Source organism: Lygodium microphyllum, chromosome 26 (assembly GCF_053477565.2).
Source record: "Lygodium microphyllum isolate KBCC chromosome 26, Lygodium_microphyllum_v1.1.10, whole genome shotgun sequence".
Taxonomy (NCBI): domain Eukaryota; kingdom Viridiplantae; phylum Streptophyta; class Polypodiopsida; order Schizaeales; family Lygodiaceae; genus Lygodium; species Lygodium microphyllum.
Window position 1 is genome coordinate 83,903,024 of NC_141160.1, and position 72,089 is coordinate 83,975,112.

The following is a 72,089-nucleotide window of genomic DNA, read 5'->3' on the forward strand; positions in this document are numbered from 1 at the left end:
TTTCTTCCTCATCATTCTCATCCTCTTCCTCTGGAGGCTCTGTCTCTGGAGGCTTTGTAGGAGAAGAATAGATCTTCTGCCTCTGCATTTGCTTCTACTTCTACCACTACCTCTGACTCTACTTTTGCTTCTGTCTCTGGCTTTGTGTCTGTTACCGTCTCTGTGACTATCTCTGTATCTGTTTCTGTGACTGTCTCTGTATCTCTTACTGCTCTATATATGTTCTGTCTCTGCGAATCCGTTCTGTCATATAACAAGGAGAGCAGTACATCCATGCTTTTATTTCACTGTCAAAGGTGATTTTAGAAGTTAATTCTAGTTGAGGCAGGAGGTATTCTCCCATGGACAAGGACTTTGCTTCCCTTGGCAGTTGGTTTACAGTACTCACTGTTAGGGATTGTGCCTTTGTTTTCTTAGGAAAGATCTACTTAACAGCCTCTTCGTCTCCTGATGTACCGTCTGTTACCTCATTGGAGGAGTCAATTACGACTTCAATGGATGTGGATCCATTGCCTTTTTGCGATCCATACAACTTTAACACCACTTTGTTGGGTCCTTTGCCTAGGGTTAGGGTTCCTTTAAGCCAGTCCATCCTAGCTCTTGCTTCAAAAAGCCAAGGTCTTCCCAATAACAAAGGGTATGAGGTCCCATAAGAATTTGGTTTAACCACCAAATGTGTCAGTCAATAGTCTCTTTCTGCAAGGGTTGTTTTTACGTATGGGAGGATGCCCAACGGTTTGATTCTACTTTGTCTGCCAATCTGATAAGCCACTATGTAGGTTGAATTCCTTGCAACCCTAAGTCCTTCATTGTCACATCCGTCATTATGTTTACTGATGAGCCTCCATCAATCAATGCATCTAAAATAAAGCATCCTTCAATCCATACACTAATCTCTGGGGTTTTAGGATCTAGGAAGGCGTTAGCCACATCGACTTCCTTTACAGGCTCCGAAGCCTTATTGGTCTTGATCACTGTTGAAGGAGCGATCCTTAATCCCTGTCTTCTTGTCAAGATGCTTTTGAACTTCTTTCGGTAGTTGGAAGACAGCATTAGCAATTGTCGGAATGTTAGGTTTTGTTTAAAGGTGTCTAGGTTTTTGACCAAGTCATAACCTTTGATAGGATCCACAAGCCTCTCTAGCCTGTTTTGGGGAATGGGGCTACACCCATTTTCATCTTTCCTTTTTCTTCTAGCAATTGCAGCATTGGCACTTCTTCTGTTTCTAGAAGTTCTTTTGTATAATCTATCTCCTGGACCTCTAGTCCTGTTTTTGGGACTATCTTTGTAACTCTTTGTCGCACTGCAGTGCTCTGTACTACACTGTTCTGTCCTGTACTACTCTGTCCCTCTGTTGACAGGTTGAACTTCACAGCCTTGGCAAGAGAGTTGGTCTCTTCTTGAACAATTGGTTTCTTCTTCTTGGCGGGCGTGACAACGGTAACTTCCAACTCTACCAAATTGGAGGCAGGATCTTGTACCTTCTATTGGCTATTAGTGGCATTGGCTTTTACAAGGGCGGGACTTGGATAGTCCTTTGCAGTGTGGCCTTCACCTTTGCATCGACTGCATAAGGGCTTGTAATCCACAAATCATCTAGGGTTTGGACAATTCAAGGAGATATGACCCTTTTTTCCACACCTGTAACGTTCCACTTCTGATCTCTGACCACTGCCAGACTGTCGTCCTCCCTGTAACTTTGAGAGGGAAACCTCCTTGGACCGAAATTAGGACCAAATTCCCTAGGCTTTGGTCCAATATCCTGGGTTGTCATTTTGGACTCTAGCAAGTTGAATCGTGCATTTTCATCCTTCTGTCTTCGTTCGTGCATCTCTTTCAGAGAGCAAATATCCTCTGTATGGTTCTTCCGCAAACAGTAAGAATAGAAGGCTCCAGGAATGGTTGGTTTTCGGGTACATTTAGTGGCTAAATGTCCCGCTTGATGACACTTTCCGCACCATGTATTAGAGCGCATCACATCTCTTCCAGCTCCCGCAGGAGTGGATATATTGGTGGTATTCACCTTCAGCGTCTATAGCTACTCTATAATCACATCCATAAGCTCTTTCTTGATACTTGCAACTGAGTTGGAAAAGTAGTCCTTCAAATTTTAACCTCCCGAAGTACTTGTAGTAGGGTTTTGGGAAGCTTCTGTAATTATTACATACACTGGTTGGGTCGATCCAGAGGGTCCTCTATTCTGGTTCTGATTCAAAGCTCCTATTGAGACTTGGGGTTATTGATTCCAGTTGGTAGGGTTCCACTGTTGTTGAGTCACCATTGGAGGAACTGTTTGAGGTCACTATTGTTGTGGTTGAACCATCATTTGAGGCACTGTCGTCTATGGCGACCATAGTGGATTAGGTGCATTATACTACAGCACTATTTGCATTTGGGAATAGGGATAAGGAATTGTCCCTAAGACTGCATTTGGTGGGTATACCATTCCTGGCATAGGAGGAGGTAAGACTTCTCTTCTTGGAGTCATTGATAGCCTTGCTTCAACTTCGTCATACAATCTTGCACCTTCCACTGCAGCTTGTAGATTGACTGGTCGTCTCAATTCCATGAACTTGCAAACTTCTGGTTGTAGGCCTCTGAGAAACACTCCTTTCTGGATTCCTTCATCCAAATGATTGTTAGTCCATCTCTTCAGGATGAATTCCATTCGTGAGACATAAGCTTCTACTCTTTCTCCAGAGGAGTGATTTAGGTTCATGAACTCCTCTCGCATCCACTCTTCAAAACCTTCACACTTGAATTTAGTAAGGAAGGCCAACTTTAGGTTGTCCCAAGTGCCAAAAGTTCCTGTTGCTTGTCTCTCATACCACTGAAACACCGCACCCTTGAAAGTAGCGGGGAATATTGCTAACCAATGCTCAAGGGTTCTGGCATTGTTAGTCACACATGCTACCATAAATTCTACTACATGAAGATCAATGTCTTCATTGTACTCTTCCTTAAAAACTAGCAATGGGACTACATTTGCTGGCCTGTCATCAATATTTCCAAGACGAATCTGACTAAGAAGGGGACCTTGAGTCGCCATGGGGACTTCTGTAAAGAGTGCTTTTAGGGCATCAAAGGAGGCTTTTGCTGCGAGCTCGTTCTCAGCTTTTATTTTTGCCTTCTCTCTTCTTACGTATCTCTGGACTCATTCTAACGCTTGTCTCTTGATTGGGTCATTCATCAGGGGCTTGGCTCCAACCAGTTGTTCAATATTCACCAGAATAGAATCAAGAAGGGGTTCAGTCTCTGGGGGATTCTCTAGCCAACATCTCTTCTACTTCCTTCTTTTCAACATCTCTAAATTTAGCTTTCAAACCACTACAGAGGGGGAGATATTCCATTCTGAAAGTATCAAAACTCATTCTTCTTAGGATCGTTGTTATGCCATTATAATAATGCCAGCTTCTGAGGGTTTCAACAGTGTATGTTGTGAAAAACACTCTGTCTACCAACTTCCAGTGGGTTGCTAATTGGACAGACAAAAGATTGTCAGTGCACCAAGCATCCCACGTATCTTGCTATTGAGCATCCACAAACAAATTCCAACTCTTTTCCTTCTTGTTTTCGTGAATCTCCACTGACCACGACTCCTAAAGCTTCTTCACAATCTCCCACTTAATGATGTCTGGAAACTTCTCAATGAATACCAAATCTTCCATGGATGGTCATTCTCTTTGTTTTTGCTCTTCAGTTGTTTCCAAACAATTCGTCACCAAGATGCAAGTTTCTGCTGCTTCAACAGAAAGAGGAAACAGTCCACCACATAGAGCATGCATCATGATGGTAATATGTTTCCGCCAATGTGGAATGAACTTCTTGTGGAAAGTGGCCTTTATAATAAGAATCTCCAACTCTTCAATGGAAGAAGGAACTTTGCAAACATCCATTGAATTCTTCTTTTCTTGGCAATGCCATTTCCTTCATTTCCAGCCTCTTCTTATGCTTGTTGATGGCTAGTTTCCTCGGCTGTGCACCAAAAACATGGAGCCCCAAGAGAAACACCAAGGAAAAGGGGATTCTACTGCAAGAAAATCTATCTGTAACATCAACAAGCTTTTATTTCATTCTTTTGATGACTAAAACAAAGAAAACAACAATTCTTCACATAGCATCATAGTAGATATCTCCCACGGATTTTATAAAATCAACCATAATCTTTAACTTATTCATAGAATACTTCAATATAACAATGAACATAAAAGAATACACCACTTTTGAATGGAAATAAATCACATAGTATTCATCTTCAATGTCTTCATAGTTTTCTCTCTCAATCTCTCATATACCGATACACTGTTTTGATAGAATTTGACTATCTCTCTCTCTCTCTCTCTCTCTCTCTCTCTCTCTCTCTCTCTCTCTCTCTCTCTCTCTAATATATCATCTCCTCACTACAATGATCTCATAATGAATCTCAATAATCCTTCTTAGGTCGTGGATGCACAAGACATATGTTTGATGTGAAGAGGCACGAGAGCCACTACAATGTCTCTTCATAGCTCACTACTGTCACTGTCACTCTAGTCTTCTCTTCAGTCTTCAGCAGCTGCTTCTTCCATTTGTTTTAGCTCTTTTGAACTTAGATTCATCCTTTCCAAAAGTTAGAAAACTTTCCCAAATTCAAACATACATTCTACAGAACACTTACAGAAGATCTATAGAACAGTACAGTACAGGACCAGAGCAGATACAGAACAGTTATAGAGCAGAGATAGAGGCTCTACAGAAGGTTTACAGAGGGTTACAGAAGATCCTCATAATTCATACTAAAACCATTCCAAACTATCAAAAACTATTCAATAGGCTTCCAAAAGATTTCAATCTTCATCAATCATCAATCCATGCTTCATATAGAAGAAAATCAGAACAAAACAGAAGCTATATAGAACCAATCGGAACCTCAATAGAACCTATCAGAACATCACAGAGCTTCATATCTCTTCTAAAAATCATCATGAACTTTCAAAAAATAATCAATATCATCCAAAACACTCTCAAAAACTTCCATTAACAACCATACATCACTCTAAATCCATCAAAAATCAATCATTCAGTCCTCAAAAATAACAAAAATCAATTAAAAATTCGGTCTTTTTCCACTCTCAACAGGTACGGTAGTTGTATTGGCAGTGATACCCTCATTTGAGGCTTCATTGCAGATTGTGGAAGTGCCACTGCACTTGACATTCTTCTCTTGAGGGCCATTCCCAATCTTCCTTGCCTCTAGGCACAACCCTTACTGGAATTTCAATAGCCTCTTGCTTAAGTGGATGACAAAAGGGGGGAAAAGCTCACAAGATAGGGATTAAGTTCACAGGGAAGGGAAGGAGCATGTGGTCACCCTCTAAGGAGAGGAAGAGAAGAAGAACCTTTTTGAAGGTTCTCTCTCTCTCTCTCTCTCTCTCTCTCTCTCTCTCTCTCTCTCTCTCTCTCTCTCTCTCTTTGCCGTGCCAAGGCGTCAAGGTCTCCTTTCTTCCTTTTTCGTTCTAATTGGGGGGAGGAGGGTATATTGGGAGAGTGGTGGGGAGGAAGTGGAGTGGTGGTGGTGCCACCACCTATTTGCATGGCGATGTCCTACGGAGTGGCGAGGTGGCCTACAAGGTAGTAGGTCACGTGGCCTCCCCCCTCATTGTCAACATTGTCGTCTTCTCCTTCATCATCATCATCCTCCTCCAATTCAACTTCTCCTTCATCAACTAGTTCTTCCTCCATCGATGTCATCAACTTCTTCCTCCCCCTGCCACCTGTTCGGCGACGACAGGGGATAGGGGGATAAGAAAATTTCAACTAATTTAATTATTTAGGGGGGGTTCCTATGGCCTACGAGGAGGGTTATTACAAGCAAGTCCACTTTCTTCAAGAGATTCATTCCCCAATGGCAAGAGCACACTGCTATCTTGATGTGGATCTTGTATAATGGGGACTATTTCACCTATCTGTAGAAGCAACAAAGACTTGCATTTTGGTGTCAACCTATTTGGGAGAAAACTGAAGAAGTAGAAATAGAGAGAATGAACATCAATGTAAGATTTGGCTTTCATTGAAAAGTTTCTAGACATTATCAAGTGGGAGATTGTGAAGAAGCTCAAGGGGTCATGGTCAATGGAGATCCATAGGAATGTATCATCCCAAAAGGTAAGAAGTCCCAAAATCTCAAGTGTCTGTAACTGCTCAATAGCATGTAGCGACTCAATGCATAAAAGTACCACCTGCTCAATGTCTGATAAGCATTCAAGAATGCTCCCACTAGCACAAAAGCCGTATGTACGAGCTCAAGAGCTCAAGCCAAGGCAAGACACAGTGCCAATGACATAAGTCCAAGACAATACATCAATAGTACATCCCGAACATGTAGATGGTAGAGCATCCGTATGTAGCATCCATAAGCATGTAAGACATCAAGTACATCCCAAGATACAACTCTAGCAAGCCAATAAATAGCTCAAGTAAGCTTCGAGAATCCAAGGTCAAGCCAAGACCGAGCTCCAGTAGCAATAGGCTCCAAACAATGTAACTAGCATGTAGTAATGGCATAGGCTAAGCATGTCAAGACCGGTCAGACATAAGCAACATACATACCATAAGTACATCCAAGACGGAGCATCCAAATACTTTGCAAAGCAAGCTCAAGCTCAACCAACGATCCCGAATCAAAACCAAGCTCTATGTCGAGCCCCAAGTGTTAATACATCACCATATATGCCCGAAACATAGCCCGAAAAGCATAGGCATAAGTATACATGAGTAAAATGACTTCAGCCCAACTGTGTACAGCAATGATTTACTGTTCAAAACTGAGAATTTCAGCACCAAAATATGCTCCAAATGGTTGCCAAACAATAGGCATACATTCCCCTAACATCCGGGCATCAAACAGGACCACAACCGAGCATCAAATGACAATGCCAAACAAGCTGTAGCATCAAATGTCAGTGTAACACTGTCATAAACTGCATGTGGACTATTATGACAGTCCCAAAATAGTGTTAAATCGGTCCAAATGCTATGCCAACACATCAACCATCAAAACCAAGCATCAAAGCATGTTCATATGCCCGAAATGGAGCCTTTCCAAGTGCCAATGGAGGAGGAGAGCTATTGTTGTGACTGTCAATGCTGAAGACACATATAGGAGGAATACAAAAAATGGTGGCCAAGCTTCGGAGGGGTCCGGTTAAAGCCAAGGAAGGCCTCAAACAAGCTCTAGCAAGTCTTGTTCAAAGGCAAGTGAGATATGAAGCAAGGGAGCCTCAATGGTGGCTGCCCCAATCTTGTTTACAGCTTGTGAGACCTGAGAATTGAAGTAAACCCTGAAGAAAATGATCAAATACCTCTGATGTAATGCCTTGAAGGTGCCCAACAATGCTAGGAAGGTGCTCTAGAAGCTGGGGAGTGACGGGAGCTCAAAGGAGTCGGATATGGCTGCCAGGAAGGAGACCCAATGCAAGTAGGGAGTCGATGGGATGCTGAGAATGCCACGAAACAAGCTCAAGAGTCGAAAAGCAAAGCTTACCAGTTGAAAGGGAGTGACGGATCGAAGGTTGGACAAGAGAGCTATGGTGGGAGAGCAAGAGCAAGAAAGGGAGAGACTAGAAATGGGAACTCCAGCAGTCACAATGTGTGACCAGGCCTTCCTTTATTCAAACTTTCACTAAAAGAATAAAGAATAAAGTGGCGGTGATGGGCGCCCACCACCTGCAGTGTGCAGTGGCGGTGACTGTTAGTGTAGTAATACACGGGCGGCTAGGCAGAGGTGCCTTTACCCCCGACACTTCCATTTGTTTTAGCTCTTTTGAACTTGGATTCATCCTTTCCAAAATTTAGAAAAATTTTCCAAAGGCACACATACATTCTATGAAACACTTACAAAAGATCTACAAAATAGAACAGAACAAAATAGGACAAAGCAGAGACAGAGTAGAGACAAAGGCTCTACAGAAGGTCTATAGAGGGTTACAGAAGGTTATCAGAGAATAGTAGATCCTCATAACTCATATTAAAACCATTCCAAACTATCAAAAACTATTCAATAAGCTTTTAAAAGACCTCAATCTTCATCAATCATCAATCCATACTTCATACAGAAGAAAATCAGAACAAAACAAAAGCTAAAGAGAAGGTATCATAACCAATCAGAACCTCAACACAACCTATCAGAACATCACGAAGCTTCATATTTCCACTAAGAATCATCATGAGCTTCCAAAAAATAATCAATATCATCCAAAAACTCTCAAACACTTCCAAAAAAAACCGAACATCACTCAAAATCCATAAAAAATCAACCATTCAGACCTCAAAAACAACAAAAATCAGTCAAAAATTCAATCTCTTTCCACTCTCAACATATCTCCACACTTAGAAAGGAAACGTCTTGGTGACCTAAGGAAAAGAAGAATGTAATTTCAGTAAAGAACTCAATTCGTTCTTCTTTAGTATCTTCAATAATCACCCAAGCGCGACCCCAACTTATCACATGTATCGAAGAAAGAATACTACTAAAGGAAAACATCGTTATGCATTAACACATCTTATAAATAATAGAAAGTCATGAAAAAATCATAAAGGATATAAGAGGTTCCTTAGCTTTGCATCATAGGCTTGCCATCCACCATCACCATCAATGTCAATAGTCGAAAAGAGAGCTCTCGAACAAATTCTTTAACCAGCGCGAACTCAACACATACAAATTAATACATCACAAACACAAAACAACCATCCGAATGGCACCTCCAAAAAATATATAATTAAGAAGCATAGAAGATACATTCAGGAGTATCAGTGAAGATGATCCCTCTTGAAAGCTTGATGATTACGAAAGTGATCCATGGATAAAGACTCGTCTACAAAAGATTTTGGAGGATTCTGAAAGAATTGAAGGCAGCACATTCGTTCTAGCAAAACAAGGCATATGCTAGGTAAATAAAGGGCGTAAAAATATAGGACATCAAATTTTTGGGAATCAATGTTCACATTGACATTCATACAAAGCTTGGGAATGGCCTTTTGATCATTATAGGAATGTCTATGCATATATGTTAGGTACCAAGAAAAATGGGCTGTCAGTCTCACTAAAGGATCTAGAGATTGTGGATATTGTTGGGAAAAATGGATATAATTTTGGTACGCTTGACTAGCAGTTGTCTAGTCCCCTAGAATGAATGGCCAATTAATCTGTGGTCCCGTGAGAGAATCAGTTGAGCTCCATCCTCTTCTTCTTGGAATCTGCTGATCAAATCCTTCATACCCACTAATCAACTGAGGGGTTTGAGAAATAAAAGTGGTAGGAGATGGAAGAGGAATAAGTAAAAGAGGATGAAGATATGGGTAGGCAAAATCATAAAGTGAGGAATAAGCTAAAGAAGGATTAGCTAAAAATTTAGGAATCAGTTAGGAAATGTATTCATTGATAAGCAAGAAAAGTAGAAGGTATATGGATAGATGGGGAAGGACAAGGCGGAGAAGGGGAAAAGACTCGATCTTCAATGAAAGAACAATAGGTAAAGATTGGAATTTGAGGAAAACCCCGAGGTTGAAAAAGGAGAGGTAAGATGGTTGTTGAGTTGGATTGATAAAGGAAAAAATAAGCATCATAGAGATGGGCCATTTGTTGATAATACAATAAGCTAGGAACAGAGGGACCTAAAACAGTTCGTCGATATGGTAGGCATCAAAGAAGGATGAATCAAATGGATGGTCCTTGGAAAGATAAGCTAAAAGATCCACCCTCAGTTGGTTAGTGTTCTGCACATGAGTAGAGGCTGTATTCTATCATTAGTTCAGGACTACAGAATCAATCATTGAATGCCATAAAGTGTCAAGGCAAGTAGCTACTTTAGAAGAATAGCACTGGAACATTTCATCTATCCTCAACTCCAAATGGTTGACATACAAGGCAGCTTGTAAGACCACAACCCCTACATACCAAGCCAGATCTATATCATCTGGAATTAATAGATCACCTTGTAGATACATATAAGACAGCAACATGGTATCCGTCGTCATAGAAATTTGAAAGACCATACGGACAACTTCTATCAACAAATCAGAAGACCAAGCTCCACTCTTACCATCCTCTCGAAGAGGAAGATCCATTGTTGAGAGCTTAATATAGAAGGCCAACTTCTGCAGCATTTGATAGTGGACAAAAAAGGAATGGTCAGGAGGAACATAAGAAATCCATCTTGGACTGTAATCTTTCCACTTTAGCTTGAAACAACGGACATAATGTGGCTTGTCTCTAGAGAACTGCCAAGTCCTACTGCTAAGATATAGAAGGAATCATGGGGACACTGGGACTTGGAGGAATGGATCGTGACTGTGCCAGTTGGTCCTTCAACTGTTTAATCTGTGAAGCTTGGGATTCCATTGTATTGTGAGCACTCTACAAAGCTGACAATTTCGTATCCAGAAGAGTCTTAAACTCTTGAGCTTCTTTAGACATTTTCTCTTTCTCTTCTGAAACTCTAGTGACCTTTAACTGAGCTTTTGCTAATTGAGTTTTCAAAGAAGATATTTCTTCTCTCTGGGTCTCAATCATTTGTGTATGCTGCTCCATCTTCTTAAACAAATCGGAAAGAGTGTCTTTAGAAGAGGCTAACTCTATGGTTGCCTTATGTATCTGGTCTTTGGATTGCATCAATTCATCATAAAAAGAAGTATATAACTGTTGAACATAAGCTATCACTGAGAGTTCAATAGAACTCAGGATGTTGTTACAAAGAAAGGAATGGCATCCCCTGTCACTAAGCTATTCAGCAAAGGAACTGATATATCCAAAGAACCCTCTCAATGTGCCCTGAATAAGTTGTTGCATGTGAGGTAGACAGAGAGGTCGGTTCTAGAGGTAGAAGGAATTGACACTGAAGAAATGACTAGTGGAATTATCTCTGCTACATGCTTCAAGTGCTTCCGCTGAATGACCAACAGAGGAGGAAAATCAGTATCATCTATATCAATGGGTTTTGAATCTTCTAAAGGTGGAGGGGGAGGGACTGGATCAAATGGAGGAGGAGGTAAAACACCCTTCTTAAGGCCTGAATATGTCAGGAAAGCATATAATTATGAGCTATAGGTTACATTGGTAACATTCCCTCTAGTCACCTTGACAAAATGCTAGTCCAACTTTGTAAGAAGGTAAGTACTCCAGTCAATGGAAACCCCTTTTAAAACCATCTTGGAAGTTGTGAAGAGCTTCTTGGACAAATAGTGAGATGGTGTCTTGGTAGGCTGAACCTGTCCTAGAGAAATTGGCAGACTAGCTTCTAGAGAGGATCAGTGATCATTGAGAAAGACACTCCTGAAGTGTTAATCACCTTCTTGACATCGAGGACCTCTTTAGTCTGCTTCTGTAACAACTTGAGGATCTCTTCATTTGAGAATAATTGTCTGGCTATGACAAAGGGTTCTCCTTTATAGGGAAGAGACAAAGCCTTCCCTAACCCTCTAGGTGTCAGGACCATGGAAGTACCATGAACCAAGCCCAATTTCTTACTGTATGATGTGAGAAACTCATCATAAAGGGCTAGATCATCTGGAATCAGAGGGAGTGGAGCAGCCATAAAAGATGCAAGGCCAACTTTCACAATAGGCTCAAAAGTCAGTAGGGAAGAATAATCCATACTGATCAATGGGACATACTGAATAGGAGGAGGAGCTTGAGGCGCCATTCAGATGGAATATACACACACACCACACACACAGGCAATCACAGTGAATGCCTGCAAAACAACAGAATATCTATAAAAAAGAGATCGATCAGAATAAGCACACACAGATGTGACTAACCAACTGACCACCCCAAACAATCCACATCCTAGAAAAAATTCGGCATGACCCCTACACATACGTGACCGAAAGCTTCATGCTATGCAATAAACATGCACCCGAGACCCCGTATCAAGCAGAAAAGAAAACTACAAACTGCACCTGTAATCATGTCACACAATTAAACCATAATACCTCAATAACCTTCTCATGACATAACTAGAACTTCTATAAGCAATGACAGCTCAAAAGATTGTACGTGTCCATCCCACGAAGCGTATTATTGAAAAGGAAAAAAAGTGTAGTGAGGGGAATGATTTTAGTGAAGGGTTTGTTTTAAGAAATTATTAACAATGGTTGAAATTTTATTACAATGTAAACCTTAATAAGAAAACAACGATTCATTTTTAAATTGTTAGTTACAATTTATTAATGTGAAACGGAGCTTTTAACAAATCCCGGACTTCGATACTCAAACTCAGGTCTCTAAATGCATATTCATTGATTAAAATTTTGATGTGTCTGAAGCACTCTTTTTTTTCAACATGTGCATTTTTGTGACGACTAGTTTATTTTTATTTAAAATTAAGGTGCCTCTAAAGTGCACATAGCATAAGCAAAGTAAATGGTGGCTTGATTTTAATTTATTAGAAAAATGTGTGTTTGGCGCGAGCGTGCGTGCCATGGTGGTGTTTAGGATTCATTTTAAGAATTAGTCGTGAATTTTGGGGTAGCAGAAAATAAAAAATAGGAAGGAAAAAAGAAAAGTCCCTGAAAGTGGGTATGTGTGTATGCAATGAAATGGAATGCGCATGTCTCAATCCCAAGATGCAAGTCGGCAGTCCAAAAAGGGAAAAAACCACGAACTGAAAATGATGTGATACGTTAAGGCAAGGTTAGTGGAAGTATATGTTTGATGAGCACGATTTGTTTTGTTTTTATTTTTGATTATTGTGTTTTTAGGTTTTATTATTATTATTATTATTTTAGAGGTGATATTCGATGTTTTTTTTTTCTTCATATGATTAAAATGTGATAAATGAGACACATGAATATATTAAAAATATTTATGGTGAGGTTTCAATAGTCCACCATGAGTGAAAACTAGACCATCAAGTTTCAACAATGTTTCTAGATTTATCTAGTATTTTTCAGCTTATTTTTGGAATTGAAAATGATTTTTTCATGAATTTAAGTATTGAATTTAGCATTTTTTCCTTAAAATAATAGTTGGACCATTTGGCAAAGTATTTTTAGCATATGGAACATTCTAGAAATATTTAGATGAGTTGGTGGAATTTTTTAAAATTATTTTTTATTTTTATTAACTTTTTAATGAATTTTGTTCAATTTTCAATGGATTTTGAAGGATTTTTAATATTTGTAATTTATTTTCTACATTTCAATCAAGAAAATAAACAGAAAAAATCCAATTTGGCAAAGGATTTTTCAGCTATTTTTCCTCTAGTTGAATTTTTATGATTTTTAAAGGAATTTTTTGGATTTTAGGTGTTTTCTCATATTTTTAATCGGGTTTGGAAATTTAAAATAGGTACCCAGGACTGCGTGTGAACAGCTACAATGATGCACTCCCATGAATGAGTCTGACGCGCATCCTCGCACGTGAACGCCTGCAACAACCACCAACACCACGACCACACACAACGACATGTGACCAACCACGACGAAGACCTGCAACCCACACCAAAAACTCGGCTCCTGCGTGCGAAGGGGGGCTTAACAGGGGGGAAAGGGGCCAATTTGGTGGGTGGAGAGCCAGCAAGCGAAGGGAGCAGGTGGAGGGCCGCAAAGGGGCACGCAACGAGCGGGGGAGGCCGACGAGGAGGAGGTGGGCGGCACGACTAGGAAGCGCGGGCAACACAACCAAGGCGGCGCGACAAGCGGGCAAGGAGCGAGGAGAGGAGAGGAGACGAAGGTAAGGGAGGAGGGACAGGGCGGCCACAAAGGCAACGTCAAAGGACAGAAAGAAGATAAAGAACACGACGACGACGGTTTTTTTTTCTTTTCTTTATTATTTTGTTATTATTATTTTCTTCCTTTTTTTATTTTTTGGTTATTATCCTTGCGGTTTCTTTTTTAGTTTTTCCTTTTTTTTGTGAGTGTTATATTTGTGTATTTGTGTTTTTAGCTGTGACTATTTTGTGTTTAAATTGGGGTTTTTTTTTGTTTAATGGAAATTTAATTTGTGGGTGTTGTTGTGGTGTTTTTTTTTGGCTTTGTGGTTTTCTTGTGTTTTTTTTGTTTTAGTTTAAATTTAAATTGTGGTTTTGTTTGTTTGATTATTTTGGTGGGTAGTGGATAAATTAAAACAAGGAGTGGGGGGGTGAGAATTAAGGTATGGAAAATTAAATTAAATGAAGAAAATAAAAGCCTAAAAAGGAAAGAGTGCCCCCATCCCGTGCACATGCACCGGGGGGGAGGGGGGTTTTTTTTTTTTTAAAATTGCAATGACGGGAAACAACAGGGCCGGGACGTTGAGATGAAAGGGCCCGAAGAGAACGAAGCATCTCGAGGCGCGTAAATTCAAAAACGCACGCGTTCACGCATGAGGCAAGGCATGCGGGAACACGTCAAAACAAAGAAAAATTCATGATCATTTGGTGCAAGTGTTTGAACATAGTGATGAGGTGTAGGTATATCATTAAATCCCAATAAATTTGTTTTTGGAGTTCCAAAATGAACATTGTTGGTGAATATAGTTTCTAAGGAAGGAATTGCTATGGATCCGGCAAAAGCTACCAAGATTTCTTCACTTCCACCAAAATAAACCTTAAACAACTTCGAGGTTTTTTGGGGCATCTAAATTATTATTGACAATTCATTTCCAATTTTGCAAAAGTGGCCTCACCCTTAACAAATTTGCTACGAAAGGTTTTTTCCTTTTAATTGGGTTGTTGCCTATCAAGAAGCATTTGAATTTCTTAAGCAGAAATTAATTGAAAGACCAGTGTATTGGCACCCCTAGATTGGACGAAGGAATTACATATCCATGTAGATGCATCTATGTATAATGTGGGAGCTATTTTATATCAAGTTCATGACAATAAGGTGGATCATCCAATTTATTACATTACCGAAGTCATGCAGAAAGAAATTATACCACCACTGAGGAAGAATACTTATAAATGGTTTTTGCAATGGAGAAATTTGTCATTATTTATTGGTAAATAAATTTATTATTTATGTTGATCATGAAGCGTTAAAGTACTTGCTTAATAAAGCAGAACTTTCAGGACACGTAATTTGTTGAATGTTATTGTTTCAAGAATTTGATTTCCAAATAGTTACTCATCTTGGTAAAGCTCACATTTTAGCAAATCATCTTTCACGATTATTAACATCAGATAAGGAGAAAAGTGTGGAAGATGATTTACCAGATGCATTACTTTTTATTGTGGAAACACAAGTACCATGGTACCCTGATATTGCTAATTTTCTTAGCACAACTTGATATCCACCTGGTGTAGATAAATGAAAAAAGTGACAGATATTGATGCAATCCACTTGTATGGATTATTAGGGAGTTACCTTTCTTTAAAAAAAATCAAGAGAAGGTATTTAGCATCGATGTGTATGAGAATATGAAGTTCTGGTAGTTCTTAAAGCCTTACATGATGAACCTTATGGTGGCCATTTTGCTGATGAATTAATAGCAATAAAGGGTTTGTTAGCTGGCTATTGGTGGCCTATTTTATTTAAGGATGCTCATTACATTGACTTTATTGTTTGTGTTAGAGGATTTTAGAGAGTGTGAGGATTTTAGTTTAGAATTTTTTTTCTTAGATTCTTTTGTTTATTATAATTTACATGAAAAACAATAAAAACAACAAAAAGAAAAAAATTCCATCAAGATCGGTTTATGTCCTTTCATTTGTTTTAGTTTCTCACATGTTATAGCTTAGGTAGCTTAGTTTTCACGTAGTCAGGTAGTTAGTTGCACACATGGTTAGAGTATTCCTTTCAATGCTAGGAGTTAGTGACGCTTAAGTTTAGCTAGGTGGACAGTTCTATATGGGAGAATAGTTATCAAGTGGAGAAATGCAATGTTATAAACAAATAGACAATGGAAGAATCAGGATAGATCAGTTGATCGAGGTTGTGACATGAGCATATGAAAAGCTTTCCTATTTAGGAGAGTTTCACTATTTATCTATCTAACCCTCTGATGATGTACTAGTTAGTGTATGATTTATGTGCATATTTGGTTATCGTTTTGATTTAAATGTTGATGCATATTGTTACTCACAATTTTTGGAGTTGCAATATCCACGTACATAACAGGTTGTTTCATACCTAATCTATCTATACAATTTCATTTGAAATAAGGAAAAGTAAAAATATATAAATTGATTGAAATAATTTAGAGATTCAAAAGCCTAAGTAATTATAGACAGAACAAGAAACAAAACTTTTCAAACAAAAATAAACCAAAAGCAACATAACCAATTCAGTCTATATGAGAGTTCGCCCACATGGAATGGAAAATTAGCACTAGAAAGTGATTTCAGGGGGATGGTGTGTATGCATGACTGGTGAATTTCAATGTATGTGGTGACTATCTAGGAATCCAATAGAGTTTACTCATGTAACTCTGTCGCTTTCTTAGCGATGTAGGGTAGTTGAGTAACAAGGTTCTCTCCACGAAATTTTGGCTAGGGGTAGCGTGGATGAGAGATGTTGAGTTGATGGGTATCTTTGTCTTTTCATTTGCCTAGGCAAGGTGACTAATATTATGTGCTAGATTAGATTCCTCGAGCAAAGTTGTTGAGCTGAAATGTTTGAAAGTTCAATTTAGTGATGAATTCCTAGCCTTCTAGTCATTCTTATAAGTTAAGAGACTCAAAATTAAAATAACAATAAATTAAGTTTGAGAGAGTATATCTATTTATTCTTCTAAAAATAAAAAGAAAAGAAGAAAAAAACCCTAAAGAATAAAGGGAAAAAAAAAACAAACAAAAGAAGATAACCATCGCCTTTGAGGTATTGGCATGTTGTAGGGATTTCCTTGACGGGTGCCCTACGTTTGATGCCTTGCATCTCTTTGGGGGTGGGACCTTTTGGGAAGGAGAATAAATATATATACTATTTTGACCAAAAAAAATCTAGCCAATAGAAAAGAAAGGAAAAAAAAACAAGGAAAGTTGGGAGTTAGGGACCATTGACTGGTTGTTCCAGTAGAACATGGAGGTTTAGCATTTAGACCATAGGAGTTCTATTTAATATTGTAGTATTAGTTGACTTCTATGGGTTCTTTGATAGGCATGGATCTTATCAGTGATTCTATTTCAAAAGCAATATGTCTAGTAGGAAAGTAGTGTGGCATTTCATTGCCTAGAGAGATTATTGTTGCTTAATGGCTATAGCACACTTCTTAGTTAGTATACTTCATGCATTGGATGCAACTATGTTATGTACTCTAGTGGGAAGAGTGAGTAAGGGGGAATGCTACCTTGCACAAGTTTTTATACAACTCAATTGAAATCTTTATCTTGTTTAATTTATCATACCACACAAGTCAGTATTTTTTATACCTTTTCAGTGTCTACTAGTCTTCTATGTGTTGTTTTGCAGATCTTGTAGCTATGCTCGTGAGGACGCTTCACAACTAAGTAGGGGAGAGTAGACTTTCTTTATGAAGCTGTGTAGTGGTGCTTGTGGTAGCTGTTTTTATGATGTTGAATGCTCATGATGTTCGTCTTGTAACTATGCTCGGAGGACGCTTTGCAATTAAGTGGGAGAGAATGACAACCCCTAAATGTCGAGGGAAATTTGAAATTTTTTTGAAACAATTTGTATCTACTTAACATATTGTTACCATATTTTTTAATCAATTTAATTGCAAATTCAGTGTCCGTAGTTGGTGTCTTTGAAAGATGGTCTTCGCAGTTTGGCAAAAAGGAGATGTTGGTGCAAGGGAGTTCTTTCATGAGAGGTGGGTGAAGCTTAGATTTTCTTAGGTATTTAGCCAAGATTAATTAGAATTCAAGGAGATCAAAGCTACATATCCATTGAGGGTGTATGGATGGATTTTGGCTAGTATGCGCCCTACCATAATAGTATTATATTTTCTTAGATCTAGAAGGTCTCTATGTACAATGGTGCGCATATTCTACTCCTCTAGAAGACTTGCCCACTAGTGCCTTGTTAAACGTACATATGCAAAGAAGAGGACAAGATATCTAGACATACACAATGAGTGAGTGATAGAGAGAAATGACATGATTTATTAGCATCTACAAAGGTAGAAGTGACCTATGGGACTATGAGTACAACTACCTGGGTGTGTGTCAATTGATGATGATAGTGGTAAGATGAAAGAGAGGGAATTGAAGGTTTAATATTTCTAAGGTTTAGGGGGAAAGGAAATGAATAGAAAGAGGAAAGAATGTAAGTTAGGGGAAAGAAAAGAAGCCGTTGAGAAAAAATAGTTAAGAAGAAGAGAGGGCATGTGAACTTGAAGGACGCTATGATCTGGATGTGCGGGGAGAGACCAAACAAGAGAAAGAGGGTGCCATTCTTTTCCTTGCAGACTAGGATAGAGAGGAAGAGAGAAAAATCATCATCGACTACCTCTCCTATCATCATCATGATCTCACCTTTTAATTCTAATAACTATTATTAATACTCTCCTCTAATCACCATCACATTCTTGGCGCCATTCTTTCTACAAGAGGGGGAGAGATAATTCGAATGATTATGACAACAAGGAGGATAGAGAGATCATCACCAGAGCAAGGAGAGAGAGAGGCATTATCAATTCCTTCATTCTCCTACCATCTCCATGCCTTTACCCCTTATGACCAACATGGAGCTTCAATATACTTGGGCAAACTAAAAGTTGCAAGCGCTAAAAGAAGAATTTCCCAACTTCCAATTGCCTAACTTCACCAAAAATGAAAACCGAAATTAATTCGACAAAATCCGACATGCAAAACCAAGCAGAGTGAAAACGGAGAATGTCTGCAATAAAGCGTTAGACTGGTTGGGCAAAAGAAACCGTGGTTTCCGGAACAATGGGATGTGTTCACATGAGAAAAATAACAACAAGACAAAACAAAGAAAGATACAACCACCAATCAACCGTTGATCTATTTCTCTCCAAACCACAAACAAAAAGAGTAGAAAAAAATGCTTCTCCCTCACTATCACTCAGTCTTTTCTTGATGTTAGAACTTTTGTGCAATGTCTCAAAGCTTGATTTTCCACTTTGAATGGTTATTAATATTTATTGATTTTTCTCTAAAATTGCATAGATTTTTTTTATAAAACATGTGAGTGAATATCTATTAAATATAATATTTTAATGAATTTTTTGCCATGAAAGTTTGCCAAAAAATAGAATTTTTAAAGATGGCTTTATATGTTTTAAAATTCAAAAAGTGATTATTTTGAGTAAAAATAAGACTTTTTATTGATAGATAATTATATTTTCACATAAAAAGTCATGATATTCCATGGAAAAGTTAAAAATACTATTTTTGATTTTTAATGAATTATCTAAAATTTTAAATAAGAAAAAATCAATTTAATGATATTTTCTAAGAAAATACACACATGAAATATTGTGTTTACGAATTTATACAAAATAGGAATATATGCACTACGTTGATTCATATCATAGGGGTAAGGAAGTGTATGGGTATTCTCAAACAACATTTCTATTGGTAAATTTGCTATGACTTATTAAAAATAATTACTATCGAAAGATTAAATATAAAAATTCTTAAACAACCCTGAAATTCATAGTTGGGTAAATTAATGGCATGAGGGAAAGCCTCAACATCTATGTCGGAATTTTACATGTTATTAATATAAACATTACTTAGATGATCTAGAAACTAAAGAGTGGATGGCCATTAGAGTAATTTAATAATTAAGGGGAGACAACTAGGTTTAAAATGAATTGTGTATGTGGATCCATAAGCATGTGGAAAGAACTTGTTTTTCTCATGATTTATGTTTAGTTTAAAGAGAGAAGAGAATGACATTTTTATCGAAAAATGAGAATGAAGTAATTATGTAAACATTAAAGAGCAACGACGGATTGCACAATACGAAGAGGGTTTGCGTTTTAAAAAAGAGAATTAAAGTTCATGGTTTGTGGAACGTTAGTTGATTTTCTTTGAATGTTTGCTAATTAAATAAATAAAAGTAATTAAATGTATAAAAGGTGGAAAATGAAATAATTAAAAGGAACTTAAACGGAGATGTATTGATAGATCCATTGGATCTATATTCTAAAACCAATCTTCTTAAAGTTAAACAAATTTCCTAGATAAACCGCCACAAGTATGGCAAGAGTAAATTATGAGGAGTTTCCTCCTTGAAAGATGGGGGAAAACCATAGCTATCCTAGACTTAGCATCCTAATGCCCAATCTAGAGACCTACCCATGCGTGATTATTAAAAGGGAAAACAAAAGAACATTGAGTGATATAAGTTAGACTACAATGGCAAAATAGTGTCATAAATACCCATAAGGCTAGACGGAGTTATCAAATTTAGTGACAAATATCACCTATCTAGTGTAAAAACTTTTAGGAGTAGGCTTGGAAACTTGGCTAAAAGTGGCTTTTGGTCTTTGGCCGGTGGTCATGACCTCACCAAGGCTACCCACTTTATCCCCACTAAAACCCAATACAGTGCCTCTCAAGTAGCCACTCAATTTATAGAATATGTTTTCAAGTTGCATGGATTACTGCAAGTCATAGTGCGCGATTAGTATGCCAAGTTCATGAACAACTTTTGATTGGTAGTTTTCACATCTATGGGTACTGAGCTTGCTCCATCCAGTGCATACCACCCACAAACAGATAGCCATACCGAAAGGGTAAATATTTTATTATTTTCTAACAATTGTGAATGCTTCAGTTGATGTGTAGAGCAGGTGGCGGTGGTGCTGGGAAGCACTGGGTGATAGCATGTATTCAAGTTATTTAGAAGAAATTATCATTTTTTATGGACACATGTCTTAGGCGTGGTGCCAACATTTATTTTGATGTGCTTATTTATTAAAGCGCTTGACATATATTTATTATTTTGTATGTGTATGGATGCACGATTTAAATATTTGTTATTGAACATTGTATTTAGGCACAACCCGACTCTTTGGGCGCCCAACCGCTTTATTCTTTATTTGGACAAAAGCAAACACAAAATCTAAAGCGTGCTAATTGTAAATTTGGGCTATTTTTGAGCTTCGAGATGAATAATATATTAAATACATGCTTTGTGGAGCGCTCAGACAAGGCATGGGGGGAGATTGTACCCAATTGGTCATCTTGCTTCATGTCGTGCAAATTTTCTCTCTTGGTTTTTGAGCAAAAAGTAGAGTTCTTTGTTCTTGGGGACCTTCCAATGCTTGCTACGTACGCATATGGCATCCTATTTGTACACTAGTGGTATCAGAGCAAAGCTGAGATCGATAGCTTCCAATCGCTTACCATCCCACGCGAAGGCGAAGCCCTTGGAATGATCGAGCTCTACAGTCAGTCTCGCAACAATCTGTCAATACCAGCACATTCTTGGCAGTGAAGAACTCCATGTTACACAGTTGGATCGCGAAGGACCAGCCTCTACAGGCGGAGGACCACCCGGGAAGTTCCATTGTTAAGTCTACTTCTTCTCAAAGAACTTCAATTTGATTAGTGTTTAAGCTTAACACTTAAGCTTTTAAAAAAAGCTTAGCACTTGGAAATTCATGACGCTAAGGCGGTAGGATGAACTATCATTCGACGGCGTCGTCCGACGCATACTGACATCCTGGTCGTTGAAAATTAGACAAAAAACGTTTTTTCTTTAAGGCTTAATATTTAAAGCCTAAAGATTTCTAAGCTTTAAAGCTTTCAATTCCCAAAGTTCAAAATTCTCCCATAGTAGGAGTTCATACACAACAACTCCTGAGCTGGTTTTTACCTTCTCTACAAGCCCCGTTTGCACCTGTGCTCTAGGAGAGCCAAATTCCAGCACATAGATTGCTATACGCAGTCTATACGAACAAAGTATTTTCTTGGAAGAAGTCCGACATCAATTTTCATAGCCGTGAAGAAGAAAGATCATAAAAATCTACTTTTTTTAAAAAAAAGCAAGCCTTGTAATCCTGAACTTGAGCTACGCTCATCCTGTTAACAGGATTTTGAGTGTGTGAGGTTATTTGAAATTTTTCAGGATGATCGATCAAAATATGGAAGATTTTATGGCCAAAGGTGATTTACCAGAACCAACGATGGAGCAAAACCTGGACCTAACTATGATGCAGCTTCAAGAGGAGTGAAGAGCACGTCAAACTTTGCAAGCTCAATTGGCCAGTCTGCAACGATCTACTATTGATCAAGATGGACTGCAATCCGAGGATATTATACAACATACAATCGATGCAACACTTGAACCACAATCTATTCGGAAAGAAACAAAGATAAGTAAAAGTAATTTCAAATTTCGTACTTTCAATGGGTCACGTGAAGGAAAGATTGTACTTGCTTTTATCAGCCAATTTGATGATTATTTCCATGAAGAACAATATGACGAAAAAGACAAAATTAAGTGTGTCACTAATCATTTAGTGGACAGAGCATCCTTATGGTGGATTGTTATCCGCAAAAGCATTGATTGTCCTACTACTTGGGAGACTTTCCAAAAGAAATTTTTATAGAATTTTCTTCCACCCCAATTCCACAAAAAAGTAATTAAATAGTGGGATCTTCTGCAACAAAGAGATCGCGAGCCTATTTCCCAATATACCGAGCGTTTTTGGAATGCTTTATTGCAACTACAAATGCTCGAAGATATACCTGAGGGAACTCATAAGCGCAAGTTTATGTCTAGGTTACTTGGTCACTTCTATACGGAAGTGAATATGTTCAACCCAATGACTCTCGAAGATGCAATTTCCTTGGCCCATGATACTGAAGACAAGATTCGAGGACGAGAGAAGTGACCACAACAATTTTTAAACAATGGTAACTTCGGTACAAAACAATTCAATTCTAATTTTCGAAGATTCAATCAAAATTGTTTTCTTCCATCTTCATTCCATAAATCTTGGACACGACCCCCTTCTTTACCATCAAACACAAATCCAAATCTTAAGCCATCTCTTCAAGCAAATCCCAACATTCCTAAACTTCCCACTATTACCAATAATGTATCTAAAGCCAAATCCATAGTCTGTTATAAATGCCATCAACCTGGACATATAGCGGCGAATTGTCAATCCAAAAAGCCAATTGTTCACATCAACTATTTGGGAGCAACTGAAGATAAAGACCATGAAGAAATGCCAGATTTCACGAAAGACGATGACGATAATGACATTACTTCAGATACTTTACTAAGTATACCAAATCCTCATTCTTTATTAATGATGAAATGTCTTGTGCATGGTAAAGAAAAGACTATTTTACATGATGATGAGAGTACACACGACTTTATTCCTGCAAAATTGGTCAAAGAATTGAAATTACATACTATTTCTACTCATTATTGCATCAAGGCTGCATTCTTAGGTACTAGATATAACGGAACACAAGAAGTGCATGACTTAGAAATTAAAATTGGTGATTATGTTGAGCATAGAAATTTCCTATTTGTGCCTCTGCAATCTAGTGACATTATTCTAGGCATGCCTTGGCGTCATCAGTATAATCCCGATATAGATTATTCCACGCATTCAATGAAGCTTCATTCTCATGGGAAACAAATCACATTGCATGGTATGCACACTTTTGATCATTTTCCATTGCTTAGTCATACACAAGCTAAACGTGCATTAAGTAAAGGTAGCAAATCCTATTTAATCTAGGTGAATGAAGTTGAAGTTAAGGAAAATAAGATGCATCCTAGGCACACACAATTTCTTTCACAATTTAAAGACTTTTTTGCTACTGACTTTCCACCTCGTTTACCACCCACACGTCCTGAAGATCATAAAATAGACCTGATTCCAGGTTCTCAACCACCATGTAAAGCACCTTATCGACATAATCAAATTGAACAAAAAGAAATTCAAACTCAAGTTGAAGAATTGTTAACCCAAGGACTCATTAGACCCAGTAGTTCTCCATTTGGTGCACATGTTCTATTAGTTAAAAAGAAAAACAACATTTATAGGATATGCATTGATTATCGTGCCCTAAATAAAATCACTGTCAAAAATAGATATCCCATTCCTAGGGTAGACGATCTAATGAACAAACTACAAGGATCTGTAATATTTAGCAAAATAGATCTTAAATCTGGATACCATCAAGTACGACTGGATACATCTGACATTTTCAAAACTGCATTTAGAACTCAATTTGGACATTATGAATTCCTTGTTATGCCTTTTGGATTAACTAATGCACCAGCTACATTCAGTCGTATGATGAATCGCATATTTTTAAAGCATCAACATTGTGTCATTGTTTTCTTTGATGACATATTGGTTTTCAGTAAGAATGAAAATGAGCATGATGAACATTTATCTTTGGTTTTCAAATTACTGAAAGAGAATCAATTATATGCTAATCCTGAAAAGAGTGAAATTTTCCAAACACAAATTGAATACTTAGGACATATTGTTTTATCTAAAGGTATCAAAGTTGATCATAGAAGCAATTTTGAATTGGCCGATACCTAAGAATGTGCATGAATTACGTTATTTCTTAGGTCTTGCCAGCTTTTACAGAAAATTTGTGAGAAATTTTTCATTGCTTGCATTACCTTTGAAATTTTTATTAAAGAAAGGTATTGTGTATCATTGGTCCAAAAATCAGCAAAAGTCCTTTGATTTTCTGAAACATGCTTTAACTCATGCTCCTGTATTGCAACTTCTTGACTTTACTAGACCATTTTTCCTAGTAGTCACTAACGCTAGTGGATTTGGAATAGGAGCTGTCCTTATGCAAGATTCCCATCCCATAGCTTACTCCAACTGCAAACTTAAACACTCTGAATTCAAGTATTCTACTTATGATAAGGAATTGCTAGCTGTAGTACAAGCTTTACATCAATGGAAACACTATTTAATGGGATCTGAATTCATGATTAAAACTGACCAACAAAGTATTAAACATCTTCTTAGTTAGCCACAAATATCTAACAGACACATTAAATGGATTGCTATTATTCAAAGCTTTCATCCACTTATCCAATATCAACTTGAAAAAGAAAATGTTATTGCCGGTGCCTTAAGTAGAAGACCAACTATTCATAATATCTCTGTGATATCTTTTGATTCTCTTATTCCTATGAAAGATACGTATGACCAAGACCCTAGTTTTCAAGCTAATTGGAATAAATTAATTGCCAATAAGTGGATTCCAATGGATTCATTGTCTTATGCTAATGGATTGATGTTTTATGAGAAAAGGTTATGTGTAACTGTTCTATGTAGATCATTTGTGTTGCACGAAATTCATTGTCTCACATATCAAGGCCATAGATGTATTAAGTTTCACTTTACGTACTTTGATTGAAGATTTTTATTGGCCACAGATGGAATCCGATGTCTCTAACTTTGTATCAAAGTGTTTAATTTGTCAAAGAGTTAAGCGACACCATGGTATGGTTTGTTAATGCCTTTACCAATTCCTGAAAGACTATGAGAGCATATTTCAATGGATTTTATTACTGGTCTACATGACACTCAAGCTAATCATGATATGATATGGACTATTGTAGATCAATTTAGCAAACATGCATATTTCATTCCATGCAAGAAAACATTAACTGCATCTTAAGCTGCTCAATTGTTTCTGAAATTTTTTTCACTAATCATGGTTTACCAAAAGTTATTATTTATGATCGTGATTCTAGATTCTGCAATAATTGTTGGACTACTTTGTTTGCTAACTTAAGAACAAATATTAATTTTTCATCTACATTTCATCTTGAAACAAATAGACAAACAGAAGCTACAAACAACACAATCTTAGATCTTTTACGTGCATACACAATTTCAAAACCACAAACCTGGGATACATACTTACATTTACTTCAGTTTGCATACAATAACACACCACGTACAGCTACACGAAAAGCACCTTTTGAAATCATTTATGGATATAGATTGCCTACACCTCTTACTTCATTATCAAACAAAGTTAAAGTTGCCGATGATATTGCCCACATGCATGCTACTATTTTCGATGAAGTTAAAGATATGATTGCAAAAGCCCAGCAATCATATACTAAAGAAGCAAACAAGAAAAGAAAAGCTATGAATTTCATAGTTGATGATTATGTTTGGTTACAAATTGAAAAGCGAAGATTACAAAGTGTTGAGAAACACCCTGTTGTAAAGTTAGCTCCTAGATTTTATGGACCTTTCAAAATACTTCACAAAATCAATGACAATGCCTTTAAAATAGAACTACCCCAACACTAGAAAATCCACAACACTTTTCATATCAATTTGTTATGACCTTTCAAAGGCCAATTACCTGTCCACCCTGTTTATGAAAATCCTCCTTTGTTAGAAGAAGAAACTAAAATCCTCAAGCTTGAGACTATTCTAGATACTGACTTTCTGACCACTAGAACCGGCCGTAGATATTCTAGATATTTGGTAAAATTTAAAAATCATCCTATTGAAGAGACCCAATGGATGCATGCTCATGACCTAAGTGCTCACCCCTCACTGCTCGCTCCACATTGAGCTAATAGCAATTGAGGACAATTGCTATCCCACCCAGGGGTATGATGCCAGGAGGCATATTCCACAGTGGATTCCGTGAGGTTTTGCGGTGGATTTTGTAATATTATATTTATTGCCGGGGCTCGTACACAAGGTGGATTCCTTATGCGAAAAGTCGATGGGGACGCCTGTCCTTTTCGGGCGTCTCGTTAATTAATGTGCAAGTGGGTGATTCCGCAAAATACATATTTAAGAGTTTAGAGTGCGCACTTGTAATAAATTAAGGTTACGACTGAGTTCCAACCTATTGAAGATTTCTAGGTATTCACTTTTGTCGGTTTAATTTTATTATTTTCTAACAATTGTGAATGCTTCAATTGATGTGTAGAGCAGGTGGCAGTGGCGCTGGGAAGCACTGGGTGATAGCGTGTATTCAAGTTATTTAAAAGAAATTATCATTTTTTATGGACACGTGTCTTAGGTGTGGTGCCAATATTTATTTTGACGCGCTTATTTATTAAAGCACTTGACATATATTTATTATTTTGTATGTGTATGGGTGCATGATTTAAATATTTGTTATTGGACATTGTAATTAGACACAACCTGACTCTTTGCGCACCCAACCACTTTATTCTTTATTTGGACAAAAGCAAACACAAAGGCTAAAGCATGCTAATTGTAAATTTGGGCTATTTTTGAGCTTCGAGATGAATAATATATTAAATACATGCTTTGTTGGAGCGCTCACACAAGGCATGGGGGGATATTGTACCCAATTGGTCTTCTTGCTTCATGTCATGGAAATTTTCTCTCTTCGTTTTTGAGCAAAAATTAGAGTTCTTTGTTCTTAGGGACCTTTCAGCACTCTCTACGTATGCATACGGCATCCGATTTGTGCACCATGTTCTAATCGAGTGCCTTAGCCCAAAAGGCCACTCGAATGAAGAGTTATCTATGGAACCACATCTAATCGAGTGCCTTAGCCCATAAGGCCACTCACAATAGAAGTGTTATCTAATTGAGTGCCTTAGCCTAGAAGGCCACTCGAAAGAATATTTTCTTAGTTCTTAACAATAGATATTTTAGAGATTTTTCAACTCATTGTATTAGTTCTCCTTATTATAAATACAAAGGACACACTAATCAAGTGCCTTAGTCTAGAAGGCCACAAGCACACACTAATCGAGTGCCTTAGCCCAAAAAGCCACTCGAAAGAAGAGTTTCTTAGTTCTTAACAATATAGATTTTTGAGATTTTTGAACTCATTGTATCAGAAATACAAAGATCTTTTGTGTCTATTATCATTTTCACTTGATTCTTGTCTTGTTGATCAAGATCCCTTGTGGATTGCGGCTACACACCACCCCCCGATATCATTGTTGCTTGATTCTTGTCTTGTTGATCAAGATCCTTGCAAATTGTGGCTAAACATACTACCCCCTAATGATCAAGATCTGGTGCACAGATCGGATGCCGTAAGCGCACGTAGTGAGCATCAAAAGGTCCCCAAGAACAAAAGAACTCTACTTTTTGCACAAAACTCAATGTAGAAAGCATGCACGACATGAACAAGAGACCAATTGGGTGCAATCTCCCCCATGCCTTGTGGGAGCACTCCACAAAGCATGTATTTTATGTATTAATCATCTTCAAGCTCAAATAATAGCCCAAATTACAAAATAGCATGCTTTTGGCTTTTGAGTTTGCTTTAGTGCCAAATAGAAATAAAGCTAATGGGCGGGCGCCCAAGAAGTCAGGTATACCCAATACAATGTCCAAATACAAATATCTAAATCGTGCGCCCATGCGCATACAAAAATAATAAATAAATATCCAACGCCTTTATAAATAGGTGCAACAAAATATAGGTGCCATGCCTAAGGTATGCGCCCATCAAAATATAGATGATAACTCAAATACACGCTATCCTCCAATGCTTTCCACCACCACTGCTGCTATCTCTACACATCAACTGAAGCATTCACAATCCTTAGTAAAATAATACAATTAAACCAACAAAAGTGAATACCTAGTAGTCTTCAGCTACATAAATAAATCAATTGGTTAGAAATCAATCCTAACCTTAATTTATCACGAGTGCGCACTCTAAACTCATAAACGTTTATTAATTTAATATGTATTTTGCAAAATCACCTGCTATGGAATCACCCATGTACACACTAAATTAACAAAACGCCCGAAAAGGATAGGTGTCCCCATCGACTTCTCACACAAAGAATCCACTTTGTGTATGATCCCCGATAATAAAAGTTTACGAAATCCACTGTAAAACCTCACGGAATCCACCGTGTAATATGCCTCTTGGCATCATACCCCTGGGGTGGAATAGCAATTGTCCACAATTGCTATTAGCTCAATGTGGAGCTAATAGAGTGGGGAAAGCATTTAAGTCTCTAGCGTGCATCCATTGGGCCTCTTCAATAAGATGGTTTTTAAACTTGACCAAATATCTAGAATATCTACGGCCAGTTCTAGTGGTCATAAAGTCAGTATCTATAATAGCTTCACGCTCAAGGATTTTAGTCTCTTCATCTAACAAAGTTGGGTTTTCATAGACAGGGTGTACAGGTAATTGGCCTCTAAAGGGTCGTAATAAACTAATATGAAAGGTGTTGTGAATTTTCCAATAAGGTGGTAGTTCTAGTTTAAATGCATTGTCATGGATTTTGTGTATGATCTTGAATGGTCCATAGAATCTAGGTGCTAATTTCACAACTGGGTGTTTATCTACACTTTGTAATCTACGTTTTTCTATTCTTAACCAAACATAGTCATCAACTTTGAAATTCATGGCCTGTCTTTTCTTATTTGCTTGCTTTGTATATGATTGCTGGGCTTTGGCAATCATATCTTTAACTTCATCAAAAATAGTAGCGTGCATGTTAGCAATATCATCAGCACTTTGAATTTTATTTGATAAAGATGCAACAGGTATAGGCAATCTATAACCATAAATAACTTCAAATGGTGCTTTCTTTGTAGTTGTGTGTGGTGTATTGTTATATGCAAACTGAAGTAAATGTAGATATGTATCCCATGTATGTGGTTTTGAAATAGTGTAAGCACGTAAAAGATCTAAAATAGTAATGTTAGTAGCTTCTATTTGACCATTTGTTTCAGGATGAAATGCAGATGAAAAATCAATCTTTGTTCCTAAGTTAGCAAACAAAGTAATCCAAAAATTATTACAAAATCTAGAATCACGATAAACAATAATAACTTTTGGTAAACCATGGTTAGTAAACACAGTTTTCAAAAACAATTGAGCTACTTGAGATGCAGTTAGAGTTTTCTTGCATGGAATGAAATATGCTTGTTTACTAAACCTGTCTACAACAGTCCAAATCATATCATGGTTAGCTTTAGTGTTAGGTAAACCAGTAATAAAATCCATAGAAATATGTTCCCATGGTCGTGATGGAATAGATAAGGGCATTAGTAAACCATACTATTTACCATGATGTCTCTTAACTCTTTGACAAATTAAACATTCAGAAACAAAGTTAGATACATCAGTGTCCATATGTGGCCAATAAAAATCTTCAGTCAAGGTACGCAAAGTAGATATAATACCTCTATGACCTTGATATGGAGGACAATGAATCTCATTCAAAACAAAAGATTTAAATGGAACTGTAACACATAATCTCTTTTCATAAAACATGAATCCATTATTGTAAGACATTGAATCAATAGGAATCCAGTTATTTGCAACTAATTTATTCTAATCAGCATGAAATGATAAGTATCTTTCATAGGGATAAGGGAATCAAACGATATGATAGAAATATTATGAATTGTTGGTCTTCTACTTAAAGCATCGGCTACTACATTTTCTTTTCTTGGTTGATATTGGATAAGGGGATGAAAACTTTGAATGAAAGCTACCCATTTGATATGTCTATAAGATATTTGGGGTTGACTAAGGAGATGTCTAATACTTTGTTGGTCAGTTTTAATCATAAACTCAGAACCCATTAAGTAATGTTTCCATTGACGTAAGGCTCGTACAATAGCTAACAATTCCTTATCATAAGTAAAGTATTTAAGTTCTGATGGTTTCAATTTACAGCTAGAGTAAGCTATGGGATGATTATCTTGCATAAGTACGCCTCCTATTCCAGATCCGCTAGCATTAGTAACTACTAAAAAGAATGGTCTATTGAAATCAAGTAGTTGTAATACAGGAGCATGGGTTAATGCATGTTTCAATAAATTAAAAGATTTTTGTTGATTATCAGTCCAGTTATAAACAATACCTTTCTTGAAAAGTTTAGTCACAGGCAAGGCAAGTAATGAAAAATTTCGCACAAACTTTTTGTAAAAACTAGCAAGACCTAGAAAAGAACGTAACTCATGCACATTTTTGGGTATGGGCCAATTCAATATTGCTTCTATCTTTTTAGGGTCAACCTTAATACCTTCTGATGAAACAATATGACCTAGATATTCAATTTCTGTTTGAAAAATTTTACTCTTTTTTGGATTAGCATACAATTGATTATCTTTCAACAACTTGAAAACTAAAGACGGATGTTCATGATGTTCATTCTCATTTTTACTAAATACTAAGATATCATCAAAGAATACTATAACACAATGCTGATATTTTAAGAATATGCGATTCATCATTCGACTAAATGTAGCAGGTGCATTAGTCAATCCAAAAGGCATCACTAGAAATTCATAATGTCCAAATTGTGTTCTAAATGCACTTTTGAATATATTAGATTTATCTAATCTCATTTAATGATAACCAGATTTAAGATCTATCTTACTGAATATGGCAGAACCTTGTAGTTTATCCATAAGATCATCTACCCTAGGAATCGAATATCTATTCTTAATAGTAATTTTATTCAGGGCACGATAATCAATGCACATGCGATAAGTATTATTATTCTTCTTTACTAATAAAACATGTGCACCAAATGGAGAACTACTAGGTCTAATTAATCCTCTGTTTAATAATTATTCTACTTGATTTTGAATTTCTTTCTATTCAATTTGGTTATGTCTATATGGTGCTTTACATGGTGGTTGTGTACCAGGAATTAAATCTATTTTGTGATCTTCAGGATGTGAAGGTGGTAGTCCAGGTGGTAAATCATCAGCAAAACAATCTTTAAATTGAGCAAGAAATTGTTTATGCCTAGGATGCATATGTTTTTCTTTTGCTTGAAGTTCATTCACCCAAATAAGATAAGATTTACTACTTTTACGTAATGCACGTTTAGCTTGAGTATGAGTAAGCAGTGGAAAATTATGAGATGTGTGCATACCATGCAATGTAATTTGTTTTCCTTGAAAATGAATTTTAATTGAATGCATGGAATAATCTATGTCAGAATTATACTGATGACGCCAAGGCATACCTAGGATAATATCACTAGATTGCAAAGGTACAACTAGGAAATTCCTTCGTTCAGTGTATTCACCAATTTTAATTTCTACATTATACACCTCTTGTGTTCCATTATATCTTGTGCTTAAGAATGCTGCTTTAATGCGATAATGTGTAGAAACAGTTTGTAATTTCAATTCTTTCACTAACTTTGCAGAAATAAAATCATGTGTGCTACCATCATTATGCAAAATAATCTTTTCTTTACCATGCACTAAATATTTCATTGTCAACAAAGAATGTGGAGTTGGCATACCTGGTAAAGTATCTGAAGGAGTAGCAATGTTGTCCTAATCTTTCGTAAAGTCAGGCATTTCCTCACGTTCTTCATCTTCCATTGCTCCAAGATAATTGATATGGACAGGTGGTTTCTTCGATTGGTAATTGGCTGCTAGATGTCCAGGTTGATGGCATTTGTAACAAACTATTGGTTTGGCTTTAGATACATTGTTGGCAATGGTAGGAAGTCTAGGAATATTAGGATTTGGCTGTGAGGATGGCTTAGGGTTTGGATTGGTATTTGATGGCAAAGCAGGTGGTTTTGTCCAAGACTTATGGAAAGATGATGAAGGAAAACGACTTTGATTATCTTCTAAAATTTGAATTGAATTGCTTAGAACCATAGTTACCATTTGCTTGAAATTGTTGTGGACTCTTGTCTCTTCCTCGAATCTTGTCTTCAGTGTCATGAGCCAAAGAAATTGCATCTTCAAGGGTTGTAGGCTTGAACATATTAACTTCAGCATAGTAATGTCCAAGTAAGCCAGACATAAACTTGTGTTTGTGAGTCGCTTCTGGTACATCTTTAAGCATTCGGAGTTGCAGTAGGGCATTCCAAAAACGTTCAATGTATTGGGAAATAGGCTCACGATCTCTTTACTGTAGAAGATCCCATTGCTTTATGGCTTTTTCATGGAATTGAGAAGGAAGAAAATTCTGCAAAAACTTCTTTTTGAAACTCTCCCAGATAGTGGGACAATCAATGCTCTTGCGAATCATAGTCCACCAAAGAGATGCTCGATCGACTAAATGATTAGTGACACATTTAATTTTGTCTTTCTCAGTGTATGTCTCTTCATGAAAGTAGTCATCAAATTGACTGATAAATGCAAGTACAGTCTTTCCATCTCGAGTTCCATTGAAAGTACAAAATTTGAAGTTTCTTTTACTTTTCTTTGTTTCTTTGTGGATGGATTGAGCTTCGAGCGTCGCACCGATGGTAGGTCGAATAAGATCTTCGGGTTGCGGTTCATCTTTGTCAATGGTAGATCGTTGCAAATTGGCCAGTTGAACTTGCAAAGCTTGTCGGGCTCTTCGTTCTTCATCAAGCCGTATCATAATCAAATCCAATTTTTGTTCCATCGTAGGTTCGGGAAGATCATCTTCAGCTATTAAATCGTCCATATTTTGTTTCGTCATCCTGTAAAAATCCAAAAGACCTCACACTCTCAAAATCTGATTAGCTGGATGAGCGTAGCTCAAAGTCGAGAATACAAGGCTTATAGATTTTTGTTTGGCTTTTACGGTCTTTGTCCTTTACGGTTGCGGGATTTGTAGTCTTCTTAGAAACTGCGTATGACCTTCTGCGTTTGCTGAAACTGGTTCAGCAAGTCTGTATATGTGAACAGAGTCTTCCAGGGAGCAATTTTGTAGTTCTATGCTTCTGCGCAGGAACAATCTTTATGGGAGTAATTGAGATAAGTTTGTTTTGATCCTCTGTGACTTACAGGACTTGCAGAGTAATAAAACTTGCAGAACTTGAGTGACTTTGGAAGTTTGAAGGCTTATGTTACTAAGCTTAAGCTTAAAGTGACTGTCGTGAATTCGATTTTTGAGGGGGGATCCGTTTTTTCCGCCGATTACTGCGTCAGCATGCCATCAGTCTGCTTCAAATCGACTTATAAAAGGAGATGTTGACATGGTCCTTTGCCTCCTCAGGCCGGTCCTTCACGATCAGAGTCTGTAGATAGAGGTTCTTGACCACCAGGAATCCACCCGTATCGACCGTTCGCAATGAAATTGACTGTAGAGCTTGATCGTTCCAGGAGCTCCGCCTTCGTGCAAGATGGGTAGTGATTGGAAGCTCTCGATCTCAACTTCGCTATGATACCACTGATGCACATATCAGATGCCGTAAGCGCACGTAGTGAGCGTCAAAAGGTCCCCAAAAACAAAAAAACTCTACTTTTTGCACAAAACTCAATGTAGAAAGCATGCACGACATGAACAAGAGACCAATTGGGTGCAATCTCCCCCCATGCCCTGTGTGAGCGCTCCACAAAGCATGTATTTTATGTATTAATCATCTTCAAGCTCAAATAATAGCCCAAATTACAAAATAGCACGCTTTTGGCTTTTGAGTTTGCTTTAGTGCCAAATAGAAATAAAGCTAATGGGCGGGCGCCCAAGAAGTCAGGTATACCCAATACAATGTCCAAATACAAATATCTAAATTGTGCGCCCATGCGCATACAAAAATAATAAATAAATATCCAACGCCTTGATAAATAGGCGCGACAAAATATAGGCGTCATGCCTAAGGTATGCACCCATCAAAATATAGATGATAACTCGAATACACGCTATCCTCCAATGCTTTCCACTGCCACTACTGCTATCTCTACACATCAATTGAAGCATTCACAATCGTTAGTAAAATAATACAATTAAATCGACAAAAGTGAATACCTAGCAGTCTTCAACTACATAAATAAATCAATTGGTTAGAAATCAATCCTACCCTTAATTTATCACGAGTGCACACTCTAAACTCATAAACGTTTATTAATTTAATATGTATTTTGCGAAATCACCTGCTATGGAATCACCCATGTACACACTAAATTAACGAAATGCCCGAAAAGGATAGGCGTCCCCATCAACTTCTCGCACAAAGAATCCACTTTGTGTATGAGCCCTGATAATAAAAGTTTACGGAATCCACCGTAAAACTTCACGGAATCCACCGTGGCACAGAATCCACCGTGTAATATGCCTCCTGGCATCAAGATCCTCTAGGAATTGTGGCTAACACACTACATACACCCCAATGTGTCAAGGAAGTAGTGTGTGTAGCCACAATCTGCATGGAGGATCTTGATCAACAAGATGAGAATCAAGCGACAATGATAATAGACACCAAAGATCTTCGTGTTTCTTATAAGAAAAAATGATACAATGAGTTGAAAAATCTCTAAAATCTCTATTGTTAAGAACTAAAAAACTCTTCTTTCGAGTGGCCTTCTGGGCTAAGGTGATTAGTGTGTCCTTGATGCCAAAGACAGAAGTTAATTTAATTTTGACATTGCCCAAGCCTTCTCCTTGATCCATACTTCTATTTACACAACAATATCCCTTGTTTACAAACTCAAAATCTTTCTTTCCAAAGACAAAAGATTGCTTTTTCCTTTCTTGCCTTTAATTTTTGCTTTCCCTATTTTCGTTTTTCTATCAACCTTGAGTCACAAGCTACGACTTGTTTCGACCCCATAACTTTGTCATGCAAATTTTGAATATAGTCATCCAGGTACTCAAAATGATTGAAATGACATTAGTTTATAAGTGAGCACAAACAAAATTGTAAAAACTTCTATGAATATTCCAAAATAGTGCTTTTTGTAAAATATATTACTTTTTGATAGTTTTTTTCTTAGACAACTTTTACTATTCAAAATAGATCCTTGTATGCATTTGGATTTATCCAAGATTATCAATTACCATTAGAACTTAATATTGGAAATTTGGACTATTTTGGTGGACTAGTTCTACTACCTGAAAATCCTATAAAGATCATGTTCAAGTACACCATAAGCACATATTCAAAATACTTGTATGGATGTCTTTTCTTTCCTCTTTCTTCACTGAATCTGCAATCTTATGAGATCGCATTGAGGAGTAAATTGAGACATTGACAAAGACCACTAAGCATGTGGAGGGCCACGTCATGGAGAGCGCCTCTCAAGGAGCATTACCATGAGATCACCTCATGAACAACTTCATCCCCATTCAATCATGAAAAATGTAGATGTCCCCACAAACTTTACCAATATGTGTATGGACTACTTAAAGTCATTCAATAGGAAAATGGGCTCATACTTTTTACCATGTGGACACTACTTACAACTTGCTTGCTTAGTGAGACAAATAATCCTGAATAATAAATGTTCTTTTTACCACTCTCTCTTGAGAAATATTCTTAATGCTCTCGACAACCATTTTATTGATTGAAATTGTTATGTAAACATCATATTTGTACAAACATTAAATGAGTTACAATGAACATCAAGAAATATCACTTTTTTGAATATATCAAAAGGGATGACTTTCAAACTATATCAATTTTGGAAAGTTAAAATAATAAATCATATATTTCATAGTTGAAACAATAAATGGTGTCTTTCATAGTACAAGTTAAATGTGAAATTATAAACCTATTGTTGTAAAAAAAAAATCCATTGGTTTTAGGTTTTCTAGCTGCATTGTCTTACTCATTTTAGGTTTGTTCAGGGTCTTTGGCTCAGCTAGTTGTCGCTAGGACTCTAGGTCTCGCAATAGCCTACTCGAGCTACCAAGTGGCTGCGTCCTACGAATTTTCCTATTCCCTACGCTAGAATCAAGTTCTGCACGTCGAGAGGACTCATGGAGGTTGACGCGGCCAAACTCTAGCCATGTCTGTTCTAATTTCCTAAAAATTTGAAAAAATCTTGACTGAGCCCAACTCGCCCGAATTGCAAGGGCCGAGTATGTCACTCGAACGGGTTGAGTTGTCGTGGTCGAGGGCCAAATGGGAAGCTCGGATAGGGTGACTCGGACTAGGTGATTCGGACGGGCCAAGGAGATTCACTCAAATGAGCCGAGGGGGTCTATTCGAACGGGCCGAGGCATGCGGGCCGAGGGCCGAGTTACGATATGGCCAAGTGAATTTTTGGCTGAGTGGGTTCATTCAAATGGGCCGAGGGCTGAATGGGGTAGATTGGACAAGTGATATGCTCAGATGGGCCGAATTAACTAGTGGGCCGAGTCGGCCAAGAGTAAGTGGGCCGAGGGCCAATTATGGGACTTGACCCAGGAACCGGTCACTCTGATAGGCCGAACGGTGTGCGATGACGGCAGTGAAGGCACTAATTTGCTTGAATCTTGTGACACATGCAATCATATCACACAAGAGCTTCTAGATCAGTACCAAGGCATAAGGGGAAGGGGTTGATATACCTGGAATGCGCGGTAGACTCCCTGGCGGCAAGATCAAATCGAATCTCCAAGAGCTCTCTCTCTCTCTCTCTCTCTCTCTCTCTCTCTCTCTCTCTCTCTCTCTCTCTCTCTCTCTCTCTCTCTCTCTCAATCTCAATGTTAGGGTATGAAATGAGCTCTTCCTTGACCTCTTAGCTCTTAAACCCCTTCTCAGGTAAGGCTTTGATGTCCCCAATCACTCACTTGCCGACATTAAACATCCAAGCACTCTTTTTTTCCCATTTTTGCATGATTTGTGCCCTATTTTGCCATGTTTTACAGTAGCAAACCCTACGCTTTTCCAATCTGATTTCCTAATCCTAACCTATGCTAAATGCAACAAAGATCGAAGGCAAAAAACTAAAATGATTCCTCCATCTCTTCCCATCATCAAACCAACAAAATAACCCAAAATACTTACTTGTTTCAAAGATTAAAAAACCCAAACTTCCTACCTATCTCAAGCTCCGTTTCGAGGATGAATCCCTTACTTCAATGCTCGATATGAGGCACGCAAGTGCTCAAGCTTGAATCCGTGGTCCTGGCAACGGAACCAAAATGTGGGAACTCTCGCTCAACCGCCAAGACCCACGGACTGCTTATTGTTTCAAGCGTTCCAAACGAGCTCTCATGGCTATCTCTCACCTAGCCGACGCGCCATCGATCCTCTCGAGGTGTAGTGAGCTTACCTTGATGCCGAAATGAGTTGCCTCCTCTCTCGCACACGCCGGTAGCTCCACGATCCTAGATGCTAGCTCAACCCTCACTCCCACACAATCTCACACTCCCTCTCTCAAGAGCACACACACAAGCAAGGTGAAGAGAAGAAGAGAAGAAGAGAGGACTCTTGTTAGCCACACACCAAAGGATGAGCTCTCATTCACTTTTTGAACTTTATATACAAAACCCTAAATTCCCATGGGCACCCATCCCTTTTTACATGACCGGCCATTGTGGCAAGGTCCCTTTTTCTAATTCCCTTTTCTTGCTTCATCCCCTAAACCTATACCCGTCTATTCTTTTACAAATGGCATAGGAGGGAGCCTGGCGCTCTTTTACAAGAGTTTTTAGAGTTTTTTGAGGCGCCTTTCATTTAAAATTGTGCTTTTTGCCCCAGCTTAGCTTTAGGGGCCGCTTCTACGTCTTTGCTCTTTTTCCATCATTTTTTCATTTTTTCCTTCATTTTTCTGCCATCTCGAATTGGGGTTAAAACTCATCAATGTTTGAGGCCTTGGTCTCAATTGCATCACAATTATACATCCACAAGGGTATACCATCCTCATAGTCATTGCTTTAAACAATCCACAAGATCCTATCATTGCAAATCATATACACCAACTTCTTAGACCTATTTGCCAACAATCTCTTTTGAATGGTGTTGTGCATAATTTATATGTACTCCAATTTTTCTCTAAGATGGAGTTGCTAGCACATTAGCCTAGTCTATGCACAATGAGGGGTCTCAAATGTGGATAACTCTACCATATGCATTCACTATCCACCACTTCCATGCTTATGCTCCTTTACCATCTTTTATAACATTTAAAATTGATTTTCTAAATTTATGTATTAACTAGAATGGTTTTCCTAATTACAAGTAATTTTTAAGAATTATTCTTTACTTTAATATTTTTAAATTAATTTTATTTGTTTATTTTTAAAATTATTTTCTTATTTATATTCCTCTGAAAATAATTCTAATATTATCTTGAAGTTTTTATAAATTTTTATCATTTTATTTTATATTTTTAACATTGAAAAATAACTTTTTAATTGAAAATAATGACACATTACATATACAAAATAAAAAAAATAAGAAAAAAACCTATTTTTAAATAAATTAAATATAAGAAAATAGAAATCCCCCCTCTCCCCTTATTCTCATAGAAAAAAAAAGAAGTAAAGAAATTTGTGAAAAATGAATTTAAAATCCCATTTTCTATTTTTTTCAAAAACATTAGTATTAAAACAAAAATAGTATCCCCTTACTAATATCTCACTAAAAGGCAAAACCCTCCCCTCCCCTCTTTGTTTATTAATTTTAGCTAAAAAATTCTTTAAAAATAATAAAAATATTTTTTGGTTGGTATTTTAATATTTTAAATATTAAAAATATAACCAAAATAATGTCAAAATTTTTAAGGATAAATTGTAAAATTTAAAATAAAAAATAACTAGATGAAAATCATAATTAATTATATGACTACAAATATTAGTTTTGGAAGTTTCTGATATTTTAAGGGCTTATTACAAGGACAGCCGAAGAAGCAAATTAAATACCTGCCATTGGTAGAATATACCTATAATGCTTTCTTCCAACAAAGCATTGGAATGAGTCCATTCCAAGCATTATATTTGGACAAGAGTGCTTATCTCCTCTTAATTTCTTCGATTCAACTATAAAGGTGGAAGCCTCATTAAGGATATTAGATAATATGCAAGGACATGTCAAGGCAAGAAAAGCTCTTTATCGCGTAGGAAATTTAAGAGGCTTAGTCCTAGGTATTGTGGGCCTTATAAAATCATAAAATTCCTTGGGACTCATGTATACAAGCTCGCCTTATCTCCTTATATAAAGATCCATAGTGTATTCCATATAAGCCTACTCAAATTCTATATTCCCAATCCACATCCTTGATATAGTAGATCAAAATATACTCAATTGACCATGTTTATATTTGTCTAGTGAATGCTCACCATCAAACATGGCAAATCTCCACCTCAAAGAGATTTGGCTAAGCTCAAATAAAGTTACATGTTGAGCTCAACCACCTAACTAATTTTATACTTAATAAATATTTGATTTTGGTCAAAACTTGGTCATACGGTGAAGTATATCTTGACTTTCTTTTAGATGGAGATTGGCCATATGAAAAACTTATTTCAATTATCTCTATTATGGAATCAATCTCCCAAAGGAAGGGATGATATAAACTTGACCACATGGTCAATCTTTGCCCCAAAGAGACTTTTAGAGAGTTGAAACTCTCACACATAGACCAAGCTCTACCTCCTTCATGTGATCTCCAAGAGAGGGTTACTATAAGCTTGAGCACATGACCAAGATCAGCCCTCAAAGAGATCTCTAAGAGAGGGTTACTATATGCTTGAGCACATGGCTAAGCTATATCTTAGAAGGATCTCGAGGAGAAAGTAGATATAAGCTTGAGCACATGGCTAAACTCTATCTCGTTGAAGAGATTGAAAAGAGATTTATTACAATCCTGAGCACATGCTTAAGTTGTGCACCTCAAAGAGATTTAAAGTGAAAGGGATTAAGTAAGACAGAGTACATGGCCAAGTTATGAATAAAAGAGATCTCAAGAGAGTTGAAACTATCATGTGTGAAGGCCAACATCTACCTCTTTAAATAGATATAGTCCCCATGGATTCAAGATTCAAGGCTTGAGCATGTGGCAAAGCTCAGCTTCAAAGAGATTTCAAAGTGTGACCTGTCCATGTAGGCTTTGATCACATGGTCAAGGTTTGCCTTACCAAAGAATCTTGAATTTCTATAAGCTTAAGCATATGCAATTGTTGTGTTTGAACCTATTGGTATCAACTTGAGAAAATAGCCAAGTTATATCTCAAATATATCTAAAAAATAGAGGGATTCTATAAGGTTGATCACATGGCCAAGTGTTGCTTCAAATATATCTTCAAGTGAGGTTGCTATAAGTTTAAGCACACGGCCAAGCTTTGCCTTAAAGAGATTGCAAGGTATAACCTATTATGACAAGCTAGAGAACACATTAGAACAATGCCTCAAAAATATCTCATAAATAAAGGGATGATATAAGCTTGAGCACATGGCCAAGCTATGTCCAAATAGATCTCAAAGAGAGAGTTGATATTAGCTTGAGCACACAACTAAGCTACACGTTAGAGCGATCTCAAAGAGAGAGGGTGGATATAAGCTTGGGTGCATGTGCATGCTCTAACTCAAAGAGATCTTGAAGGAAGTTTTGACGTAATCTTGAGCATGTAGCCAAGCTCGGTCGTAAAGAGATATCAAGGAGATAGATAATAAAGAGTTAGACACATCCAACTCTCTCTCCTTAAAGTGAACTCACGTAGGGCATTGCTATAATCTCAATGTTAACCCCAACACGAAGAAAGCAAAAGAAAGTGGAAAAGACGCAGGGCAAAGGCGGAAAAAAGGTAGCCCGACTGAAGAAAGAAAAGGAGAAAAGGCCAAAAGCGCAAGGGCAACCTTAAAAGTCCAAGGCAAATACAAAAGGGGAAAGGCGCATTTTTAAATAAAAAGGTGCACCCTAAAATCTTGTAAAAGAGCGCCGGCTCTCACCCGTGCAATTTGTAAATGTAGAGGGGCGGTGAAAAGAAAGCTAGGAAGATAGAAGGACAATGGAAAAAAGGGCCTAGGCTATGGCCGGCCATGTAAAAAGGGGAAAAGGGGATGACCGCCCAAAAGGGATTTAGAGTTTTGTATATAAAGTTGAAAAGTGAATGAGGAGCTCATTCTTTGGTGTGTGGCAAAAGGACTCTTCTTCTTCCTCTCTTCCTCTCTCCTTCTTGCTTGTGTGTGCTCTTGAGAGAGGGAGTGTGAGAGTGAGGGATCAAGAGGGTGAAGCTCTTCACCATCTCCTTTCCTCTTCTTCTCTTCTCTTCTCTTCTCTTCTCTTCTCTTCTCTTCTCTTGCGCGCGAGGCTATGGAGGATGGAGCTTGGAGATGGAGGAGGCTTGAGGATGCTTGAGCTAGCATCTAGGATCGTGGAGCTACCGGAGTGCAAAAGAGAGGAGGGTACTCGATCGAGCATCAAGGTAAGCTCACTACACTTGTAGGATCGACGGCGCGTCGGCTAGGTGAGAGATAGCCATTAGAGCTCACTTGGAACACTTGAACAATAAGCGGTCCGTGGGTCTTGGCGGTTGAGCGAAAGCTCCCATATTTTGGTTCCGTTGCCGGGACCAACGGATTCAAGCTTGAGCACTTGCGCACCTCATATTGAGCACATCGAAGTAGGGTATTCATCCCCGAAACGGAGCTTGAGATAGGTAAGAAGTTGGGTGTTTTTTATCTTCAGAACAGGTAAGTATTTTGGGATATTCTAGTTGTTGATGATTGGAAAACATGGAGAAACTAGTTCAGTGTTTTGCTTTCGATTTATGTTGTGTTTAGGGTAGATTAACAGTAGGAAATCACACACGAAGAGGTAGAGGGTTGCTGCTGTGAAACAGGGGAAAATAGCAGAAAACAGGGGGGAAAATGGAGTAAATGCGAAGGTAACTGCGTAGGAAATGCCAGGAAAGGGATCTGTAGTATTCAGGGAAGAACCAGCGGGGTATAAACTCTGGGAGGGCAAGAGAACCCCCATTTCCAACCAACGAAGAGTGAGAGAGAGAGCGAGTTTGGCAACTGTCCGATCGACCAGGGCACGGAGGACATTGCGTTCAGCGATCCCCAGGTAACCGATCTCCCCCTCACCAATCCAACTCCATCGGTGGTGAATTTCGTGGTCAATAGTAATAGACATCTGGAGATAGTTGGGCGAATCCGTGTGCGCAAGCTCATCGGACTGGCGGACTCGGACGTCCGACCCAGTGTCTGATTCCCAGAATCGGACACTCGGACAACCGTCCGATCGGAACAACCTGTCTGACTACTAGGATTGAACCAACCCGTCTAATTCTGAGAATCGGACGCTCGGACCACTCGGACACTCGGACTCGGACCAACCCGTCCGGCTCAGACGCTTTAACTCGGACCCACCCTGTCCGATCGGACGAATTAATACACGTCACCAATCGGACCACCTGCCCGATCCGATTCCCAGAATCAGACCCGCCCATAATCGGACCACTAGGATCGGACACTCGGACCAATCTGCCCGATTCTAGAAATCGGACCACCCTGTCCGATCGGACCATTCGGACAAATCGGACCACCCAAAATCGAACCAACCCAAAATCGGACCCCCTTGTCCGATTCTTCGAACACTTGCCTGTCCGATTTTTGAGAATCGGACACTCGGACCTTGAGACTGCCACTCGGCCCTGAGACACCTGGTCCGATTCCCAGAATCGGACCACTAGTAAATCGGACCACTGGTAAATTGGACGTCCGATTCCCAGGGTCAAACCAAAACTAAGACCTGACCCATCCAGGGACACACTGGGGCACTCCCCCAGCGACCCACCACCGTGTGAACAACAGGAAGCAGCACAAGACCCTAGAACCCGTAGAACGGCCAGAACTGGAGTAGCAAAGCCTATCAGGCCCGAAACGAGCGAGAGTGAGTGAGACGCCGGGGAATTGCTCGCAGCACTCAAGTTGAATTTCCGCACTTGAAGTACACTTAGAAAACTGATTGAGCACAAGTGCACGAGGAACGACACACTCACAAGTGACCATAAGTTGAGCACTGCATTCAAAAATTAAAAGGAACTCACTTAGATAAATTGCCCAAAAAACCCACCAATAGGAGAAGACCCAAGGTGTAGGCAAACGCGCGAAGCACAGGGTAGAGTCAAGCAAGGAGCGTCAACGACAAGGATCTGTCGTACGAGCGAGCACAAGAATCCAACCATGACAGAGGGAGGCTCAGACCATCGGTTTACAGGGGAGCTCGATGTGAGCGCATTCCCAGACGCTATACAACAGATGGTGAGCAGTTACGATGCGCATGCCCGGTACGAGCACCGTGGTAGGATAGCAGATGCAATCATTGCGGACCTAGAGGAGGAGAGAAGGCTAGCTCGCAAGGCATTGCAGGGCATAGCCGAGTATAATAGAGACCAACAAGCCAGGAGTCTAAGGCAAAGCATGGAGCTGCATGAGGTGCAGCGAGTGCTGAACTTGGCTGGCCAGAACCGGACAGACCAGGAAAGAGCACTAGAGGAAGACTTGACGCTGGGCGAGCTCCTCATGAAACGGCTACTCGATAACACCGCGGTAGAACAGAGTGCCACTGCGCTAGCAACATCGCTACTTGCAGGGCTAGGGGCAAACCAGGGCTCAAAGAGCCAAGCAAAAATACCTATTGTTGCCAAAGAACTCGACAAGTACCAGCCACCTGACGACCCGTACAGCTTCGTCGAGCAGTTTGAGCAAGTCTGCGAAGCCAATGGCCTCAACAACCAGGCTCAACGTTCGCAAGCATTCGGACTTTGCTTAAGCGATAAGGGTAGGATGTGGTATACAAGCCTGGACGCCATAGAACGAGCCAACTTCAATAACCTCAAGGACCTTTTTGTCAAGAGGTTTGCCGAACCCGGATACTCTAACAACCTGCTAGTACGCCTGATGAACGTCAAGCAAAAGGAGAAGGAGGGCATCCGCGACTATGTGACCCACGTGAGAAGCCTCCTTAAAAGAATCCCCTTAGGCGAGAGACCAACTGACAGGGCAGTATCGACCGTATTCATCAGTGGGATTCGAGATGAGGAATTGTACAAGCACTGGCAGGCAACTCAAGCTTGCAACGAGACGTGTGTCTAGGGTTTTTGAGGAAGCCATCAGGGTCGATGACCAGCTGAAAGAGCGGAGCTCCAGGAGCTCAAACCTAGAAGAAACCAACCCATGGAGTTTAGAGCGAACGTCAACCTCTAGCGAGCGATCAAACCCATCATCCCAAGATAAGGGAAAGACCACCAAGACGGACCACGGCTTGGCCGAGGTTAAGACGGAATTGGCCAAAATACAAGACATGTTGAGGCGACCAACGCGTCCGCACGTCGAGTGTGTGTACTGTGGAGAAAACCACCTGCCAGCAGAGTGTCAAGACCCTAGGTCAAGACCCTGCGCTAACTGCGGTAGGTTCGGCCACGATGCCGCACACTGCAGACTACCACGAAGACTACCATACGCGCAACCCTACGGCTAGCCTTATCCGGCTAACAAGCCGCAACCATTCTTCGGACGGGGGGGCCCGCTAGCCCTACCTGTGCCTAACGATATGAAACCAGCTGTCCCTAGGCTGGACATAAATCCCACTGGCATTCCAAGGCCGCCTAGTCCCTATGTGACCCACCCACCGAGCGACGCTCCCGTACACTACGTAGAGGAGCCCAGTGACGAAGAAACCTATCTGTACCCTTACGTCTCGCATGACGATGAGGGCAATGCGGTCCTCATGGATTACCGACCTGTGCCGGCGTTGGCATTAGGATGAGGATGGGGTAGAGGCCTAGGAGGGCAGCCACAGGATCCGGTCACTTGTTGGACTTGTGGACATCCCGGTCGTGTCTCATCGCGCTGCCCCGAAAGAGAGCAGCAAAAAGAGGGACAAAGCTGACCAAAGGTGCGCAGAGTGTGGAATCACCCATCTTTTCATAGACTACCCAAAACGGAAGTCGCCCTCCGGTTCAGCTAATTTGCCATCCGTCCTGCTGGGGCTCTTTGGTGTTGAAAACCCCGATGGGGAGGCCACACCTATTCCCTTGCGAGTTATGACCTGAGCACAAATGAAGCAGGCCGGCATCTTTCTGCCAGGACCTAGCAATCTTGACGCAACCTTGGTAGGAAAAAAAAACCGTAGGCGGAAGAAGAAGAGACCGGAGGCTAAGGTCGCACTACAAACCGACAGTATTACGACCTTACCTCATGGGAAGAAAGTCTTAGACGCGGAGGCAGAGACTTTAGCCCCTAAAACAGCCCAAAGGGGAAGCGCTAAGGTAGGGGAATACACACACCCCAAGCGGCAATTAGAGGCCATAGAGAAGGTGAAGGAATGGGTGAGGGAGACTCAACAACACCTCAAGGATATTGAACCCATCACGGAGGACGAGATCGATGATCTCTCCAGCATAAGCATGCCAATATCACCGCCTCAACCTAAGACGGCCGAGGCTACTATGCCACAAGCAGTGCCATTAAGGCCAAGCCTAGACGCAACACAGCCGCAGATCAGCCGCGGCCATTGGCCCGGACAGTCTAGACTAAAGGAAGGACGAGTGTTTAGTAATCTCTTGACCACGCTAGTGACCACCCCGGTGACGTTTGGCCTGGGAGATATGCTTAAGTATCACCCTATCCTATGGCAAGACCTCAAGTAGTGGGTCGAGGGACCTCAAGAGCTTGCCTCGGCAGATCCTCAAGACCAGGATGCGGAAACACAATTGCCGAGTCTGATGCTACACTCCGGGCCTAAATCCTTGCACGTCAACGCTTTCTGGGAGGGCTCGGAGATGCACGCAGTCCTGCCGGTCCTAGCCCTGGGAGACGCAACGAGGAAGGGGATTGTAGACACAGGAGCTGGGGTTAGTGTGCTTAGCCACGCAGTGCTACAGACGTGGGGAAACCCGCCTATTGAAGCTGCTCGGTTTAATGTCATGCTAGCAAACGGTATGCGAGTGAAGCCATTTGGGGTCTTGAAGAATTGGCCAGTGAAGATTGCAGGAGTCCAGTTCTCTGTCGACTTTATAGTCATGAAGGGAGTGGACTATGATATCTTATTGGGTCGACCCTGGATGCGCAATACTAGAGTTATCGAAGACTGGGGTAACAACCTGATCTTTCTTGGCAACCGAACTGACGCCGTGAGAATAGAGATGGACACTTGGAAGACCTCGCCGGTCAACCTAGACGCCATCTCTACTATGCTCAAGGGAAACACTCAGGACAAGGAACCCTATGGGTCCTTAATTAAGTATATCCCATGCCCAGAGGACGAGCGGGATTGGATGCACGTTCTCGCAACACTTGACCTGCCGTTCTCAAACCATGAGGCATACGAGCAGGCTGTCAAAACAATTGGCAAGCCAAAAGAAACACTCCCTACACCTGTCTACATGATGGCGGCAAGCCTCCATGAAGGGCCTAAGCCTGTCATCTTCCAAGTGCCTACCAACAAGAGGGAACTCCAAGGAATACTGGAGCACTTAACGGACCGACTGGCAGGCAACGCAGCCGCCAATCTCAAGCCTCTCCAGGACCTCTTGGAAGAGTCCGAGTGGAAGTGGACCAGGGTACATGAACTGAACCTCAGGTATAACTGGGCTTTGGTTCCCGACCAACAAGACGAGGCAGAACAAGCCTTGGGAGACAATGAGCAGTCGAGCGATAAAGATTCCTGTGATGAATACGAAGATTGCCAATCCTTCGATGATGAAAGTGAGGGTGAGGTAGATACCATAGAATACGACACCGAAGGGCGAGAAATTGAGCAAATCCGGGCAGATGCTAAGCCGCAGAAGAGACAGGCCCTTAGAGTGGACCAAGGAGTTATGTGTACGAAATGTGATCGTGCTTGGTTGGAACGGATGGGAGCAGTGGACCTTGAGCAAGCCGGCCTAGCCCAACTAGGAATGGCAACACTGCTTAGAACCGAATGCCATCTGAACTGTGGCCACCGAGGGAGACCACCTCCTCTAGTGAAAATGGGGGGTTTAACTCTGAATCGGAAGTTACTTGGGAAAGTGACCCAGAAATCCCTAGGCCACCCATGACCAGACACACCAAGGGGGACTTACCTATCCACCTGAGGCGCAGATGGTTGTGGCAGGATGAGGCAGAGCGTCCCAAGGATGCACGATCATAGGAACAACGGAAGCCGCAAGACCTCCCTAAACGTTTCTCTAAATTCAAAAGAGGGGATAGGGTAGTGGTTCTACTAAGTGCCAAGCGCCAAGGGCAAACCAGCGAACCAATCAAAGGGCCAGCCAAGGTCAAGGAGGTAAACCTAGCCTTGGAAGGGGAAGTACCCCGCCCAGAGTTCATTGCCGAGGACTTGACCACGGAAGAAGAGTCCAGTCTTGTCACTCTTTTGCGGGAGTACCTGGACATATTTGCTTGGTCCTTAGATGAGCTACGAGGGGTAGATCTGAGTGTTGTGACTCACAACATACCCATGATGACGGATGCAACGCCGGTCAAGCAGTGACCGTACCCCATGAATCCAAAGCACGCTCATGTTGTCAAGGAGAAAATCGACAAGCTGATGAGAGCTGGATTCATTTACGAAATTGAGCACACAGACTGGGTGTCACCCATAGTCATTGTGATGAAGAAAAATGGCAAGATTCGAGTGTGTGTCAATTACAAGAAGGTGAACGCCGCTACAAAGAGAGACAACTACCCCTTACCGCACACCGAGCACATGCTTGAGAGAGTGGCAAGTAAGGAAGCCTACAGTTTCCTGGATGGCTTCTCGGGGTACAATCAGGTGCAAGTGCATCCTGCAGACAGGCACAAGACCGCCTTCGCCACTGAGTGGGGCGTCTTTGCGTACGTAGTCATGCCCTTCGGGCTAACCAATGCCCCCGCCACCTTTCAACGCCTCATGTGCACCATATTCAAGGACATGCTTCGCAAGGAGTTAGAGGTCTTTGTCGATGACCTATGTGTCCATTCGACCTGGATCGAACATCTAGACAAACTCCGCGCGATCTTTGAACGGTGTCGCTTATACCGTCTCTCCCTGAACCCCCTGAAATGTCAGTTTTGGGTGAAGCACGGATGCATCTTAGGACACGTGGTGTCCAAGAATGGCATTGCCATGGACTTCTCGAAGGTCAAAGTTATCGTAGACCTTCCACCTCCAGGTAATTACAGGGGAGTTCAATGCTTCTTAGGTCACACAGGATACTATCGGCGGTTTGTACTGAACTACGTGCTGATCGCTAGGCCATTGTACAAACTGCTAATTGTCTTCGAGTGGACTGAAGCATGCCAACAGGCGTACGAAGAATTCAAAAAGGCCCTAACAACGGCACCTATTCTACGAGCCCTAGACTGGACCATTACTTTCCACGTACACATTGGCGCCTCTAAGTTTGCCGTGGGGGCAGTGTTGTGCCAACCTGGTGAGCATAACCCAGATTACCCGATGAGTTTTGCTAGCAGGCAACTCACTGAGACGGAGATGAATTATTCGACAACGGAAAGGGAGGGATTAGCCATGGTGTTCGCCGTGAAGAAGTTCTGGCATTACCTACTGGCCACCCCCTTCACCTTCTTCGTAGACCATCAAGCCCTGCTCTATTTAGTGAACAAACCTTGTGCTACAGGACGTATAGCTCAATGGCTTCTCGTGCTCCTAGAGTTCGACTTCTCCATGGTGGTGCGGAAGGGAAAACAACATTACATGGCTGATCATTTGTCCCGTATACCCACAGGAGAAGCTGCTGGACAAGGCATCATGGACGAGTTACCGGACAGCCACTTATTCCATCTGTCCAGCGAGGGAGACCTATTCAGGGCCGATCTGACACCATATCGGGCGGACGACATAGTCCAAGTGCTCGAGCATGGGCTGCCCGAACGACCAATAGAACGAGCACGGCTTAGGCACTTAATCATGAAAATCCAGCCCTTCCAGCTGATTGCAGGCCAGCTCTATAGGCTAGGGCAAGACGGATTGCTACGTAGGTGTGTATGTGAGCATGAGATGCACGATGTGCTCTTAGAGGTGCACAACGGTATTGTAGGAGGACACTTTAGCGGAGACACGATAGCACGAAAGGTGCTATAGTCCCAACTATGGTGGCCCACACTTTTTCACGATGCTACACAATTCGTCAAGCATTGTGACGAGTGCCAACGAACAAAAGTCCCGGTTTGTAAAGATCAAACGGAGTTAACCCCTGTTATTGCTCGCCAACCCTTCGAAAAATGGGGGATTGACTTCATAGGACCCATCAGCCCCGCGGCACAATACTCACAAGCCAGGTACATCGTGGTGGCCACGGATTACCTCACCAAATGGGCGGAGGTGAGAGCCACGCAGAGAAATGATGCTAGGACGACTACCAAGTTCTTATGGGAGCAAGTAATCTCGCGTTTTGGTTGCCCCATCGAACTGGTTAGCGACCAGGGAACGCACTTCATCAACGAAGTGATAGCCCATCTCCTATCCACCTTTCTCATCATCCATCGCAAATCCTCACCATACTACCCTCAAGCTAATGGCCAGGCTGAATCAACCAACAAAATTCTCGTCAATGTCCTGACTAAAGTAGTCTCAGCCTCACGAAGTGACTGGGATAACAAGTTGATGGCAGCCTTGTGGGCCTACCGAACAGCTTATAAAACGGCCGTCGGTCAAACACCTTTTAGGCTAACCTATGGGACTGAAGCCATTCTCCCATTAGAATTCTTCGTCCCTAGCCTGAGGATAGCACTCCAGGAATGATGGGAAGGGAAGGAAGCATGGACGCAACGCTTGGTTGAGCTGGAACGCCTAAGTTCGTCTCCTAGCCACCCACGCACTTATCTGCGAGAAAGCCCAACGCAAAAGCTAGTTTGACAAACATGTCAAGCAACGGGAGTTTGAGCAGGGTGACCTAGTGCTCCTCTACTCAGTTAAAGGACATAAGCAAAAGATGAAATTCAGATGTCTCGGACCCTTCAAGGTCCGGGCAATCAATCGAACTGGTAATGTCGAGCTGGAAACACTGGATGGTGAAGGAATGGACTTCTTCAATGGCAGTCGGGTCAAGAAGTACTACCCGCCCACTCATCCATTACATGAGCCACCAATGGTAGAACCACCCGTCAAAATACGAATAGCCACAATTACGGAAATCTGCGAGAATGAGGAGGAGCCTATAGGACCCGCCTACCTCCGTGTCACGGTTACTGCCAAGCAGACGTGCTCCTTCGACGCCGTCATTGATGAGGGGGCAGATTTTAACGTTTTAACACACGAGCATTGGACCCAGCTTGGCACGCCAATACTTCATCCCACAACAGCCAAATTAAGCCCATACGGGGCTCAATCCTACCCGATACTCGGCACATGCCGAGTCGCCGTTTCTATCGAGTCTGAAACTATCCCCATGCTGTTTTACGTGTTGCTAAGTACCATGGATGCAAGCACAAAGTCATTGCTCGGGCAAACCTTTAAAAAGCAGACCCGCTGCAATGTTGATTATGAGTCGCAACGCATCCACTTAACGATCGGCAACGTGCGTATTGTCACGACTTTCAGCAAGGGCCTCGTAACCCTATCACCGCTCACAAGGCCACCGATAGGAACAGCCGTAGCTAGGACTAAGGAGGGGGGCCATGCACATCTACCACACCCAGATCCCCATAAACCGCGGCCCGCAGCACCCAAAGCAAAACCCCAACAGACTCACTTGCAATGGGTACCTAAGCAGCCTCGAGAACTGCCTAGAACTAGACGCGCATGTCTGCAGAAGACCTACAAATCTAAACCTAAAAAACCAAGACGCAATCATCGCAAGTGCCGTGTGATTAAACAAATATGGGTCCCTAAAATCCTCCGCATGCACAAGGCTACTATGAGGGGAATGCCTCGCTGTGGATCCCTAAAATCCCAACTGTCAAACGCACTAGTTCTACGTCGACCTCAAGTCTAATCAGTCCTTGTCCCCCGATGCCTCAAGACCATGAATCGCAGGGCTCATCCCACTCATCCGACCCCTCTATGTGTCAACCCAAGAGTGGCGCACACGCCTATCGGCCCAAACAACGGCCATCACCACAAGTGGCATCATCCAACCAACCCAACCCGCCGCTCAACAGCCTAGCTGACTGCAGCAACATAGCCCCTAAGATCAAACCCGACCCATCCATCTAGCCAACGCTCAGGTTGCCGACTCAAACGGACCCCCAGCCGTCGCAGCTCTGTACTGTCAGAACCTCCAGCTCCAGCAAACCCCAACCACCCGCCGGCCTTAAGCCCTCCTATGAACGACAGTCATTTCTAACGCTGGCCGCTGACCTCGCAGAGGACACTGGAGATGATGTGGTGGACTGCATCAAACAGCTCGATGCCACCTTTGTTGCACTGGCCCTCAGCTATGATCGCCTGGACTTGGAACTATTAGCAAAACCCTTTGCAACAGACGTGCGCAATATGCCTTGCTCTTGGGAGACTTTTGAATTCGCCTTTGCATAGGCTTCTCGCTCTACCACCGAGTTGCTCGTTAGCGAGGTCTCCAAAGAGCAAGCCATTAAGCAATGCCTCATCACATCATTTGACCCACGGACAACGTCTGCCATCACTGACCAAGAGAGCGCAAGGTTGTCCCACCTGGCGGATACGGGATCACCCTTCTTGAAGCAGTGGTACGCTCTTAGGTTGAAATGGGAAGTCGACGGATGCCGCATAATGACCAACGCCGAATAACGCCGAGCCATCAAAATGGCCGAGTATGATCCCACCTACGTCGCGCCTACCTCGTATAGAGTGTTAACCACTCTTCGGGTCGACCATATCTCAGGGCACCCCTATCTCGACCGCCTCTTAACAGAGGAAGAGCTCCACATCGCAAGTCGGGTCGACTCCGGTGATTTGCTCACAGATGTCCTCACGTACATCACACATGCAGGCATTCGACCTTGTGACCTGGACTACGCTACACACCTGGAATATAACCCCAACTTCTACGTTTGGCTCCTACACAAATAAACATGAACACCTTGGCCCCACAACCTCCAATCCTGGGACGGATTCTTCTTTTCCAAAAGGGGGAAGGGGCAGTAAGGGGATAAACGAAGTTAAATCTAAAAAGTAAACCAAGTGTGAAAAGCTCAAAATTGAAATGCCATATAAAAGGAGGTGATAGAAGTCTGAAAGGAAAAGTTAGGGCTATGGACAATAAAATCTGCTATGTTTGTGGTCGTCCAGCAAATTGGTTGCCAAAAAATACTAAAAAGGGAATTGGCTAAATGTGCAGGTGGCGACCATGGCAAGCCAAGACAAAGCAGGCAAGCTCCCCTTCTCGGAGGAAGAACAAGTGAAGTACGGCCTCACTGTGGAAACAAGAGCGTTCAACCAGCTGAAGTTCCGCCACATATTCAACCTAGAAGACGTGGTCATCGAGGAACCGACGGTACGACAAATTATAGAGCAATGCCACCTACAGAGGTTCCTGGACGCAGTGGGCCAGAGGATAAACTACACCCTGTGCGCCGAGTTCTTGCGCACCTTCAACAGAAACAGGGGCATCGTCACGGTGCGGGACAGGGAAGCTACCAGACAAGTGCAGGTCGAACTGACCCCCGAACTAATAGAAAGGGCACTAGGGCTCCCAAATAAGGTGGAGAGGAAACCAAAAAGAGACGACTATGCCATGTTGGGGATGGACAAAGTGAAGGTCTACACCAACGACGGAATTAGCCTGGCAGACATCCCCAATCAAGAGATTCAGCTGCTGCAAGCGAAGATGGTGCATGCCCTGTTCTCGAGCCAACGGTACAACAGCATTATGTCCAGAATCAATGTACCTCTGCTCGAAAGCATCGCTGCGCAATCACTGGACGAGGTGAACCTCAATGGGTTCGTAAGGAAGACAATTGAGGCTTCGGCAAAGGCCCTGGCGATAGGAGGAAGAGCCGTGGTGGCAGGAGAATCCCCTTCACCCCGATCGACCCACAAAGCCTCATCCTCCAAGGCCTCCACCATAGGGTTTGGAGGTGCCCTTACCGCAATCATCCACGAAGCGATAGGGCAGGGACAAGCAGGAGAAGACAAACAGGGAGGTGACAAGAAAAGTGGCGAATCGCCGTCGCATTCCTAGCCTCATGCGGAAGAGCAGTCTGATGAAACGGAAACGGACACCGACGAGGAGGGAGAACCCCAGGCTACACCAAAAGGAAAGGCGGAACAATGGACTAAGGCCCTACACGGAAAAAGAGAGGAGGAGCGAAGGAGGAAAGAGAAGGAAGAGCTTGAATGGGCCCAAAGGGAGTCGGTAAGGGAAGAGGAGGAAAGAAAAAAGAGGGCCGAGGAGGAGCTGAGAAGGAGGGAAGAAGAAGATTTGGAGCTGGCGACCCGTCACTCCATCGAGGAACAGCGAAGAAGAGACGTAGAAGGAGCAGGGGGTCCGTACCAACCTGAGGCACCCGGTCCCAGCACTCGTGTGTCGGAAATTGTGCACCTGCCTCCTGCAGAAGGAAAAGGAAATGACCCAATCGGGCCAGCCTCCCCTCTCCTCATGCCACCCATGCAAGCCACCCCTATCATGGTGACACCCCCTGCCACCGCCACCCAAGGGCACACCCCAAAAATCGATGAGAGCAACGTGGTCACCTGGCTACAGTTTCTGGTGGAAAGGGAGCTGGCAAGGGAAGCGGCCGTGGCCACCCCAGCTTCAGGTGCCAAAAGGGCAGCCACGGCCGAACTGGAGCCAGGGTCGGAAGTGAAAAGACAAAAATTAGAAGAGGTTGCCACCACTACAACCATGCCCCACCCCCCACCTCCAGCAGGCCACTACGACAAGTACGTGAAGGAGCTGCTCACACAGTTGCAAAGAGCCAGGCAGGAAAGGAGGATAGCCATGGAGGAGCTAGCAGCGGAACGCGAATCACAAGCCGCCCTCCAGCTGGACAGAGTGAAGCAGATAACAGAATATCAAAGGGAAATCACGGTGCTCAGGGAGGAGGCCAGCACTAAGGAGGCAGAAGAACTAAGAGCCCTAAAGGAACGCGACGCTGCCTGGAAGGGAAGAAGGAAAATCCTGATGGAGCGTCTCAACGGGGAGAGGGAAACGAATGCCCACCTTCGGTGCAAGAATGATCAGTTATCTGCAGCCAACTTGGAAGCGCAAAGCCAGCTTGACAAAATCAGATAGGAGGCTGCAGAACTGGATCAATTAAGGGCAGAACAGGTGCGAAGGATGCAGGTGAAGCTGGACCAGCTCAATGCGCAAATCGCAGAGGAACACCAAGAGCAGTCCCACCTGCACCGTGAGCTTGAGGCCCAGCAGCAACAACTCATGGCAATGACCCTCCATCAGGGGGAGAGCCTAGAAGATATGGAGAGAAGGGCAAAAGAATGGTCCGATCATAACGAGCATAGAGTACGGGACTTAGCACGCCGGCTAGCCAAGGCTGAAGGAGACAGGGTGCTGGCTGAGAATCAGGTAGAAGCAGCCCAGCTCTCCATGACAGCTCAGCAGCACACCTTTCTCAATACGCTGCTCCACACCACCAGACCAAAAGGAGATGAAGCCAATGATCAGCTGCAAAGGAAACTAACCATTGCGCGCAGAGCTCTCACAATAGGCCTGCACGTGCCGCTGCAGCTAGGAGGCCCACCGCAGAGCCTAGAAGAGCAGAGAAGATATCTTGCACAGGTAGGCCTAACGGCACAGGAGATAGACGACCTCAATTTCACAGAGGAGAAAACACAAGAAGACGAGCAAGCAGAAGGGGGTGAACCGGAGCTCGATCTGGGACCTCAGGAGGAAGAATATGTCCCACCATCCCCTCAACCACAACAAGCCGAAGTACAGCCCCCTGATACATCTGCCGAGTGAAGAGCGGCCCAAACCAACCGCAGGAAAGAGATGGTGGAGAAGGCAAGAAGAAAGTTGAATACCAGACCTATCCAGAGACAGCTTGCCCCTCTCCTACTGCGCACCCAAGATTCCCCTACTGAATTCCGTGCCGAAATGATTATCTGGGAATAGCAAGAGTATAACTGTGACCCCTTCGACCTGCGCTTTGAGTTTCCCACTGCCTTGAATAGGGTACTGCCCATTCAGCTGGTGGAGGATGTCATTGCCATGGGGGCCATGCTCAAAGCCAAATGGTTAGTGGAGCGTGAGGCTCACCCAACTGCTTGGGGAGCCGAGGACCGTGAGTTTTGGCAAGATAAAGTCCTCCAGGTGCCTAGATCAGTGGAAGGCTATAATTGCCAACCCACCTGAAGGAGACGCATTTTTGACGTCAACCTGGAAGCGTGGATGGCATTTTGCAACACCCTCCCTTCTGAGAGAAACGACCCCACTTTTATGCCGTATCCTCGAAGGGTAGGAGCCCATCCATCCACGGCAGGTTTGATTTCCCCATCATCTATAATACCAATAGCACCTCCCATAGAAACGCCCTCCTTTTCACCCTCCCCAACTTGTATAGCTCTATAGATAAATTTCTTAGTGAATTCACCTCTTGCCCCGACCCCGCATTCATCACCACTTGTAATTATCTTAGGTTAATTAGGATCCTAGTCCACCAAGAACCCGCACCCCAAGAATGCCACCTCCCACCCCTCTATTTTGACCCCAACGCCATAGACAGCAACACCATGACTCGCCTCATGATGCGTGCTTCTCTTTTGCCATCTTTCTGTGGTGCACTACTCGAAGACATGAACGACAGCAAATTCACCCAGTGCAACCACCCCTTTCTTTCTACCACCACCCTCAAAACCCGCCTCCACATCAAAGGCTACTTGTTGAGTCGAAAATTCCTTAACAAGGCCCCCCGCTCTCCACCAACCCTTACCCATTGTTCAAATGACGAGGAGTAAAACTCCTGTCATGCCCTTGTACTGTTGCCTCCATGTATACGCCTCCTCATGCTACTATATTGAAAAAAAAAAAAAAAACACACGATCACAGCACCGCACCTAGGGGTCCTCAAATTAGGAATGACTAGCGACCTTGGTCAGCTGGCTCCGTCCCTAATCCCCTAGCCCTTTCATACATCCCCCACAATTGTTGAAGGCACATTAAGGGTAGGACATACCTAGGGAGATCGCCTCGCCCATGATAGTCCTTTGCACTCATCTCAACGCCCTTACAACCCACCGAGGTAAGCAAGGCTTGAAAGACAATGGAAATCCCATACTGACATCTCCAGCAATCTTATAGTGTACTCCACATCTTCATTGACACATTTTTCCATCAACTTAGCCCCTTGCTATACAAGGAACCAGGCCGACAGTCTTCTAACTAAGTAATATCTAAGTATGCACAAGCACTCACATAATGCCTACACTGAAGTATATTCACAGTTTGGGTCCTCAAGTGCAGGACAATACTCTCAGCTTGCTTAGAGTTTGACCTGTCTCCCAAACTAATCAAATATGTCTTGTGCACAATAGGGAAGACTAGCACTACCCTTAGGGAGAGACCACCTGAGAGGTTTTCAATTGCAGGTGTTGAAGACCACAATTGAAGTGTCATTCGTTCTTCATCAACACCCACCTCTGACTACTCACCCCTCACCATCTGACAAGCCCAGAAAGAATAGTCCTGTGCAGGATCCCCAACAAACCAACACGTGTGCCGGCCACCAATGCAAACCCCACGAAAACCACAGGCGTCCTTGTCACCCACGTCTTCGGTGCATGCTACCACCAGCTACATACAACAATGAGTGCCATGGGACTGGCACTCATCTAGGAGGGGGGTAATGTTAACCCCAACATGAAGAAAGCAAAAGAAAGTGGAAAAGACGCAGGGCAAAGGCGGAAAAAAGGTAGCACGAAGAAAGCAAAAGAAAGTGGAAAAGACGCAGGGCAAAGGCGGAAAAAAGGTAGCACGAAGAAAGCAAAAGAAAGTGGAAAGGACGCATGGCAAAGGCGGAAAAAGGTAGCCCGACTGAAGAAAGAAAAGGAGAAAAGGCCAAAAGCGCAAGGGCAACCTTAAAAGTCCAAGGCAAATACAAAAGGGGAAAGGCACATTTTTAAATAAAAAGGCGCACCCTAAAATCTTGTAAAAGAGCGCCGGGCTCTCACCCGTGCAATTTATAAATGTAGAGGGGCGGTGAAAAGGAAGCTAGGAAGATAGAAGGACAATGGAAAAAAGGGCCTAGGCTATGGCTGGCCATGTAAAAAGGGGAAAAGGGGATGACCGCCCAAAAGGGATTTAGGGTTTTGTATATAAAGTTGAAAAGTGAATGAGGAGCTCATTCTTTGGTGTGTGGCAAAAGGAGTCTTCTTCTTCCTCTCTTCCTCTCTCCTTCTTGCTTGTGTGTGCTCTTGAGAGAGGGAGTGTGAGAGTGTGAGGGAGTGAGTGTGTGTGAGAGTGAGGGATCAAGAGGGTGAAGCTCTTCACCATCTCCTCTCCTCTTCTTCTCTTCTCTTCTCTTGCACGCGAGGCTATGGAGGATGGAGCTTGGAGATGGAGGAGGCTTGAGGATGCTTGAGCTAGCATCTAGGATCGTGGAGCTACCGGAGTGCAAAAGAGAGGAGGGTACTCGATCGAGCATCAAGGTAATCTCACTACACTCGTAGGATCGACGGCGCGTCAGCTAGGTGAGAGATAGCCATTAGAGCTCGCTTGGAACGCTTGAACAATAAGCGGTCCGTGGGTCTTGGCGGTTGAGTGAAAGCTCCCACACTCAACAAGCTATGTATTATTGAGATCTCCAAGTGAAGGTTGATATAAGCTTGATTACATGGCCAAGATCTAGCTAAACAAGATCTTGGAGAGAAGGTTGCTACATGGCCAAGATCTACCTCGAAAAGATCTTATTGAGAGGGTTGATGTGCTCAAGCACATTGATAGCCTCTACCTCCTTGAAGAGATCTCAAAGAGAAACTTGATATAAAATTGAGCACATTGCCAAGCTTTTCCTCCTCAAAGTAATCTCAAGGAGAGGATTGCTATCAACTTGAGCATATGGTAAAACTTTGCCCAAATATATCTACAAGCAAGGATTGATACAAGCTTGAGCTCACAATGGTGAAAGGTTCTCCTTAAAGATATTTTAAAGTATAACCTATCATGACAAGCTTGAGCACATGGCTAAACAATGCCTCAAAAATATCTCATAAACAAAGGGATGGTGTATGCTTGATCGCATGGCCAAGCTATGTCTAAAGATATCTCAAATAGAAAGTTGATATCAACTAGAGCACACAGCCAAGCTATGACTTAGGGAGATCTCAAAGAGAGAGGGTGGATACAGGTCTGGGTATATAGACATGCTCTACTTCAAAAGAGAACTTGAAGGAAAGTTTGCAATAAGCCTGAGCACATAGCCAAGCTCTACTACAAAGAGATGTCAAGGAGAGAGATAATATAGGCTTGAGCTCTCCCTTCTAATAAGAAAGAGCTTGAATAAAGATTTGATATAAGATTGTGCACATGGCCAAGATATGCCTTAATAAGATCTTAGAGTGAAGGTTGATAAAAGCTTGAGCACATGTCTACACTCTAGATAAAAGATATTTCGAAGAGAAGGTTGATGTAATCTTGGACATGTGGCCAAGCTCTTAGTACATCAAAAAGACCTTGATGAGAGGGTTGATGTAAGCTCAAGCACATTTCTTGACTCTAACTTCTTAAAGAGATCTCAAGGAGAGACTGGATATAAGTTTGAGCACATTGCCAAGCTCTGCCTCCCCAAAGTAAACTCGGATAGAGGATTACTATCAGCTTGATAATATGGTAAATCTATGTCTCAAAGAGATTTAGAAGTTAAGGTTGATAGATGCTCAAGCATACATCCAAGCTCTACCTAGAAGAGATCTCAAAGATATGGTTAATATAAGCTTTAGCACATGGCCAAGCTCTATTATCTCGAAGACATCTCAAGAAGAGAGTGGATATACTCTTGAGCACATGATCAATCTCTACATAAAAGAGATCTTAGAGACAAGTCTGATATAAGCTTGGATGTGTGGCCAAGCTCTATCTCAAAAAGATCTTGATTAGAGGGTTAACATAACCTCAACCATATCGCAAAACTCTACCTCTTTGAAGTAGAGACTTGATATAAGCTTGAGCACATATATAATCTATAACTCCTCAAAGTGAACTCAAAGAGAGGGTTGCTATTAACTTGAGCACATGCCCAAGATCTACCTCCTCAAAGTGAATTCAAAGAATTGGTTACTATCATCTTGAGCACATAGCCAAGATTTGCCTCCTAGAGATCTCAAAGTGAAGATTTATACAACATCCAACACATAGCCAAGCTCTACCTAGAAGACATATCAAAGATAGGATTGATATAAGCTTAAGAAAATGACCAAGCTCTACTACCTTGAAGACATCTCAAATAGAGAGTTAATATAAGCTCAAGCATATGGCCAAGCTTTGGATAAAAGAGATATCATATAGAAGGTTGATACAAGCTTGGACACATGACCAAACTCAATATCAAAAAGTTTTCAATGAGAGGGAGGACATAAGCTTAAGCACACTACTAAGGTCAAACTCCTTGAAAAGATCCCAAGGAAAAACTTGATAAGCTTGAGCATGTTGCCAAGTTCTTCCTCCTCAAAATAAACTTAAAGAGAGGGTTGGTATCATCTTGAGCACATGGCCAAGTTGTGCGTCAAAGGATTGTAAAGTGAAAGCTGATATAAGCTTGAGCACATGGCGAAGATCCACCTAGGAGAGATCTCAAAGATAGGGTTGATATAAGCTTGATCACATGAACAAGATCTACTTGAAGACATATCAAGGAGAGAGTTCTAAGCACATGGCCAAGCTCTCACTAAAAACAATTACAAAGAGAAGGTTGATACAAGATTGAAGGTCTACCTCAAAAGGATCTTGATGGAAGGATTAGCATAAGTGCAAGCACAATGCTAAGCTCTACCTCCTTAAAGAGATCCGAAGGGGAGACTTTACATAAGCTTGAGCACATGGACAAGCTTTGCCTCCTCAAAGCAAACTCAAAGAGAGAGTTTCTATTAGCTTGAGCACATTACTAAATTGTGCATCAAGGAGATTACAAAGTGAAGGTTTATACAAGCTTAGAGCACATGGCCAAGCTCTACCTAGAATAGATATCAAGAATAGGGTTAATGTAAGCTTGAGTACATGGCTAAGCTCTACTTCATCGAAGATATCTTAAGGATAGAGTTTATATAAGCCTAAGTACATGGCCAAGATTTGGCTAAAACAAATCACCAAGAGAAGATTGATACAAGAAGCTTGGGCACATGGCTAAGCTCTAACTCAAAAATATCTTAATAGCAAGGTTAACATAAGCTCAAGCACATTGCTAAGCTCTATCTCCTTAAAGAGATCCCAAGGATTGACTTCACATAATCTTGAGCATGTGGCCAAGCTCTACCTCCTCAAATTTAACTCAAAGAGAGAGTTGCTATCCACTTGAGCATATTGCTAAGTTATGCCTCAAAGAGATTTTAAAGTGAAGATTAATACAATATTGACTAATCTCTACCTAGGAGGCTCCTAGCACAACTCCGCGTATACTGGAAGGTCTATAGATAGGTCACCAGAGAAGGAGGAATCCACTTTATTCTCAAAGAATTCCTAGCCTTGTGTCTTTTCATCATCGTTACCCATGTTTGCCTCCTCTACATGCTCCAAGTCCTCTTTGACCTTCACCCTCCGCAATATTGACCCCTCCACCTACATACTCTCCTTGTCTACACTAGGAACATTGCTTTCATCGTACACTCTCGCACTTCGAGGTGCTGACGGCACAACATACCACCATCGAGGTTATCGCGGATTTGGATAGAAAGTTACAAGTTCAATATCACATAGGAATTCAGATGGACCTCGTGCAAATGGTTGTCCCAGCTCCTTCCAATACCACTTTGAACCATTGCACATCAAATATGATCATGAAGAAGCTACCGTTATCCACTAAGATAACACTTCGCAAGTTCCCAAAATACTCTATCTTTTCTATAACGATGTTTGGATTCGTGGCCCGCCGTTGGCTCTCTTATTTGAACTTTGTCATGACACCACAATACGTTGTGGAGCGCATTTTGTAGATGCCCTCAACATGGAAATATTGCACGCATGACCACGTTGCACTATAGATTTTGTACTGTATATTGAAATAGTTAGATTAGTTATCGCATATAAAATCTAGATATGATAGCTTATAAAATATGCGATCACCTTTGGACTACATCCTCTCGAGAATTCCCACTCCTCAATAGAGACATGTACCCCTTCGCAAGAAGCTGCTATCAAAGCTCCATGTAACCATCGCATAGATATAAACCACTATTGTGTCGCTATGCGAACACAGTGTGAAAAACTCTAGAGTGAGTCTCATTCGGCTTTCTTATTGATCCAGAGAGCCAATGCCATATTAGTCATTAATGTCAGTTTTTGTAGTGTAGATGGTTCATGCAACATCCAAGTGAAGATCCCAGTCTCAATTATCTGAATGCTCAAGTAGCATAAACCACCTACTCAATGTCTGTCAAGCGTATCAAGATGCTCCCACTGGCATAAAAGCCATAAATATCAAGTAGAGAAGCTCAACAAGGGCATATGATAGCACCAGTGCTAGAAGATCCAAGATCAAGCATCAATAAGACCTCATGAGCATATAGGCCATGTAGGATCCGTACATAACATCCATAAACATCAAGTACATCCAAACTGTAACTCTGGCAAGCCGAGAAATAGCCAAAGTAAGCTCTGTGCAATCAAATGTCAAGCCAAAGCAAGGCTCAGTAGCATCCAACTCCACATAGTGTAACGGGCATGTAGTAATGGCATCTTGCTCGATCTCCATGGATGCATGGACCGGTTCTAGGAGCCCGAACACCCTATGGGTACATGGTAACATTGATGGCAAGAATGTATACATCCTCATAAATAGCGGCAGCACACACTGTTTTGTGAATAAATCGACTCTTGGTCGTTTGACATGTGTTCCTACTGAATTACAGCAACCTCTTAGGGTTCAAGTGGCCAATGGAAATGGGGAAATAAGTTCCCATGTATGCACACAAGTGTCTCTTATGTTGGCCGAAAATTATACAGCAAAGGTGGACTTAATTACCCTTGATATGGGGCCCGTGGATGTTTTTTTAGGTTGTGATTGGCTACAGTAGTTGGAAAAAATCTATATGGACTTCTCTCAATTGTATATGGAGTTTGTAATGCATGGCCAGCTTGTACATTTGGAGGGCATCAAAGAAATTGTAGATTTTCAACTTATAATAGCAAGACAACTCAAAAAGGAATTCAAGAAACGCTCTCATATCTTTGTCTTGCATTTGCATAAGGATAATGATGACCATCACACCTTGGGGAAGAAAAATGCAGCACTAAAAGCACTTTTGGTTGAATATGACCTATTTTAGCCTCCCACCACTCTCCCACCTCAGAGATCGATGGATCACCTGATTGACTTGGAGCCCCATGCCAAGCCCATCAATAAACCCCCATATCGGCTCTCTAAAGAATAGGGTGACATGTAAAAGAAAGCAAGTGACTTTCAGTCATTTTTGGGGGATTTTATGCAAAAAGGATTGGCAAAATCGCGCTAAGCGCAATCGCAATTTTCAAGCAGTGAACAACACTCCGAAATGGGAGAAGGAGTGATTTGGGAGAATTCTGTCTAGGTGTCCTAGTATTTTACCCCCCTTTCAGAGCCAATGGAAGCATTAGATTGGCGGTCTAAGCAGCAGAGGAAGTTATTTTTTTATGCATGTTTGTTTTTCTACAATAGATTTATCTTCTCAAGATGCAAAAATAAATTGACAGACTTCACCTCTATGAGTATTCTTCTACATCTTATATTTCTTTAAACCCCTTCTCTTCCATCTACTCCTCTCCCTAAATCTCCCTTCACCCTACTATCTCTTAGCCCCATGGTAGACTTTCGACCCAAATGCTTCGACAGTGGTGAATTCAATATGAAAGTCAGCAGTAGGTGTGTAAAGATGGGAGATTCTGCACATTCAAGTGGTGGTGATGCTTTACAAACATATGATTGCTTTGTTGCAACAACAACAATAGTAGGAATTGTTGTTACAACAGTAGATCCAAACTTGGCAAGAAGCAAAAAGAATTTATTCCTCAGCTATGAATGCATTGCAGGCAGTGGGATAGGAATTGAAGCAGTTTAAGGGTCAAAATGTTTCGGCCTTCATCAAGTTGTATGAAGAAAATATGTTGTTTCATGGGATACTGCAATATGCATGGAGTCGGTATTTCTCCCGTTTAGCCATGCATGCATTGCATGATTGGATTGATGAGTTACATAGAAGAGATGCTGATTGGGGAGCTTTTAAGAAAGCTTTGAGAGAAGAGTTTTTCTTAGAAGATGCATGATTGGTAACTAAAAATACATTTATAGATTGGGTTGAAAAACCTAATAAAGGGTTGGCTACTACAGCTTTGCTACGTGAATTTGAAAGTCGGTATGCGCAGTTAGATGTCGATGATGAGTAGCAATCATTGGAGAGTCAAAAAATTGATTTGTTTTTAAAGGATGCAGATCGTGTCTTGCAAGAGAAGCTAACTGATTGTTTAGAATATGCCTCTTTTGAAACGGGGTTGGGGCTAATGTAATTAAGGCAATGCATATATTGGTAAAGAGAGAGCATATGAAATTAAGATGGGGTATAGGCACCACACCTCCCAATGCTCAGAAGGGGAACTGAAATTGCAGCCTAGACACCTGTGGCTATGGTAGAACAACTGGCTATACCTATTGGTCCGGCTCTTAAAGGTGATGATGTGGATGAATTAATCAAAGGCATGCATGATTTGAGGCTGAATTTGAGAGAAATCTATGCAAAGGTCAAAAATTTGGATGTTAAGGTAGAAGAGAATGCTCAAGAAATAGCCCAAAGACCATACAAAGAAGGATACAAGAGGAGATGCATTTGCTGTGATAGTTTACAACATGAAAAGCAATATTGTATAGCCTACTGTGAAGCAAAAGCAAAAAGGTTAGTCTTTTGGAAAGATGAAAAAATAAATGCAACAGAAACTGATCTTCCAATAGAGCCAAATTTTGGAAATAGTAGTATGCAGAAGAGGTTGGAAGAGATGGCTGCAAGGATAGCATTTGTTGCCATAGATGCAGCCGTGTATGGGTTGATTATTGAAAGGATTGAGCTTGTAAAGGAGACATGGTTGAAGCAAAATCTCGCGTTTGGATGCAAGCATTAAATTGCATGGAAAAATGCAAAATATCAAAGTCTAAATTGGCTGATGCAAGCCAGAGTATACGAGGGAGAATAGGATGGAGTGCACCAGTGGATTCATTTTCAGCCTATGCTTATTTGGCTGAAGTTTATAATCAAGAAGCTCTTGTGGAAGAAAAGAGAAGAGATGAGGACATTGCTGGTCCTTCCTCTTTAGACCCATCTAAATGCATAATACAAAGTAAAATGGAGCAGTAGAAAGAGGCTGAAAAAGTCATACCGGAGCATGTTATGGAGGATGCATCTCAAGAGAAGAAACAAAAAGGGAAGAAAAGGGGAGGGTAGCCCAATTACACATTACAATCGGATCTTGAGACTGCCATCATAAACCTTGAAAAGGCCTTGGAAGATCGCATACTTGGCAATAGAGTGAAATTCACACTTGGCAAAGTTCTTGGAATTGCTAAGACATAGAGAAACAACTTCAAAGGGAACATGATGATGTATGTAATGCTAATTTGGAGCAGGTTAATATTGAAAATGGATTAAATGGGAGTGTAGACAGCAAGCTTGTGGCTAAAATTGGTCTTATAGGTAGCAGTAAGCATAGAGAGAAGGCTATGTATAATGGGGATGTCCATCAACAACAAGCACATGAAGAAGAAGATACTCATTTTATTCCAAGCAGTCATTATCCACAAAGTACTTGAGTGATTCCATACGCAAGGTGGTAAGCATGTCTGTTACCAATTACTTTCTCATGTGAAGGTCAATCAGATATATTGTCCCCAAGCATATGTGATAAGAAGACCAAGATGGCCAAGATCCCATACGCATCCATAGTGGGCAACTTTATTTATGCTATGATAGCCACTAGACCTAACAGAGTATTTTCAATGGGATTTGTGGCTCGTTATATAGTGACACATGGTCGACAATATTAGGGCATTGTGAAGAATATCATGAGAAACCTTAAGGACAATGTAAATTTATGCATTTGTTATAGTTGCTAGTGATCCGGGTTTTTTACAACCCGGATTACTACCACAAAATTTGGCCAAAACCCCTATCAAGTGCTTACCATATCACTTTGGGTTTACTCTTCAAGCACTAGGTATGCTACATTCCTTCTCGATTATGATAACTCTAGCAAATGGGGGGAACAAGTTCTTAGGAGGCATGTCAATGTAAAGGGTAAAAGGGATGGTTATCTTAGTGAAGATGGAAATGGATTACACCTAGGAGTTGAGTCAGTGCATAGATTTTTCAAAGGACTAGTCTCCAACTACACATGGGTTCCGCTTGCATCACTAAGATTTGGAATCTATCACCATCATTAGAGGACACCTCACCCTAGTACACAAGTCAATATCTACATCATGGTGTCATTTGGATCTTACACAAAAGCTTACAAGCATGGACCCCTTCTGTCACATGCTTATATGTATTTATATATATATGGGAGACTAAAGTCAAAGCAGCTTTTGAAATCCGTTTTTTATAATCTCAATAACTCCCAAGGAAAAGCGAATTTCAAGAAAATTCTCGCAATGCCCGATCGGTTTCAACCTGATCTACAAAGTTGCAAGAGAAACTTTTTTCTGATTCTTCATGGATTTGAAGTTACGAAGGCACAGACTGTTGGCTACATGCAATTTTCTTCTCTCTTTCACCACACCAACTTTCCATTCTATCCTTCTTGTAAATATATTATAATAATGTGCTTTGGGCACCCACCTCTTGTAATTTAGCTCCCTTTCTCTATTTTGTCTACCATCACCCTTGGCTTCTTGCATGATGACCAAGGTGGGGACTTGTCCCATCCACTATTCTCCATATTTTCAAAGATGTCATACATCATCTAGGATTATGCTAATCAAAAAGATTAGCTTAATCTAATCCGTCATGGAGGCTATATAAAGAGCCCATGGAGAAATGGAAAAGGGGGGAGAAGGACAATGACAAGCACATGAGAGCACTCTAGAATACCCTCATGCTAGTCCATCTCTTTGAGGTGAGCTATGAGTGAGTTCTTTTATTATATAGCATAATGGCAAGCTTCCTCTACCTCTTCTCCTCTTATCTCCCTCTCTTCTCATATTCTCATTCCATGTAGCATAATGGCAAGCTTCCTCTACCTCTTCTCCTCTTGTCTCCCTCTCCTCTCATCTCTCTCTCTCATATTCTAATATGGTGTCTAGTATATATATTCTCTCTTGTAGATTTGTGTCTTGGTTCTTTTGATTCTCTTTGAGAAAAGGGATGTCCTAGCCCATCCTCCCTTTGGCTAGGTGGTACCCATCTTTAGTTCTCTTAGTGAGGATTGGAGGTTGGATGGGTGAGAGGCAATCCATTCATCATTTCAGCCCTCATTTTTTGTGCCCCCGCTAAGGACATTCTCATCCATAATTCTCTACCTCCTTATGCGGGACGATACAACACATAGTGATGTATCCTCTACAACAAGTACTCCAAGTGGCTCTTCTCCAATGCCTTCACCGACTCTTTTTAAAGCTAGTCGAAGTCCACGACTCTCACAATGGTCTCCCAAGGAAGCCCAAGAAAGGAAGTATGCCTATCGGATGACGGTACGTATGCGGGTAAAAGGTGTTCACCTTAGAAATTCCATTCTCTCACAACGAAAAAAATCATGTTGTCATCAATTGCTAGATTCTCATAATTATAGTGAGTATTTTGCAAACAAAGTGAAGGCCCTTCCGAGAGGTCCTCGTCTCCAGAACTAAGGCAAGAACAATCACTGGTGAGCAAATTCTCTGTATAGCAAAATTGGTGGGTTCCAGAAAAAAACACTCTAGGGAAAATCCTTCATAATTCAAGAAAGTGCATTCTCTCTACTTCCTTAAGTAGTCTCCACTCATGAATAATAATAATGGCCTGAATTTCTACACCTTCCACTCTATACAAAACATCCGAGTTAATGTATGCATCAGTAGAAAGATCTTCTTCCAGCAGTGTCTTGTCATGTACTTTGGGGTTGAAAGATTAAGGGAGATTCTTGTATCACCAGAACCTATAATCTTCCCAATGCTAGATTACAATGCATCCTTCAATGTACATGTCTTTATCTTATTATAATAGTTTCTCATGAATCAGCACGAGTTGTATGGACCTATCCATCCACTTGCTATGCAAACTGTGCATATTGTAGCCAGCACAAAGCTTAGATTCCAAGGCATTATTAGAAGCATACTGGGGCCTAGACGTCTTGCTGAAATCAATGCATCTGTGAACCCATTCATCCTTCCCCTCATAAAATATAACTTAAGTCTAGATGTGTTCATCTTTGTACTCTACTAAGGCAACATGGCATTTTCAAGCTTTTTTGGGCACAAAGGGGAGAAAGCTCTAGACTTTTTGGATGACTCAGAAATGGACTTTCTAGTCACAGGCCGGGACGATGAAGCAACCAAAGTATGGGCCTTCTCTTTAGTTCTAAAGGGTGATGCTCGAGTGTGGTATCAAGCTCTCCCGGAGGCTACAAGGGGTAATTGGGAGGATCTGAAGACCACATTCATGCACAAGTACCAAGATACATAGCCACCTGAAGATATTTGGAGACAACTCTTAGATCTTCCCCAAACCTTACCATGGGAGTATCAAGCATATGAAGGCATGTTTATAAAATTGTGGGATAAATGGACAACCTCCGTAGCCAAGGGAGAAAGAGTACTTGATTGCCTTAAGAAAGATTGTTTTCTAGTCGGACTTCATCCTCTACTAAGGGAGAAGGTCAAAGGAAAGTTTTCCACATCCTATGAAGAATCAGTCACTTATGCCAGGGAGAAAGATAGAAAATTATAGTATCAATTCCAGTTGAATGGGGGAGTTGAGCCCATACAGGTTTTACCAACCATGCCAAGGCCTAGAGAAATAGCAGAGGCCCCACCTGAGCTGGAGATGCCACAGCAAGAGTTTCTACAACGCATTACTAATCAACTTGAAAGCCTTTCGTTAAATTTGGTGCAAGGAGTACGGCCCCCTCCCCTCATAAATGAAGGCAATCGAGGACCAAGGAGACAAGAAAGAGAGTATGTTTGCTATAATTGTGGGGAGACTGGCCATGGTATGTACTTTTACCCTCATCCCAGGCATTTTTCAGGAAATGGGTTCCAACCAAGAAGGAGGGGACAACAAGTGACACCACCTAGGGAGAGGCTTGTTCCACCGAATCCAGATCCTCCACTGTCGGTTCAAGTTCTCCAACATCCTCGACCACTTGCAAAGGTGCCGCCCTTGCCTGTCCAACCGCCAAAGAATCATGATGTCAGGATAATTAGTTTAGATGAGAGTGATGTCAAAGGGAAGGCCAAAGTAGTAGAGGTTGAAGCAATGCCGGTGAAGAAAGCTCGTAGAATTGAGAGAATTGAGCCTACACCACCAAAGGAGGTTGAAAATATGGAAGAGGAGGCAGAGTCTTCAATGGCTGCAAAGACACGCAACAGTAAAAAGAGGAGGGCTCGCTCATGCTGACACATTGAGCCAGATGATTTTTCCCTGGGTAAAGGTACTAGAGCTTATGATTTGCTTGCTGATGTGAGGGATCAAGGGCCAGAAATTTCATGGCCATAATTACTACATCTATCTCCAACAGTGCGGCGACAATGGTCAAAGATGGTAAGCATTAGACCCATGAAGAATAGACGTGTGAATGCAATCCAGGCTAGAAAGATGAAAGATATTGTGCCTCTAGTAGAAGCCGAAATCAATGGGCAGAGAGTGTCAAAGACATATGTGGATGGAGGTGCAGAGATTTGTGTCATGACGAAAAAGTTGTTGCATCGTTTAGGATTAGAGGTAAATGAAACTACTAAATTTGGGGCCAAAATGGCTAACAATGTAGTAGTAAATTGTTTGGGAGTTATAAAGAAAGTCAAGGTAAAGGTGTGTGGAATGCAATTGGAGCTTGAGATGTATGTGATGCCAGTGAAGGGGGATGGCTATCCGCTCATTCTCGAGCGACCATGGCTAATGGGAATGAAAGCCAGACAAGATTGGGAGACAGGGGATTTAGAGCTAAGGCCACAAAAGGGGCTGCAGAAAAAATGGAAGAGCACTATCTACAACATGAAGGAGGGCCGACAGGAGGATCTTGTGTTAGAGACCACCGCTGATGAATGGAGTTCCAGCGAGGGTTGGTCATCTATGAAAGAGGGAGAGTCTTCTAATGAGGAGGAAGAAAGCTCTCTAGAAGTGATGGGGATTACATTAAAAGGGCCTTCTAGTAGTGAAATTCCGCAGCAGCTTCCAAAGGTAGAAAAGGAGGGGTTAGAAAAAATATTGGCTAAGGATCTATCAGTTGAGGAGAAGGCAACCTACATGGAAGTGGTGATAAAACACTCTGCACTTTTTATTTCTGATTATGAACACATCACAGGTGTAACAGCAGTACAACATCACATTAATCTAAAAGAGGGAGCAAGGCCAGTGGTGCAGCGACTACGATGGTTGGGAGTAGTTCAACAAAACGCTCTACTCACTAAGGTGCAATGACTTTTGAAGGCGGGCTTTATCTATCCAATAGGGGACTTAGAGTGGGTTTCACCTGTAGTAGTAACACCCAAGAAGAATGGAAAATGGAGGATTTGTGTGGACTACAAGCCGCTAAATGTTGCAACAAAGAGAGATCACTTTCCTCTTCCCTTTCAGGATGAAATACTCAACGGGGTGGCTGGGCATGAGAGATACACTGTTTGTGATGGGTATTCAGGTTATTTCCAGATCCAAATAGCTGAGGAGGATCAACAGAATACCACCTTCATTACGCCTTGGGGTTGTTTTGCTTACAAAGTAATGCCATTTGGATTAACAAATGCCCCAGCTACCTTCCAATGATTCATGAATTATGTCTTCCAACCATATTTTGGGAAATCCATCAGGGTCTTTATTGATGATTTTTGTATTTATAGTTCTAAGGCTCTACATCTAGGGAAGATGGATAAAGCTTTCAACTGCCTTGCACAAATGGGGGGGCAATTAAACCATGAGAAGTGTCGCATTGGTGAAAAGCAGTGTAACTTTGTTAGGGCATGTCGTAAGTGAGAGGGGCATTGAGGCAGATCCAAACAAAGTTAAGGCCCTATTGGCGGTGCCATCACCATCTTCTATGAAGTAACTAACCTCTTTCATTTAGAAGGTGCGTTATATGAGACGGTTCATTCATCTCCTCTCCCAATTAGCATTTCCACTGCAATAGTTAACCCACTCTGCGGAGCTCTTGTGGAGTGACAAAAGCGAAAGGTGCTTTCACGAGGTGAAGAAGGCTCTTAGCACCCTTCCTATAATTTTATAGCCTTGCTAGGATCAAGAGTTTTTTGTCAACCCGAGTTTTGGGAAAGATGCTCTATGGGCAGCACTAATACAAAAGGATGCTAAAACTGGCCTAATGAGACCAGTTTGCTTTTCTAGCAGAGTAATGACAGCATCAGAACGAGGGTACAAGATGGTCGAGGTGATGGTTTTGTCTCTAATGTTTGATGTAAGAAAGTTTCATCCTTATCTTCTCCCTAGGCCATTCACAGTGATCACGACAGAAAAGCATTTTCCCTATGCCTTACAGCACATGGATGTTTCAGCCAGAATCGCTAAGTGGGTGACACAACTCCAAGAGTTTGACTATACCTTCAAGGTGGAGGATTCTACTCGAGCTTGCCTAGTTGATTTGTTGACCCATAGATGCCATCAAAAGAAGGAAAAGGAGAAGGGAAAGGTAAAAGAGGAGACACCTCCTCTTGAGGAGCCGCCATGGGTAGAGAATGCCCATGCCCTCTACTTCGATAGGGCCTACGAGCGTATTAAAGATAGAGCGGCAGCAAGAATAGTGGTATTCAATCCCGAAGGTGACAAACTTTATGGAGAAGGTATCAACTTGGAGGATGTCCATTCTAACAATGAGGCAGAATATCAAGCCTTGCTTTTAGGTTTGAGGTGGTGTCTCTCACATGGTATCACTCAACTTAATGTTTTTGGGGATTCTATGCTAATTGTTAAGCAAATGAAAGGAATCTGGGCTTGTAAAAATGATAACTTAGCAGTGAAAATGAGAGAAGCTAAAACTCTCATGAGAAAGCTACAGAAAGCCCAAATCTATTTTGTGCCAAGGCGCACAAATGGCGACACAGATGCTCTAGTAGCTGAAAATTTGAAAGAGGTAATGGTGGGCATCATTGCAGTAAAGCTTTCCTTGTTTCAGGGTAAGTTTCAACTACAAGATGTGCTCTATTTTCTTGAGCATGGTGAGGCACCTACACATATGAGTAAGAGTGAGAAAAGGTGGCTGGCTACTAAGGCCACTAAATACCACTTGATAAATGATGTGTTGTATTGCAAAGGAAAGGATGCAGTGCTTAGAAGGGTGCCAACAGCAAAAGAGATTATGGATGTGATTAAGAGCTGCCATGAGGGGGTTTGTGGCAGACATTTTGCTCAAGAAATAACCAGTAGGAAGATTCTCCATGCTGGTTTTGTGTGGCCTAGTCTACATCGAGATGTGCAACATTGGTGCCGC